At 45.0% G+C, this 72,089-nt stretch overlaps 1 protein-coding gene and 1 pseudogene across 2 annotated transcripts; both read left to right on the forward strand.

Moving 5' to 3' along the window:
• The first annotated feature begins 27,072 nt into the window (after positions 1-27,072).
• On the forward strand, positions 27,073-57,691 carry Znf507 (zinc finger protein 507). Of its 2 annotated transcripts, none has more exons than XM_041644895.1 (7): positions 27,073-27,236; positions 28,547-28,639; positions 34,015-36,122; positions 37,639-37,753; positions 41,498-41,612; positions 53,570-53,704; positions 53,816-57,691. In XM_041644895.1, the coding sequence occupies exons 3-7, from the start codon at positions 34,017-34,019 to the stop codon at positions 54,171-54,173; spliced, it is 2,829 nt and encodes a 942-aa protein (XP_041500829.1). In that variant the 5' UTR covers positions 27,073-27,236; positions 28,547-28,639; positions 34,015-34,016; the 3' UTR covers positions 54,174-57,691. The 2 variants fall into 2 exon arrangements, with proteins under 2 accessions (XP_041500829.1, XP_041500830.1); XM_041644896.1 differs by having other exon boundaries at positions 34,015-35,588.
• Positions 57,692-68,564: 10,873 nt separating this feature from the next.
• LOC121443212 lies at positions 68,565-70,161 on the forward strand (annotated as a pseudogene).
• The last annotated feature ends 1,928 nt before the right edge of the window (positions 70,162-72,089 follow it).

A 72,089-nucleotide genomic window follows, 5' to 3' on the forward strand; every position in this document is an offset into this window, starting at 1 on the left:
ACTGCAAACAGATTAGTGAGAAGCTACTGGCTGCCTAACACAAACAGCACTTCCTCGCCTCCTGCGAAGGAATCACACCGCCTAGTTCCAAGTGCTTTGGGTTGCTGTGTGCGTGGCCTCTGCCTAATGAGACACAGTTGCCCGCCTGTTGGATTTCACACCGTTTGGTGCCAGCTTGGCAATTTGTTTTGAATCAAACTCCAAAGCCTGTTAACCTGGTGGGTAAGTCTTCTGGGTGGGCAGCCAGAATCCTGCATGGTATTTCGCTTTTCTTAAAGGAAAAAAAGAAGAAGAAGTAGAAGATGGTGGTGGAGGTGGTGGTGGTAGTGGTGGTGGTGGAGGTGGTGGCAGTGGTGGTGATGGTGGTGGAGGTGGTGGTAGTGGTGGTGGTGGAGGTGGTGGCAGTGGTGGTGATGGTGGTGGAGGTGGTGGCGGTGGTGGTGATGGTGGTGGAGGTGGTGGTGGAGGTGGTGGTGGAGGTGGTGGCAGTGGTGGTGGTGGTGGTGGTGGAGGTGGTGGCAGTAGTGGTGGAGGTGGTGGCGGTGGTGGTGGTGGTGGTGGCGGTGGTGGTGGTAGAGGTGGTGGCAGTGGTGGGTGGTGGCAGTGGTGGAGGTGGTGGCAGTAGTGGTGGAGGTGGTGGCGGTGGTGGTGGTGGTGGTGGCGGTGGTGGTGGTGGTGGTGGTAGTGGTGGAGGTGGTGGCGGTGGTGGTGGTGGTGGTGGTGGTAGCGGTGAGCATAATGAGAGTGGGTTCAGAAGTGGGCATCATGGTACACACTTGTAATTCTGATGATGTGTCAAGAGGCTGAGGCAGGAGGATCACAAGTTTAAGGTCACCCTGGGCTTACATAACAAGACCTATCAAGATGTAAGGAGAGGGAGGGAAGGAAGGAGAGAGGGAGGGAGGGAGAAAAAGAAGAGTACAGTCAGGTTGTTGTCTTGAAATTTTGAGCCCAGCAACAGGATCTTACCATATGGTTGCAGTGGGTAGTGAAGGGCAATGGTGAGAGCCTGTGTTATTTTGGAGACCTCCCTGTTATTTTGCCTCCCTGACCAGTATCTTCTATGGAGATATCCCATGCGCTGCACGCCATGTTTCATTCAATACCTCATGTCTTCTGGGAGAGGCATCATCCAGCCAGGCACCATATTTCCATTTGAACTCTCTTTTGTTTAAACCGTAGTTTATAATTACCCTATCACCTAGGAAGCAAGACACTTTAGTCCAGAGCTAATGAGCTCTGGGGGGTAAGAACTCAGAAGCCAAGTCCTCTGCCATAGGTAACTGTGATTGTCAGCTTGATCAGAGTAGAGAAAGCCTCAGGGGTTCACGAAGCCCACCTCTGGGTGAGGCGATGTGTCATTTGCAGAGACAATGAGACCACGAGGACTCTGACCTGGGGATTATCCAATAAGGGCTTATAAAACAATGAAAATACTGGGAGGTGGTGTAGCACAGAAGGTGGGGGTTGGGTTTGAAGATGTAGGTCAATGCAGGTGTGTTCTTATGGCTATATGTCCCCCCAATCCTTTTCTGTGTCCTTTTTGCTCTGCTTCCTCTCCACTATCAGATAAGCCATTCTGACAATCATCCCTGCCACCAAGATACACTGCTTAAGAATATGGGACCAAGTGACTATGGACTGAAACATTGGAAACTGTGAGCCACCATAACCACCCCCATGACTTCCTCCAGATCACAGCAGGAGCAAAAGTAGCTAACAAAGACTCTAATCTCATTCATTATAATGGTTAATACCCACACCCAAGTCCCCCTGGGGCCGATGAGATGGCTCAGTGGGGAAAAGTTCTTGCTGCACTGGCCTGAAGACCTGAGTTTGACGCCCAGATCCTATGCAAAACAGGACACAGCAGAACTGTAACCCCAGGGCGCCTGAGGGAGGACAGGAAGTGGAAAAGGAATTACCTAGACACTCGGGAGCCAGCTAGCCTGGAGTACACAGGGACAGAAACAAGAAAAACCCTAAAGAGAAAGGAAGAGGTCTTGTTAGCCTTGACATTGGAAGTATTGGATGGTGTAGCGTAGACAACTGGAAACCCTCACCCCAAGGAGGTCCAGGGGCAAAAGTGGCTGTTTCAAACCCTTCCCACAAGGTCAGGAGTCAGGCAGAGAGGATGTATCACTACAGAACTAAAATCTCCCATCTTCCTCAGCATCTACTCCATTGAGAGCCACACAGAGCTGACGGCCCCCCCAGGCTGCTGAGACAAGACAATGAAAGCTGCTCTCCATCAGTACGTGAAACCGAAATGACAATTATCCAGGGCTCTCCGGACAGCAACAAATGCCTTTGACTCACAGGGAAAGAGAAAGGCTTTCTTGGCCTAGAGAGGTCGTGCAAATGAATGTGCCCACACTCTAAGGAGCATGTGTTTGAGGGGTTATGATCTTTAACACACATGCTGTGTGTGTGTGTGTGTGTGTGTGTGTGTGTGTGTGTTTCAGAGCTTCAGAAGCTCAACTCTCTATTGATTTTCTGACAAGCTGCATGGTCCGTTTCAGCTACTTTCAAAGACAGAAAGATGACCCTGAGCAGTGGAATACTGTCAAGAAAGTTCTGGAAGTGCACACGAGAAAGCACTGAGCACTTGATTCGATTCAGCACTGGCGATTGATCCCAATAGTGTCTGCTCACGATGCAGTCAACCCTCCAGGCACCGTGGTCCCCTGGGCTGAGACCAGAAGCTGCAGAGCTCATCGGTTTTAAGCCAATGTGTGCTGATTGAAAAATTGAAGCCCAGAGAACCAGGAATTTTCAAATGTATTTTTATCATCTATTCTTTTAAAATCAGGACAAATGCAACCAATTTTTGAAAACTGTGTCTTTTATGGATTATATTTGTTATTGTATAACACTGTGACCAAAACACCTGAAAAAAAAAAGTGTGAGAGAGGGAAAGTGTATTTGGGCTCGTGGTTTCAGGGGGGTTTCAGTCCATCAAGGAGGGAACAGACTCTCACATGGCAGAGACCACTCACTTCATAACAGACCACAGAGAGAGGTGTAAAATGGTCAGGCTACAGCCTTTAAAGCTCCCTTCCTCCCAATCGCCATCAATTAGGTCCTACCTCTAAAAGTACCACAGCCTCCCTGTGTTCAAAACATGAGCCTTGGGCTGGAGATATGGCTCAGTGATTAAGAGCTCTGTTTGCTCTTTCAGAGGATCTGAGTTCGATTCCCAGCACCCACATCAGGTGGCTCACAACTACCAACTCCAGCTCCAGGAAGATCTGACTCCTCTGGCCTCTTCAGGCATGTGCACATACCCACACATAGACACACACATATATACACAATTGAAAATAACTTTTAAAATTTAATTTTGGGGGGTAGGTGATGTGGGAGTGTCATATATCAATCTGTTGATTTCATTGGTTAAGCAATAAAGAAACTGCTTGGCCCTGTGGGTGGAGTAAACAGAACAGAACGCTGGGAGGAAGAGGAAGTGAGGTCAGACTCCACAGCTCTCCTCTCGGGAGCAGACGCCTGAGAGAGACGCCATGCCCCGCTCCCTGGCAGACACGCTATGAAGCTCCGACCCAGGATGGACTAGGCTAGAATCTTCCCGGTAAGACCGGTTCTCACAGATTTTTAGAGATGGGTTGATCGGGATATCAGAATTAGCCAGTAAGGGCTAGAGCTAAAGGGCCAAGCAGTGTTTAAATGAAAACAGTTTGTGTGTTGTTATTTTGGGCATAAGCTAGCCCTGCAGGCGGCCGGGGTGCTGGGAACGTGGCCCCGCCGCCCTAATTACTACAGGTAGGAGAGATGGTTCATTAGTTAAGAGCACTGACTGTTCTTGCAGAGGAGCCAGGTTCAGTTCCCAGCACCCACATGGTAGTTCACAATCGTCTCTAACTCTAGTTTCAGGGACTACAATACCCTCTTCTGACCTCCTTGGGTACCAGGCATGTATATAATACACAGACTTAAGGTCAAACAAAACACCCATACACATAAAATTAAAAAACAAAAAAACATGAGCAGCATAGGGACCCTGGACAATGCCCCCCTTCCCTGTTTAGATATCTATCCCTGTGTCTTCCCACCATGACTCCTTTGCACGAATTCTGGTAACAAGAAACTGATGGCTTAGCTGCTCTCAACCCCACTGTCTGCCTGACACCCTTCTTCTCTCTCAGGACCTTCTGCACAGGACATCACAGCCATAACGCAGGTCAACTCTGAGATACACACACACACACACACACACACACACACACACACACGCTGTTGCTAGCACAAGGCTAAGAACTTGTCTTGTTAGACCATTTTACTCAAATACTTCCCACCATAGTCAATCAAGTCCCTCAAATTGACACTGTCACCCAAATTAAATCAATACTTCTTTGCAAGAGTGGAATAAGTATTTCATCTAATAACCAGCTTATTGGAGATTTGCAGTGCTGGCTACTGTGACCAAAAGGCATTTCTCAATTATTTACATTTAACCCTACATTATTCCCATTTCTGTATCAATTGCACTCAGATAAAATGTGAGCATCTAATTGAATTCTGGTTTGGATCGCCTATGACATATCTATCTATAGCAATTTCCCGGGAGGAAAAGGCCATCAGTCAAAGCGGTGGTTACAGAAAACACTTATCAAGCACTTTTTACATGGCAGACTCTGGGCTTGAGCCATAGTGCAAGCAGGCTATCTGTGCCTTGGTTGTATCATGTGTTAACTAAGCTGGTCAGGCTGGTCCCCTACGAAGCTGGTCAGGCACACTTGGTGGGGAATGGATATTTCTAGAGTGTTTTAACCTTCTGGCCTCCTAGCCGTCCTGCATGTACATGACATAAGTGGTGCGCATAAACTCAGGAAGTCACACACACACACGATGGCATGCTTACACCAGTCCCAACATACTGGACATACAAAGCAATGCTAAGCTCAAGGAGAAAAGGGCCCTGAGTCGACAGAACTGCAACCATCTGATTGCTAGTCCAAATCTTGTCCAGTGTCTCTACGTCCCAGCAGAGCACCTCACGCTGGAGTTTTTAAAAACACCGTATTGAGCTTGCCATGGTGGCACATGCCTGGAATCCTGCCACTGGAGAGTTCAAAGCCAGTCTGAACTACAGCGAGACAACGAAACAAACAAACGAACAAAAACCAAAACCAGTAACACAGTCTGAACTTACCTTTCCAACATCCCGTAAATGACATGTCAGCAACCTCTTCTTAAGATTGAAGAGGAAAAGTGGGAAAATATGGGTGTAAAGACTGTAGTGTCTTGTGTCTTAAGAAATTACACAGCAATTCTATGATAATCTGACAGCAATTGAGAAGACACAAATGCGTGGTGATCAGGACTGTGTCTGACTCAGGCAGAACAGTGCCACCTAACACCCTGTCTGCCCTGGCTGGCTCGCTGCTTGGACACCCCTCCCCGTGACAAACATGCTAGTAGGGAGGTTCGCATTCGTGTGCTTCTACCACAGCCATTTCTCAATACATTTCTCCGACTCCTCTCATAAGTGCGTTTCAATATCTCTCCCTTTAAAACTATCACCTTCTTCCCTCCTGAAGGGACGTCACGTAAGAGATGACCCTTCCTATGCAAAACCACAAATAATAACGGCTCAGACGATAAGAAACCATGTAAGCAGACAACAGGACACAAAATGCAGCAAGGCAGATGTAAGGCATGATGGGTACGTTAATGTCTTCAAAAGGAATATTTTACAAAGCAAAAAGATCGAGTTTTACTACAGCGTGAGACCGGTCCCAGCTCGCACACAATTTATCACTGATTTCTTCATCCCGTTGCTTTAAACGTGCTTTTAGGACATGCTGGGCAACTAGTAAAAACCGTATACAATGCAAACGATGTTTTAGATAAGTTTTATTGACTTAATGCTCGGATAATAAAATTATAACAATCAGTGTTATTCTGATCTATTGCGATTTTTACTTTCACTTTGTAGTGGACCCGGAGCACGGGCAGAATTGAGTGTTCTGCTGCTGCCACCTCAAGGTCACTCCCTGAAATGAGGTGGCTCACTGCAGCCTATGCACACTCACTTGCATAAGCAACCAAGGACTTTATGGGTGGAAAGACCGCCTTGCAGGCACGTCGCGGTAAATCTAAACTTTTATTTGCAATGAAACCCTGGGTTTTCTATGCAGTTTCCAGTGAAAACACATTCCAGAAATGCCAGTGTGCACTGTGAATGCCAGGACCAGGAAGAAAAGAGCTGTCGGGCCACAGTCTGTGCAAAGAAACATCGGGACAGCAAACAGAATAGTCATCTGTGCGCAGTTGCCACGTGGGTGGCTCAATCCAGATGCAGTGGCTTCTTTAAAAAAAAAATGGTACGTAAGTGTGCTTCTTTTTTATAAAGCCTCCTTGGCTCTTTCCTTATCTCCAGTCTTTCTCTGTTGGTGACCTCTATGCATTTGACACTTCCCCATTTGTATTTTTCTGAAGTAGCCCTCACACCAACAAAGGAAATAGCACAGCACTAGCTCTCTCATAGAAACCCAAGTTATTTGATTTTGTTTTTTAAATTTAGGCTTTACTTGGGTTTGTGTGGGCTTGTGCAACGAGTTCAGATGCCTTCAGAGGTCACAAGAGGGGGTGTTGGATTCCCCCCGAGCTGGAGTTCCAGGTGGTTGTGAGCTACCTAACAAGAATGCTGGGAACCAAACTCAAGCCCTCTGCCAGAGCCGTGTCAACTACTCTACGCCCCTGAGCCATCTTTCCAGCTGCAAGTCTAAAGTTTTGTTAACAGGCTATCAGAGATCAACTTTGGATAACATTGGTGTTGCAAAATGGAACTGTAAATCAGGAAAAAAAAAGATATCAGAAATAAAGGAAATATGTCCATATGATTTTTCCAAATTTTAAAACGCGTATACCTTCTAACCAGGAACCCCATGTTCTAGCAATGTATTCTTCCAGCACATTGTACATGTGTCTCAAGACACATCTACAGGGTAACTCACCACAGCAAGGGACTGACAACCAAGTAAGAGTCCTTCAACACAAGACTTGTAAAGGATGACGAAGCCTTAAATGGGATTCTGTACCGACTTTGCAGTCAGCAAGGCAGCTCTGTGCGTACCAATATGGCACCATTTCCCAAATCATATGGCTGCATAAGGCGGGGGTGGGGAGAATGTGTAAAACAGTGCGCATGTGTAGCGTGTATGTATTTACAAAGAGTCTCTGAAAAAAATACAATGAATCATTAGCAATGGTTCCTTTGTAGAGGGGCTGGTAGTGAGCATAAGGGGGACCTCTGTGTCACTGGGTGTCCATTTCTGTCTTGAATTTTATCCTGGGTATTAATGACTGAGAATGTGTAAATAAAAATGAAACCTTTAGAAAACTGCACTGGACTGCAATTCATCATGGAAGTCAATAGCTGTGAAGGAAAGACAGAGGAGGCTTGGAAGTGAGGAAAGGGAAGCGAGTCATAGGGACCAAAAGAAGAAAAGACTGCCGGCCAGGAGTGGAGTCTTCTGGAAGCACTGTGTTCCGAACCAGCCTGAACCCACGTTCCCTCCCAGTCTCCCCACTTCCCCTCATCTCCTCTGATTCGCCATCCATTTCCCTTCTAGTCATCCACTCGCATTTCAACTTCTCTGAGTCCATGTGCTCCGCCTGCCTCTGAGGAGCCTCCATCTCCACCAGGAGGCTCAGCGCCAGCCCTCCTGCTCCTGGTGCCAGTCCATGGCCGCGCTTGCCAGGTACACACTTCGTGCACCCTGGACGTACAAAGAGTGTGAAGGAACGGCATGAAGATTAACAGCCCCATCTGCCATCCGCCCTCTACTGGAACTCAAAGTAGTCTGCGGAGTTGTCTGCGCGTCGCTTCTTCCACAAGAAGCCACAACCATGAACTTATCCTCCCATTGAGCGAACAGGCGGCCAGCATTGCAGGAGGATGCACCCACCGGGGAGGTTGAGAAATCTAGAGAAATGAAATGCCACAAACTTGGGACTCGCGGCGTTATGCACGGATTCTGAAATGTCTCCCACATTTTTTAAGTTTTGGTCCCTAGCTGGCAGTGCTATTTTGGGAGGTTCTGGATAGGAAGTGGAGACTGGCTGGAGGAGAGCAGGCCCTTGGAAGGTATATTTATCCTTCTCCCTCTCCCTCTTCCTCTCCCTCCCCCCCAGCTTCTTCCTGTCCTTCCCTCCTTCCCCCCTCTTCCCCTTCCCCCTCCCTCTCCTCTTCCTGTCAGCCTCCATTAGAACAGCTATCCTCCACCACAAGCTCCCCCAGCCATAGTGTCCTGTTCAGGTGCAAGGAACCAGGCAACCATGAGTAGAATGCTCCGAAACCATGAGCCCAAATGAGTCTTTGTCCCTGGTTCCCATTAGGCATTTTGGTCGCAGTGACACAAAGGGAACTAGTATACACACTCTCTCAAATGAACCCGGGGTCACAGCAAACTAACTGGATGTCTGCGTTGGAGATCTCTGTGGAGGAGCCAAGGCCATCACCAAGGACAAGAAGAGGGAGGAGGGAGGCCAAGCTCCTGGCTTCATGCCTTGACTGGGTTTCCTTTCCTCTTTTATTGTTATTTTATTTTTATTATCATTGATTCTTCTATAACTCCCTTCCATGGTATATCACCAAGTGAAGGCAAAATTGCGGTCGGAATTTTGTACTAACCCAAAGCCCGCCAAACACCCATCTGAACACTTTCGTAAGTCACGGGCGAGCAGCATTTCACAAGCACATACACTTCTGCTACCCAGCTCTCCCACGCACGCACGGATTGATTCTGTTTTGTTACTAATTTAAAATGCTACAACTCGAAGTCAACCCAGCACTAACCCAGTGGGTTTTTACAAATTTCACCCAATTTAAAAACAGGCATTATTTTCACTACATTTTGGAGGTTATTGAAAAAGCTAGACGCAGAGGTTGGAGAAATGACTAAGTGGTTAAGAGCACATTTTGCTCTTGTGAAGGACCCAAATTTGGTTCCCAGCACCTAGACCAGGTAACCTTCGGCAACTCCAGCTCCAGGGGGAATCTGATGCTCCCTTCTGGACGATAAGGGCACTGCGCACTCATGTATAAACACACACACACACAAACTACTAAAAAGAAAAATGAACCTAAGACCTAGCAGGCAAGGGCCTTACTGACCCAAGGTTGGCTCCCAGCACCCACACTGGGCAGTTAACAATCACCTATAACTTCAGCCTAGAGGATCTGATGCCCTCTTCTGGCCTCCTCAGGCACCTGCATGCATATGATACACATATGTAGACTCAACAAACACACACATACACATAAAATAGTTAACAAATAAATTTTAAAGTTATAAGCAAGTGAATAAAGCATTTGTTTTGCCTTACGGGGTGCCATGGCAGGTTTTTCTCCCATATGGAAATCTATTACTTTTCTTACACCCTCCAGAAAAGATTAACAAGCTAAACCCTGCCACACCCTATGTCCTAGATAGCTTTAACTGTCAACTTGATGTGGCCTAGGGCCGCCTGAAAAGAGAGTCTCAATTGAAGCATCACCCAGATTTGATAAACCCGTGGGCATGTCTGTTGGGAGCATGTTTTGATTTTTAATTAATACAGTGGGCCCAGCCCCCTGGGCTCAGCATCACGCCCTAGCCAGAGAGCTAGCTAAGTACGAACCTGTGAAAGTCAGCAAACAGCCTCTTCTGTGGTCCCTTGTGTATGTCTTCGTGAAATGAGATACTTGGCGGGAGATGATGCTGTGTGGACCAGCAAGACTGTCCGCCTTCGGATCCCTGTTTGCAGTCTCACTCTGCTTCACCCTGTGATGGACTGGATCCTGTAAGCTGAAATAAAATCTCCCCTCGCCTAAGCTGCCCTTGTTCAGAGTGTTCTGTGAGAGCGACAGAAAGGAAACTTCCAGAAGCGAAGGTGGTGCGGAAACTGGGCCAAGACAGCCCGGCTGAATCCAGGTAGAGGCTATGTGCTCCAGTGGTCCTGGACACACCTGACAAACAGCTCTCATCCTAGGACATAAATTCTGAGATAAACAATGAAAGAACAGGAGAACAGAGCAATGAAGACATTTTCCAAAGTTTAAATCAAGCCTGTGCCCAGCCAAAGATAGGAAATAAATGTCCTTCCTCCCTCTTTATTTTCTTTCTCCTTTCCTTCCTTCTCTTTCTTCTTTCTTTCCTCTTTACTTCCCTTCTTTCTTCCTTTCTTTTCAAAATGCACATGAATTAAGAGACTATTTCAAAAGCATTTTTGCCTCCACATCCACCCTTCTCTTTCTTCCTAATATTCTGTGATCCCCAACATACGAATGGAGACATCTAAAAATATCCCCCACCTGAGCCGGTGGTCCAGACCTGGTTCTGAAATCTTAGTCCTGCGGAAGATGTAAGGTTTGTCAACAGAGGTGGAGAAGGGGCAGAGTCGGTCTCCAAAGCCATGGCTGGAGCCTCAGAGAGCTGACCCCTGAGCACAGCAAGCAAGCATGGTGAGCATAGAATGATCACCCCTGGGAGAGCAGAAAGGGGGAGCTAGGGGGTAAAAGGACACCCGAAAGACAGTGGGTGCCTGTGGGGTGGGGGAATTCTCTATAGGGGAAGAACTGAGGAAACTTTATGGTGAGCAGCTGGCTTGGCGACCAAGTCTCTGACCTGACATCTGCCATGATTGTCATTGGCTGTCACCAACCTGATGTGACATCTCCCTGCCCACTGCATCCCAGCACTGTGGCAAAGTGGATCAGACAGTCCTTCTACAACATCATTGGTGTGCCAGGGTTTCAAAGTTTTTATTCCACATTTAAGACGTTTACAGGAAATCTCCAGGCAGACAAGCAGAGGAGCTCAGGCTGCCTTTCATCTGGCTGGAAGCCAGCCACTTGGAGGGTGGCTTTAATTCCTGGGATATGGAGTCACACAGTCAGGAAGCAGCCCTGACCCCAATAAGGTCAGTGCCGTGGCCAACTACCCTGGGCTCAATTTAGAGACATAACTATAGCAACGACTGTGCCCAATCGGTTATTAGAGGAGATTTATTGACGGATATGCTTGAATAGCAGGGCCATTAATTGCAATTACCAGACAAGACACTTTGCTCATCTTGGGGGACTGAATACCAAAATGCCCTAACAACTTTAAAATCCCATTTGCTCCTGGGCTCTCCTCTGGTCTCACAGTTTGCTCCAGATTCCAAGTCCCAGGGTCTGGGGAGGCGGGCAGAGATGGAGGAGAGAAGAGAAAAAGGGGCATCACTTGAGATGGTACCACCTGAAAAAGACAGCAAGAACTCGGTGCTGGGGCAGGAGCTTAAGCATGTAGTCCCCACGTGACTCCTCACGAAGAGAAGGCAAAAGCGGTCCCATGCACTCCCCACCCTTTGGGTCCCACCAACTTTGCTCATCCCAAGCATCCCAAGCCTGGAAACTCATCTCTGGGTTTCATACTTCCGGTTTACCTCAAAGTGGTCTCCCCTGAACATCCCCTCCTGTAGCTTTACAGGGTCTTTCTAAGCCTGGTTGTTCTGGAACTGACTATGTAGAACAGGATGGCCCCAAACTCACAGAAATTTGCCTGCCTCTGCCTCCAAAGTGCATAAGAGTGTGTATCAGCACATCCAGCCTTCTTGAACCTTCTTCCCATTTCTTCTTAGCACTGTGGTGTACGGTGCATTGGTCTGTCTGCTCGCTGGCCTCTTCCTATGTCCCTGGTAAGACTCTCAGGTCCATGAGAGCAGACATTCACTCTGCTCTTTCTACTGTTGAACTGTGAGTGCCATACACAACACCCACCACACAGTCCACACTCAAGAAATAGTTATTAAGAGTCAATGAGGTGGCTCAGTGGGTAGAAGTGTTAGCATGCAGGCATGATGGCCTGGGTTCAATCCCTGCATCCCATAAGGTAGAAGTGAACCAATCCCAGAGAGTTGTCCTCTAGCCTATACAATACACACGGTGGCATGCGCGTGCCTAATTTCACACACGCGTGCACACACACACACACACACTCATGAATAAGTATTTGTTGAAAGTCACCCATGGTGGCACACACCTGTCATCTCAGCACTCAAGAGGTCCCGAGGCAGAAGGACTACAAGTTGAAGGCTATGGTGCACATATAAACATACGTCCACTCACATAAAGTAAAATGAAGAAAAATAATTAAAAAATAAAATAATTATTTTAAAAAATACACTGTCTAGGGGGAGGGAAATGGGAGGCTGAGAGGAGGCGGAAATTTTTTTTCAATAAATAAATAAATAAATAAATTTAAAAAAAAATACTGTCTAGGGGGCTGAAGAGATAGCCCAATGGTTAAAAGCATGAATTGTATTTCCTGAGTTTGCTCCCCGGCACCCGTGCTGAGTGGATTGCCATCACCTGTAACTCCAGAAACAAAGGATCTGACGACCTCTTCTGGCCTCCTTGGACATCTCACACATGTGACATACACAGAGAGACACACAAATACACACCGTGTAAGGACAGCTCTTGATAATTTCTTCTTTACAGGAAAACCATCAAAATTGTACTCAGAATGACGTTAATAAGGTGACACACGTCAACTAGAGCCGTGGGCTCGTTTTTGAATGTGAACACGGAGAATAAGACATGAGGCGTGGGAGGGCATATTTTCCTTGCCCTTGCCACCCCATGGCATACCAGGGGGGAGGGGCAGGGGAGCTCTCCTGCTCTCACACCCACAGGCCTGGCTCACCTGCACCCGCACCAACAGGGTCAACTCTGTTGTGTTACTCAGGCAATGTACCGTGCCTGCTCTCCTGGACCATGGCAACTCTTATAAAGAAAAACATTTAACTGGGGCTGGCTTATGATTTCAGAAGTTTCTTCCATCATCATCATGGCAGCATGCAGGCAGACATGCTGGAGAAGGAGCTGCTCTACATCTTGAGGCAGCGGAAGCAACTGTGTGCCACACTGAATGTATCCTGAGCTAGAACTCAAACCCCACCCCCACAGTGACACACTTCCTCCAACAAGGGCACGCCTACTCCAACAAGGTTACACCTCCTAATAGTGCTACTCCCAATGGGGGACATTGTCTTTCAAACCACCAGAGACAGAGTGATGGAGTTAAGACTGGGGCAGCACCAGAGACATCAGGCTGGATCTCAAAGGATGCCATTTGGAGATGCTCAGATTGAAGAATTATTGCTGTAATTGTTGTCCTCCAAAAGCCCACACATGGAGAAGCAGTGGAGCCTTCATAGCTGGAGAGGAATGCAATGGTAAGAAATGGGGTAACAGCATGTCCTCTTCAGGTATTAGGCCCCCAAGTTTCTCTTCTTGTTTCTCTCCACTTCTCAGTCTCCACAAGGCCAACAGTTCTGCCCTGACACATGTTCCTGCCACAATGTCCTGTTTGGCTACAGGACCAAAGCAACAGGATGAGATGACCAAGTAAGCAAACCTTGAGTTGATCTCAGGCATTTGTGACAGTACTAGAAAGCTTATCATAGACTAACACACTTATCCCATAGGTTAAATCAATAGCTTGCTGGGTGTCAGATCTGTACATTCTATTTGCCGTAGTAGGAAACTGGAAAATAGACTAAGGAGATCACAAAGAAAGGCCAACAGCAAGTATTTAATTGAAAAGCATTCCACAGTCCTCTTAAAATAATCAGAAAAGAGGGATGGAGATGGTTCATAATTTAAGAGCTCTTCTAGCTCTTCCAGAAGACTACAGGTCATTTCCTAGCACCCACATCAGACAGCTCACAGTTGCACGCAGCTCCAGCTCCAGGTGAGTATCTGTCGCCCTCTTCTGGCTTCCACAGGCACCTGCAGTCACACATGCACATACCCACACAAGACATACACATATACACATAACTTAAAAATAAAATCAATGGAAATCAGAAGCATTCAGGGAACACATCCTGGCCTACTTAGGCCAGGCTTAACCGCAGGGCTTACAAATGAGTGAGAAATGAACCTCAACGCACATTAGCACCAACCGTCAATTCAGTCACCCAAAGCACTGGACTCCACTTTACGTTTTCCCCTTCAACTAACACACAGAAAGACAATGGGGAAGCTGTGTTTCTTATGCTGATGCCAATATTACTAGGCATCAATATAGCAGGGTGCTAATTTTAATCTGCACAGAGATCACAAAATATTCCTGCTGGGAGGAACCTTAAACAGCATCTGAGTATTTGTGCATTTCCCCAGCATACTCACAGATGCTTTCATGAATATTTTATGTCTTATTAACATGCATGTTTGAAACAGTTTTTAAAGATTTTTGCAATTTTATTTATTTTCCTTTTATGTATATTAGTATTTTGCCTACTTGTGTGCCACATGTGTATTACATGGTATACACAGAGGTCAGAAGAAGGAGTAAGATCCCTAGAATGGGAGTTGCATACAGTCATGAGTCACCATGTGGGTGCCGGAAATTGAACCCAGATCCTCTGAAGGAGCAGTCAGTGCTTTTCACCATTGAGCCATCTCTCCAGCCCGTGTTTGGAACAATTTAAATAAATTGTGTATTTTTTCATGGACTGGGCCTATGTGTGTGTACTTCCAAGCCTTCCTTACTCACATGATGCACACGTGCGGGCGCGCGCACACAAACACACACACACACACACACACACACACAGTGTACCCAGAAGGTGCTCAATAGATGCTATTAGCTGACTGACTTACAGACAATAAACCAAAGACTGATAATGAAGCTAATGGTCAATGCCACACAATGGAAAGATTGATCTTACTCCCATTAAAAGAATCTGATTCTTAAAAAGCAATAGGCTAGAAGTATGGCTTAGTGATGGAGTGCTCAACCAGCAAGCACAAGACCCTGGGTTCAAGGCCCAGCTTGTAAATAACAACAAAAGAAGAAGAGACTAATATGAACTTCCAAAACATGTTCCACAGGCTCCTCAAAGAATGGAGAGAGGGGGGGCTGGAGAGATGGCTCAGCTGTTAAGAGCATTGCCTGCTCTTCCAAAGGTCCTGAGTTCAATTCCCAGCAACCACATGGTGGCTCACAACCATCTGTAATGAGGTCTGGTGCCCTCTTCTGGCCTTCAGGCACACACACAGAAAGAATATTGCATACATAATAAATAAATAAATAAATATTTAAAAAAAAAGAATGGAGAGAGAGAGAAAGAGAGAGAGAGAGAGAGAGAGAGAGAGAGAGACTAGAAGCCAAGGGGCTTGGCCCCTTCCACACAGGGAAGATAGGTCCTTCCATCTGGCAGAATGGACTTGGATCAAACAGAATACAAAGTGTGCCATGTGGCTGACTTACAGGTCAAAGGGAAATAAGAACAGTAAGCAATGTGGGGCATGCTGTCACTGTAGAGAGGGAGCAGTGTTCTTAGGTGACAGCTGAGGCCACTGCCACTTGCCTTTCATTGATCCCTGAGTGTCACCGTGGCTACCGACCAAGTTCATGTGCTCTGAGCTGACATTCTACGCATCGTAGATGTGTTGGTGTCCTCACTTTCCCAAACAGAGAACAGACATCTTGGATGAAACCTGGAGAAACTAACCCCTAGATGTCATTGTTGCTGATGAAATATCAAATCTGGAGCCTTCGAACATTTAAATCTGAAGAGAAAGCAGCGTGGATCCGGGGAAGCCACTTAAATCATGTAAATTCTATTCGCTTTCAACACTCAGCGTCAGTCCAAAGGCTTCCGGACTTCTTAACCAAATGCATCTAAGTCGCAGGGTGTTAGGGTGCAACTCGGTTGCCAACAAAATCCATCCATAGGAACAATAGGCCAGGCCCCACGTGGTCATACGTGACCTAGCTCTGAAGCTCGCACCACAATGCTAAGCTGAGGACAGAGTGGCTGGGTGACCCCACCCATTTCTCCTCCTCTGTGTGTCCACTGAGGTCTGCGTCTGTCTGTAACTGGTGTGCACTACCCACTAAAGCTTCCTGCACAGGGCACGCCAAAGGAGCAGCGGGGCTGACCAACGCTCAGTCCACTCCCTATTCCCAATCAGCCGTCTAAGAAAGTGCATGGTCTCCTTCATGGTGCCCCTTCACTCCGGGTCACCCTTCTCTGAATCTTTTACAAATATACTATTTATTGCTCGCTTTCCATCCATCACTCACATAAGCACCTCATATAAATTATGTCCTTTAAACTGTTTTAGGGTGTATGTGTTTTTACCCGCATATATGGACGTGCACCATGTGCTTATAGCCAGGGAGGCCAGGAGAGGGTGTTGGATCCCATGAACTGGAGTTATAGACAGGTGTGAGCTACCATGTGGGTGCTGGGAATTGAACCCCATCCCTCTGGGAAAACAGCCAGTTGTCTTAATTGCTGAGCCATCTCTCCAACCCCCTTTAAACTTTTTAACAATACTGAGTATCACAGTCCCCATACTATAACATAAGGCACAGAGGGGTTGAGTAATACACTGGGGCTCAAAGCTAGCAGATGCTAGAAGGTTCTGACACTAGAGCAGAACCCAGTCCACAGTGGACTCTTAGGATTCTCAAGCCATCACTAAGACCGACCCCTAGGTCCCTAACTGACTGATGGTTTTGTTCTCTCTCCTAAACCAACCCTCACCCTGAAAACTTCTTTTGAGGCTGGTATTAGTTCACTGAGAACTATGTAGCCTAGGCTGGCCTCAAACTCTGTAATCCTCCTGCCTCACTCCCCCAACGGCTAGTATCACAAATGTGCTCCATCACACCCAGATCGGAAAGGCGACTGTCAAGTGGCCTCCTCTAGCCAATCCACTCCTAGGAGCATGTCTGCTGTGCGAAACCACCGCCTCCTTCAATCGCTGACTGTCGTCGGCCAGAGGGAACATCAATGAACAAGACTGGCAGGCTCCTAGAGCCCAGGGGGAGCTCAGTCCCACCAGAGCGGACAGATGCTGAGGCAGCAATGGCACCTAGGTCCCTAACTGACTGATGGCTTTGTTCTCTCTCCTAAACCAACCCTCACCCCGAAAACTTCCTTTGAGGCTGGTATTAGTTCACTGAAAACTAATGACTAATGACGGACCAGCTCACACACAAATACGGGAAAAAGCATGGCAGAGCCCCAGGCATGGAGGCTCCACCTGCAAAGCCTCCCTGAGATAGTTTCCACCTGGTTCGGCCTCAACTCCAAGATGCCTTTCCAGTTACCTCATTGTCCCCACATCGAGTCCTGCGTGCCACTCAGAGGACCCTCCAGCATCTGGGTAGTTGTTCTGCATCACATCACACAATTCTGTATTCACGCAGGCCTGTTGCTTTCTCAACAGGTTTTTAATTCTACTTCATGTGTATGGGTGTGCTTCTGCATTTCTGTGCACCGTGTGCATGCCGTGTCCACCGAGGCCAGAAGAAAGCATGGGATCCCATGGGGCTGGGGCCATAGACAATTGTGAACCACCCTGTGGGTGCTGAGAATTTATCCCGGGTCCTCTCTAAGAACAGCAAGTACCCCTAACAGCTGAGCCATCTCACCAGTCCCAGAGATGATGGCCTATTTTTGAGGCTTCTTGTTATCAAGAGCTAATCACAAGGTCATCCCTTGTGACTCAGACAGGAGCTGAAAGAAAACAGCAGATCAGACAGAAGAATGTCACAGGAGCCTGGTCACCTCTTCACAAATGCCTAAGGCCACCACATGCCTGGTGCTGAACATGCTACACTCAGCTCAGGATGCACTGCAACAGGGCCCTCCTACCTGTGCCATCACTTATGATAAGCCAGAAAGGGCATGGAAACTGTGCCCTGGGCTTTCTCTGGCACTATGTGCCTTTCTCCTCCCTTCCCCGATGTTCCCCAGGCTTGCTTTTTCGTGGTATATGAAGAAATAAAAACTGAGCTCCTAAAGATTACTTGCTATCTCTGGTAATTTGTTTAGCATGTGTGTGTCTGTCTGTCTGTCTGTCTGTGTGTGTGCGTGTGCATGTGTGCGTTGTTGTTGTTGTGACTCTGGTTTGGTTTGTTTTCAATACTGGAGATTGAACCTGAAGCCTCCCAAAGGCTAAGCAAGCATTCCACTACAGAACTATATCCCTAACCTACTCCCTTCTCCCACGATTTTGTTTTGAATTTTTGAGACGAAAGTCTCACTACGTTGTCCAGGTTAGCCTTGAACTTGCCATCCTCTTGCCTCAGCCTTCTGAGTACCTGGGATTACAGGCCTGCACCACCTGGCCTGGTTATCCATTTCATGATGTCTTCTTTACTGTAAGACTGGGTCTCACTATGTAGCCCAGGCTGGCCTTGAGTTTACAGTCCTCCACTTCAGCTCCCCCTAAGAGCCAGGAATACTGGCATCCACCTCCGCACCAGCTTTCTTAGCCCCTGGAAGAAGCAAGAATCAGAACGCTATGCTGGCAGCTGCTGCTGCTGCCTCCACCGCCGCTGGCTCCTCCTAGTCTATCACGTCAAGAAGAGCTGTCAAAATAACAAATGACATATTTTGAAGTCCAGGATTACCCCTCAGCTAGACTTCCTTGGCATGATAGGCAGTTACCTCTCCTGTTAGTGTCTTTCTTCATCTCCCGCTTTTCATTTCCTTCCTCTGCCGCGCTCATCAATAAAGGTCTCGGCTTTGAGGAAAGCACTCCTTCTTCGGGAAGAAGTCGGCAGTGTCGTATTACAACCCTCCTCGGAAGGAAGAGGATGCTATTACATGTCACCAGGGCTGGGGGCCTAGCCAAGAGCTCCCGCCCGCTCTCAGCTGGGCTCCTACCTGGCTTCCTAGTCAGATAAAGTGGCAAGAGGAGACAGTCCTTTTGGAGACCTCAAAATCTCATTTCCATTCCCCTTGCAGAGAAGAGAGTGGCTTTATTGACAGAGACGACTGAAAATTGCTTAAAAATTGCCAATAACCAGTCTGCACTGAGGCAGAGAGACAGTCTGGCTGAGGCTTGCTCCCTGCTCCAGCGGGCGGCCCTGCCCTGCCTCTTTTTGCTGCAGCCCAAGTCTACAGCACATCCAGACTCGCCTACACGGAGCCTCCTGTCGGCCTCAAAAGCTGCCCCCTGCTGAGGTTTCCTGAACCCCACCACACAGCCTCAAGTGTTCAGGGAACTGCTGCTAGAAACCGAACTCCTGGACTGATTCAAGGACCCCAAGGTCACGCCTGTGCCTTGGGCTAGCTGGAGGAGGGAAATGGTTCACTTCCCACTGGAGTGCCTGGTGGCAAAACTGCATATCCAAGATAAGCCACTAGATGTCACTACCACAGATTTTTCTTTTTTCTTTTCTTTCTCTCTTTCTTTCTTTTCTTTTCTTCTTTTTGCCTCGAACTCATCCTCCTCCCGTGCCACCTGCCTGGTACCTCGAACTCATCCTTCTTCTACATCACCACCCTGGTACTGGAGGACTTACAGGGGTGTGTATCACTACAAAGTAACTTTTTCTTTTCTTCTTCTTCTTCTTCTTCTTCTTCTTCTTCTTCTTCTTCTTCCTCTTCCTCTTCCTCCTCCTCCTCCTCCTCCTCCTCCTCTTCCTCTTCTTCTTCTTCTTTTCAATGCTAGGAATAGAACCCGGGACATTGTCCAGTGAGGCCATCCTCACCCTAAATTCATGTCCTTCTGCACAGATCCTAGAGACAGATCCTCTAGGCAAGGAGCGCTCTAGACTAAGTTCCCCCTCAGCCTCAATGGCACAAGCTCTCTGCTTATTATGACTGTGTTCCCCGGGGAAATTTTTCTAAGTGAGTCAGGATGGAAGCAGCTGAGCTGAAACTCAAGCCAGATCCACATCCGCAAAAGCAAACACCAGCTGTCACAATAGGCCTCTCTGGCCGTTCTCCTCTTCTTCCTGACCGTGGATGATGGCTGCACATTCTTCCACTTCATTTAGAACCTCAGAGGAAACAAGTTAAGGAGCTGGAGAGATGGCTCAGTGGTTAAGAGCACTGGCTGAGGAGTGTTCTTGCAGAGGACCAAGGTTCAGATCCCAGCACCTACCTGGTGGTTCATAAACATCTCTAGTTACCATTTCAGGGGAGCAGACGCCCTCTTCTGGCCTCTGCAGGCACCAGGTAGGAATGCAGATGGTACACAGACATACAAGCAGGCAAAACACTCATACACATAAAATAAAAATAATTCTTTTAAGAAAAGATTAGAGCCAGGTTTGCTGACTTGCACCTGTCATTCCAAGGCAACCCAGGAGAGTGAGGCAAGAGGGTCAATGGTTCAAGGTCAGCTGGGGCAGCATCCTGCCTCAAGGGAGAAAAAAAGGAGGTACGGACAGAAGGGCCTCACAACACTAGAGATTCTATGCCTCTTATTTATTTGTGGTTTTGTGCATTGTGTACGTGTACCATGTGTACGTGTACCGTGTGTATGTGTACCGTGTGTATGTGCCTTATGTGTGTCAGCATTAATGTGGACACACATGTGCCATGGCACAGGTACAGATGTCAGAGGACACCTTAGGTGTTGGCTGCTGCCTTCCATCTCATCTGAGACAGGGTCCCTCATGGGCCCGTGACATTCTGGAGGGTCTCCTGTTTCTGCCTCCCACCCTCTCCTAGGAGCACTGGGAACCGCAGACACTCACACTAGGTGGCCAGCTTTTCATGGGTTCTGGGGATTCAAACTCAGGTCCTTGCACTTGCACAGAAAACACTTTTAACCCACTGAGCTAGCTTCCTGCCTCCAGCACCAGCGATTTCAGATGCCAATATACTGCATTAGTCCTGGGGGTCGGGGCTCTTACGGAGAATGAATGACAGGTGGATAATTTACGATGGTTCTCAAGACCTGAACTATAATTATGAAGTATTTCTAGGTATATATTCAGGATGCAAAGTGTACAGAATTCAGAACTAATGTTAATTTATTACTGACAGCTAGATATATGATAATATATCATGCCTTTTAATCGTACATTCCTTCTGACTTACATCGAGCAAACTTTTCATTCATTAATAAAGTCAAGACTTGCCATTACTCTTCATGATGAAGCTCCATTTTGAACCCAGAGGACCTCCTGTAATTAAACTCTATACCTCCACGGACTAGACATCCACAGCTTAGAGGAAGGATAAATTGAACTTCTGGTTTTACAAGAGAGGTGAAAATGTCAGAAAGACAGAGCCCACCTGCTCACAAAGTCAGAAGGGAATTGCTGACAGCAGACGGTGTCCTTCGCCCTCCATGCCAACTGCTGCCTCTCCCACGTTCTCCTTCTTTTCTGTGTCTGGTATGGGGATTATGTATGACAGGCAAGGGCTCTACCCCTAGTTACAATCCCAAGCGTCCTTTTATTGTTTGAGATAGGCTGACTTTGAACTCATCATAATCCTCCTGCCTCTGCCTCCTGATTAGCTGAGATTACAATGATCTTTTCTTTTTAAAAATAATTTTTAAAGATTAATTTTTATTGTATACGTATGAATTTTACCTGTATGTAAGAGTACCTCATACATGCTAGGAACTCTCAGAGGCCAAAGAGAGCATCCAGTCCCTTGGGACTACAGTTATAGGCACTTGTGAGCCACCATGTTGGTGCTGGGAACCAAACCTGGGTTCTCTAGAAGAACAACAAATACTCTTAAACATGAGACATCGCTTTATGCCCAATCTTCCATTTTTTTGAAACAATATATTCATTTTAAGATCACAATATAAAAAAATATATTACCACAGTCAGATGTGGTGGCAAATGGCTGTGCTTTCAGCAACTGAGAAGCAGATGCAAAAAAATCTGCAGGTCCAGGCCAGACACTAACTCAGATAGATAGATAGATAGATAGATAGATAGATAGATAGATAGATAGATACATACATACATACATACATACATACATACATAGACAGATAGATAGATAATAAAAAAGATTCTTAATTACTGTATTTCTTACACAGTCCTCTTGCCTCATTCAATTCCCTGTACTATAAAAGACTTACACGGCTAATCTTTCTACAGGAAAGCTAATCTAAATTTATTTTACCAAAGACAAGATGTTCTTCAGACATGCCATCGCTTGAAAGACTTGCATTTATTTATTGCACGTGTATGTGCTGGTTCGTGTGTGTAGTCACACACATCATGGCACACGTGTAGAGGTTAAAGAACAATATTCAGGTATGGGTTCTAGGCCCTTCTACCATGTTATTCAGGTCAGCAGCCTAGGCAACAGGCATCTTTGGGCCATCTCACCTATCCAGAAACAAGACTCCCTCAGGGTCTAACTGCTCGAGTGTCTCATTCAGCTTCTGGCCAGTTACCAACTTGCCATGCACTACACTGTCTTTTGCATCCCCAAATTTTAATAGTGGGCTGGTTTAAGTTGTAGCAGACTTTACGGTCACTTTAGAAGATACAAACCCGTGATACTTGCAGGAGTGAAACCTTTAACCTTATCAGCTAATTAAGGACCCCAAAGTAGAATAATGAGGTGTGTGGAGACAGGGACTTGGTTATCAGGGTCATCGCTCATCCGAGAACAGAATCAGCTCCCGTTGAACAAGTACTAGATAATTGACTAAGCAAGTTCCCTATCTGGAACATGAAATCTTGCTACGGCTGGTTAATTAAATCATGATAAAGAAACATTCTGGGGCAGGTGCAAGGTGCTGGGCGTTTATTGAGATATCCGCAAGCTCAGTGGAATGATGCCTGGATCTTTGCATTCCTTCAACCCTACGAAACATTTGCTGCAATCTTTCTGTAGAGGTTATTATGTTGTTGTTGTTGTTGTTGCTGTTGTTGTTTGGTTTTTTGTTTTGTTTTTTAGAAAAAGTCGTATTAGGCAGAACAGGCAATGCAGGCCTTTAATATAAGCTCCTCAGAAATAGACACAGGAGAATGGAAGATCCCAGGTCAGCCTGGGTTACAGACAAGAGTTCAAGGGTAGCGCGGGTAATTCTGTGAGACCCAATCTCAAAATAAAACATGAAAGAGGATTTGGGAATGTAGTTAGTGGCAGAACACTTGGATAGCAGGAATGAAGCCTTGGATTCCAGCCCCAGCATTACAAAAGTGGGGGGTGGGAAAGTGTGTGTGTTTAGATATTTACACGGGTACATGTACATATATGTGTGTGCGTGTATATACATGTATGTATGCAATTGCTAAAGTTTTGTGTCAAGGGTTTTTGAAGTTGTCTGCATTTTTCAGATTCTGTATTTCATTCCTTTGTACTAGTTGGTTTCTATTCCTACGATAAAGCATTGACCAAAGCCAACTTGGGGAGAGTAGGGTTGATTTGGTTGGTCCGTTACAGTATATCATTAGAGAAGCAAGGGCAGGAACTGAATCAGAGACCACAGAGGAACACTGCTTAATGGCTTGCTCCCAACTGATTACTCAGCCTGCTTTCTTATAGAACCCAGGACCACCCGCCCTGGTATGGCACCGCTCACAATGAGCCAGGCCCTCCCTATTATCATCAACCAAGAAAATGCCCCCACAGGCCAATCTAACAGAGACATTCTCTCCATTATTAGCTCCTCATCCCGGATGACTCCACATGTGTTAAGTAGTCAAAAACAAACAAAACAAATGAATAAACAAGCCAACAAGCAAACAGCACAACCTTCTCTCCTAATTCTACCCACCTACCCCCAAGAAGGTGTAAGTCTCAGCGTTATTTCCTGATTATTTTATTAACATTCCTTTCCACCTGGAATGGTTTATTCCTCTGCCTCTTTCAGTTGCTTCCATGATACCTTGGTAGTCACTAGGTATGCTGCAGTAACAAAGCTCCCAGAGCTCAGGGAATGGTGACCCTCAGATCTGTGTGCAATGAATCAGTTAGGCTCACTGTCACCCTGTGATAAAGACTGACAGGATATCCCCCATCTATCTCAAAAACTGCCAGTCACCAAATCAATGGAAAAGAAGACCGTAGAAGGCATTGCACTGGCAGCTTGAAGTTCCAATATTGGGGTGACTCACTCTTCACACACCTCATCAGCCCACATCAGTCACAGGCCACACCCCCAAGCTACGAGGCCAGGAAGTTTGATTTAACTGTGCTGAAGACAGACAATGGCAAGCAGTGGATCCCAGGAACAACAGCCAGAACTTCAGACAAAACCGCATCGGGTCATCTCACTTTCCTCAGAAGTCTTCTGTTTCCTCTGGGTGGTATATTCTGTGTTTGGGATTGGGACGCACATGGGCCTGGCCCTGACGCAGGGCCTTGTGTGCTCGAGGCAAGCACCACCTCTGATCTGTAGCCACAGTCTGCTTCTCTAACATGGTTTTGCTCTGTCCCTTGACCCATGAAATCCTTGATTTCTTTTGTATCAACTTTCAGATCCATGGATATCACAATAGACATCGGCACTTACAACCTTGAGGAGTTTGGGGGGGGGGATGTTTTTCTTTTTGTTTGTTTGTTTGTCAATAACACCAGGGAAGGAAAAGGGAAGTAAGGAGGGGAGCAAAGGGGAAGGGAAGTGATAGAGGAAGAGATGGAGAAGGGGGAGAGGGAGGGAAGGGAAAGGTAGAGAGGTAGGGGAAGAGGTGGGGAGCAGAGGGGAAAGAAAGGAGGGGGTGACATTTTCTTATTTGTCATTTGTTTCCCCCTTTCATGCTTCCCTATATGGAGCTGACCCCATTTTTCCTCCTTCTACCCTTCCGTGCTGATAACCTGCCACCGTGCTCCCCATCATACTCAGCCATTTATTTTTGCTTTTTCCCTATTTGGTCCAAATGGTGAAGGAGACTGGGAAGCAACAGACAGAATTCTAACTTCTTTGGTTTTCCAACTCTCGAAGGCTGGCGACCTGTTCCCAAAGATTTGCTTTTATTATTTTGAATGTTGTTTGGGGAGAAGTATGTGCAAGTGAGTGCAGGTTGCCCATGGAATCTATAGGTGCCAGATTGCCCTGGAGCAGGGGATGCAGGGGATGCAGGCGACTGTGCCTGGCCTGGGTGCTGAGAACCAAGAGGTCTTCTAGAAGAGGAGAAGGCACTCTTAACCATTCAACCATCTCTGCAAACCCCGCTGGAGAATTTTTATCCAGAGATACAGTAAATACGATGGCAGCCACACCTAAACTCTAGTATGTTCTAGACTACTATTTTAAGACATGTTACATTTGTTTAGGCTGTGAAACATTTGGTTAATGATACAAAGATGTGCTGCATTCTTTTATGTTGTAATTGTTTAACTCTGAAATTCTTATTACTTTGCCTACTTAAAACACCGGATTGGTCTAATAAAGAGCTGAACGGCCAATAGCAAGGCAGGAGAAAGGATAAGGGGGGTTGGCAGGCAGAGAGAATAAATAGAAGGAAAAACTGGGAGAAAGGAGGAGGAGCAAGAGCTCAAGGATTGACAAGAGAGAGAGCCAGCCACTCAGCCACCCAGCCAGCCGTGGAGTCAGAGTGAGAGTAAGATAAACAGAAGTAGGAAAAGGAAAAGGGCCAGAGGCAAAAGGTAGATGGGATCATTTAAGAACAGCTGACTAGCAACAAGCCATGCTAAGACTGGGCATTTATAAGTAATAGTAAGCCTCTGTACGTGTATTTATTTGGGAGTTCAGTGGCGGCCCCCACAAAGAGTAAAGAGTAGAAACAACCAACAACACCAGGACACATTTTTTGCACATATTTTGGGTCTTCCTCTCATTTGGTAACTGATGACTCAGAAGCCAAAAGTGCTTGACAGGGTTTCTAAATATATGAGGAAACACCCCAAAGATACCTCACCTCTCAAGTCCCACTAAGACCATCCCCAGAATTCTCTCCAACTGCCTGCCTCATGTGCATGCCCGCCCACTGAGTGCAGACCCTCCTGGCTCTGTCGCTCCTGCTGTCCCCTAATTGCCTGCTTATTCCAGACTTGGAAGCTTCGCCCCCTTTGCATCTCATGACGTCAGCACGGGGCCCACGAGGGCTTGTTACAGCACAGTGCGGACTTCATGAAACAGATCCCAACAGCAAACCGAACGGCTCACAAGCTCACCAAAGTTCCCACAGCCCCTTAAAATTTTTCAAGAATCTCAAGATGGCTCAGCAAGTGAAGGAAGTTTCGGCCAAGCCTGACAACCTGAGTTCAATCCTTGGAACCCACACGGTAGAAGAGAGAGTCAACTCCTGACCTCCACACACAGGCTGTGGGACACTCACACACAAAATAAATATATGCAATTTTTCTCATTTTAAACTTTTTTTAAAAGGAAAAGTATTTTCAAGCAAAGAGAGTCCCCAGTGCCAGTGCTGCCAGACGCCTGAACAGCACACGGTTAGGACCTCTACATTTTCCAAATACACAGCCTCAAAGACAATAGTTCCAAGCAGAGCCTGACACAGTGGGGCACAGCTACACTCCTGGCTACCCTGGAGGACTGAGGCAGGAGGATCACAACTGCAAGATCTGCGTGGGCTATGTAAGGAATAAGAAGCCAGACCAAACCATCTGTCTCAAAAACTCAAAGAAGAGGAGGGCTAGGAGATACAGATCAGAGCCCTTACCTAGTGTGTGCAAGGCCCTGGGTTCGATCCTCGGTACTCAGGGCACCTTCAGTGGCCAAGGTGCTTGAGCTGCCAAGCCAAAAGGCCTGAGTTTGATCTCAGGACCCATATCATGGAAGGAAAGAATAGACTCCCAAAAGTTGTCCTCTGCCTAACAAAAGCCTCCACAAACACAAATAAAAAAGTAAATAATAACTTAAAATATTTAGCTTTGTGTGCCTGAATGGTTTACCTACATGTCTGACTGTACCATGTATGTGTCTGGTGTCTGTACAGGTCAGAAGACAGTAAGAGCTTCAGGTCCCCTGGAACTGGAGTCAAACATAGTTCTTAGCCACCGTATGGGTGTTGGGAACCAAACCCAGGTCCTCTACAAGAAGAGCTCTTAACCACTGAGCCATCTCTCCAGTCCCCATACATTGTTTTAAAAGAATAGTCCAACCAGATTCACACACACAGGGTGAAAAGAAAGATGGCGTAGATGAGGGGGATGAAGAATGCCCCAGCAGGCTGAGGCCAAAGTGCATGTTCATTGAGTTCTACACTACCTACCTACGCTAGGGCTAACAGGAATACGCCCGAGCCACTGGAGGGCGTGGCCGGTGATGGCTCCGCCCCCTCCATGGTCCCGCCCCCGGCCGCGCGCCTCCCGGCTCACCTGACCCGCCCGCCGCTCACGTGATCCGTCTCGGCGCCGCCATCTTGGAGCCACGGCCGAGGAGGGGGCAAGTCGGGGAAAAGGGAGGGAAAAGAGTCAGGAGCGAGGCGGGCGAGGACGAGGGCGAGGGCACGGCAGTGTCCCGGCCGGCCAAAGGAGGCTCGCAGAAGCAGCAGCCCGCCGCCTGACCGCAGGTACCGAGCCCCGGGCCGCCCCTCCGCTTGAGCGCCGCGGGCCATGTGCGGCCTCGCCGGTGATGCCCGCTTCCTCCTCGCCGGTGACGCCCGCGGCGCTGCCACGTACCGGAGCGCCAGGGCCCCGTGTGCACTGTCGTCCCTCTGCCGGGCCTGTGGAGATCCCCCGGGCCCGCCGTGCCGCTGGGGGTGGGGGCCCGCTCCTCCTCAGGCCCCGCTGAGGCGGCTTTTGCTTCCTGAGACGTGAAACCGCTTCGCCCAGCCTGGATGGAGCTTAAATTTCTGTAATCCCCGGCCCTTTGCCCACTGCGTGATGTAGGAAAAAACGAGTGCAAAAGATAGAAATCTTGGCCTCTCACACTCACACATCCTCTGGGATGATATTCCCAGAGAGCGCTGAGACCGCTGGGGAGAACGTCCACCTTTCCAGACCTGGGGCAATCCCGATCGTTTGTTCGGAGTGCGAGGCCTGGGTGATTAATTAGGCCCAGGCAGCCCCCCAACCCCAGGGCGGCCTTTTTAGGTTCCTGCAGTGGACTGGAATTTGCTATCAGTCTGCATCGCTCAAAGCAATTACTGGATTTATCACCTTTTCTGAGTTTGTACTTTCCACTGTACTGAAGTCTGATTCAGTGTATGGATTGCTTTATTGATTAAAAGAAAAGGCCCGGCCCTTTTCTTTACCCCGGTAACTAGCTGGAAATTAACTTAAGAGGACGCCCTAGCAGTGAACTAATTTTACTTAACTATAATTGCTAAGTTACTTTCTACGCGAACCCAAGAAGCATACTTTAACTTAAAGCAGTTATCGGAAACGGTAGCAAAGAAATGGAGGACCAGGGCAGGAAACTGCATTGGAAGATAAATAGAAGAAATATAGGTCAAGCCACGCCATCATCTCTGGTCATGCTACCCTTCTGCCTACTGTGTTTGACTAGTTTACATAATCACGCCTTAGGCTGTAATTTCGGTTAAAGTTACAATAGCAATATGTCATTTATTATTGCGTATTGGTTAGAAAATTATGTCAGTAAAACCACTAGTTTGCCGAGTAAATTACTTCCAAGGTGGGGGGGGGAGGCTTAAAATACACAAGTGTTTCCAGACTCATTCGTTTTAGCTTCTGCAGAATCCTCTACTTGTTAAGTGAATTATGTAAATTTGTCTCACATAATTACATTGCGTGAACAGCCTTCTGAAATTTCCTTTCAATGTTAAGTATTGGAAGTTTCTTCACCGCCAAAATAAGTTATTTGTTTCACAAAGAAAGAGAATTGCTTGATTCTGTTTACTTTCCTTCCTGACCGCAGCTGGATTGTGAAGATTGAGCCAGGAGACTGCATTAATTTCAGGAATTGATTGGAAAGACACTGGCTCTGCCTCTAACAGCCATGTAACCTTGGGTAAGTCACTTCCACCTCACTGAGTTGCCTTATTTATAAACCGTGGCATCTTCATAACTAGACCCAAAGAATTCTGGGGATCTAGTACAGGGAGCTGTTTCCCTTCTCTGGGTGGCTGCCTTGTTCGCCTTGAGAATAGAAATTGGTATGGTAGAGAAAGCATAGGTTTAGAATACCATTGGCATGTTCCAGTCCCTCAACCTCCCATCTGTGAACCTCAGGTGTGTTGCTTTATATACCCAGCTCCAAAGCAGGGGCTGGATACCAGGAATTTTCAGAATGTTACAGGAAATGGATGAAGGCCCGACCTTGAGTTCTCAGCTCAAAGACAGTGATCTCCAACACTGTGCTTGGCCTTGGGTGTTTAATAAGTTACACTGAGCTGAATACTGCTTGATGTTCGTCGGGCCTGTGTATTAGTTGTAGCCACTAAATCAGAATATTGTCTCAGGCTAGGTGCCAGCTCAGAAACTCAAGACTATGAAACCCATGCCCTTGTAGTTATACTTTGGTTTTCTCTTAGTAGCTATTATTCCATTGAGCTGAGAAAATTTAAATAAAGTATAGCCAACATTAGGGAGGTCTAAAGTATAAGTAGCCTTTAGGTTACTTTTAACACTTTGTAATTCCGTGCTCTAACAGTTACCCGGCATTACTGTCACATTTAACATCAGCAAACTCTAAAACAGTAACTTGCCCAGAGTCACACAGCTGAGGGCACTTCAGAGGAGGGAGGGGCCCTACCTTCTTTTGGTTGAAACAAATGTCAAAGAGGTATTTTAAATATCTGAGAATCTGAAAGAGTGTGAGGTTCGTTGGCCATCACTTCTATTGTTTCGAGCTTGGGGGTTTTTGTTTGTTTATTTGGCTAGCTGGAAAAAAAAAGATCCTTGGTGTAAAAGAAACTGTTCTTTACTTCATCTTGTTCTGTCTTCACATATACCAGAATTACAGCCTTCCTCCAAGCCCACATGAATTGTAATCATACTGCTATAACTAAAAGGAACTAATTAGATACACAAATACACCAAATAGCAAATTATAAGAAAATAAAGACAACTGGATTTGTTCACTTTTCTTGGGAAAGACACTAATTACCAGCTTTTCCTGTGGATTACTGTTGTCAAGGTCAGATCCGAGAGGCTTGATGGGAAAGACTGTAGAGCTTCTCTGCTTTGGGAGAGTAGTTTGTTTACTTGCCTGACTTGATCTTTTGAGCTAATGGTGTAGCTAGTGATTCCAAAGGAAAAAGCTCCCACTTGGCTGTCTCTAGACTTGGGTCCTAGTGAACCTTCCTCAGGTCCCTGCCTCAGGGAGAGTGCTTCTTCCTACTTGTAAGAAGATGTTCATGTTAGAGCATGCTTCCTCGTCTCTCAGCCTTTCTTGTTATTCTTACCCTGTTGTTAACAGTAGAGAAACAGACAACAGCAAACTCACATCAGGGTAACTCAGGGAAGCCGTATTTACAAAGATAATATTAATCTGGGTATTGGGCCCCTCTAGGCAGGCCACAGGAATGGTAGAGTTAATGGAAGCAGCAGCATCAGGAGAAAGGCAGTACCAAACCTAGAACCAGATTTGTGGAGAGCAGCTGGCTGGGAAGAACTGGCCTTCTGTTAAGAAGCAGCCAATCCAGGGTGACCTCGAAGTAGGGAACCAGGACATTGACTGTGCTTGTGATCCTTATGTCTCTCCATTGGCAGTACCCACCCAGGCAGAGGACCAGGGAGCATAGTGATAAAATCCCTCCTGGGATAGAAAGTCCCATAGAAAGGAGGGCACAGAGAGTAATATGTGCCATGCTCCTAGATGCTGGGATCTGGTGGCTATCCTTCCTCTCAAGAAACTCTGCCTGTTCTCTCCCGAGCAGAGCCTGTCAGTCTCTCAGGACTTGGCCATTGTGTGCTTAGCCTTGATATTACTACAGTATTGGAAAGTCGGCGCTTGGTCTTTATCCATCTGTGAGTAACTGAGTGGGCATAAATGCTGCTGTTCTACCTAGATGCTTTGAACCTTGCACATGATTGTGGTTTTGCTTTTTTCAGGGCAGGGTTGTGTTTTGATTTTTTGGTTGTTTCTGTAATGAAAACCTTTAGGCATTTGCACGAGTACAAAGAGTTTAATGAACAGGTAATCATCCCACCTTCACTGACAGAATCTGTTGACTTACCCTATTACATCTCCCTAGTCCCAGCCTACTTCCATCCCCTGTGATCATTTCTTTGAATTGTTTACATCTCTCTTAAGTCCAACGGTGGTGTTCAGATGATCCATTGTGTTCTGTGGTGTGATTTGAGTCACGTGCTGTGATTTGGGGCTGTATGCTGACTCTTCTCTTAGTCAAATGAAGTTTAACTTACTTGACATATATAATGTACAAATAAATATCTACATATTTACATGTACTATGTGTATAATACACATGGACTGCATGAATGGTCTAAGAAAAAATTATGGAAATTGAAGAGTTGGTTTTAGTGACCTCCTCTCCTGTGTACTTTACTCGGGGCTGTTTGTGACCTTTTATTTAACAGACTTTTCTTTTAATGAGTTTCTGCTTGCTTGTTGGTTTTGCCTGCAGACATAAACTGGCTTTTTCAGGTGTTTCTTGATGCGTTTTATGTTGTCATATCAGTTTGATAGCTGCCTTACTGTACTTATCCCGAAATGTATGCAGCCTCTAAAATGAGATACTTACATAAACATTCTGGGGAAATTGGAACATCTGCTGCAAGTTGCCATTAGCTCTTAATGCCTGAGCACACACAGCTTTAAAAGTGAGTGCTGTGTCAAATTCTTTTGTATTAGTCTTTTTCTTGAGCTTTGATGAACTCCTCCTCTTGATTTCACTTTCTAAGGAACACACTGAACTATCCATTGGAAACAATTTGCACTGCTCTGTCTCCTATTGGATCATTCAGTAGAAGGGAGAAATCAGGAGTCCCCTTTGTAACACTAGGTGTGAGGTCGGAGCAAACGTCAACTGTTCTCTTGGTTATCAGTTAGCCTGTATGACTGTTACACACATGGGAAGGGAGACCTTGGCTTTACAGTAGTACAGAGTTGGATCAGACCCTGAAACTGGAAATGTGTGCGGATTTTGTTACTTTTATTATGTAACTAATACACCTTTAACAGTTGAACTGAATGACAACAACATCCCTCAGTTGTGGCCCCTTGGGAAATCAGCCTGCCCATGAAGAGTCACAGTTCCCTTTAACCAAAATCACTGGATTCTTGTTTTGTTTGGGGTGGTCTGTGCATAACACCTGCTTGAGTGGAGGTCAGAGGTCAGTGTCAAGTGTCTTCCTCTCTTGATTTCCATATCATCCTTCTACCCTCACCCTGCTGAAACAAGGTTTCTTGTAACAGCTCTGGGGTTATAGGTGTGTGCCACCCTGTCCAGTGCCAAGCTTTTACATGGTTACTGGGAATCCAGACTCAGGCCCTCATGCATGCAGCAAGCACTTTCTCCATTGAGCCATCTCTCTCCAGTCCCTAAAACTGGAATCTTAAGACAGTGAGATGTTTTGCAGAAGCCACAGAAAGGGTTTTTTTGTTTTTTTCTTGAAGAACAACTGCATTGTCCTGTATCAGTCTCTTCTGTAGCAGCTGGAAGTTTGGTGTAGAAGTCTAAAAAGACTTGTTCTTTCTGAGGATAACAAAAAGACACAAATGTTCCGAAGGGGTTTTTTCAGAGCTGGAATGGCTATGTTACAGCTCTGGAATATGCCCCTCCATTAGGTGGCTGTTACAGGCCAACCCTAGAAGAAGAAAAGCTGATGTTAGCTTTTAAAATAACAACACTTGTGTTTTTATCCAGCATGGACCTAGGTAAAGAATGTTTATGTTGGAAAGAGTGGGATATAGAGGAAAGGCCATACAATGTGGCCAGAAACTGGGAGGAGCAGACCCAAGGTACAGGTGGGGAGCACTGAGGAGTCTCCCTGATGGGTTAGATGTGATCCTGCCTGATGGATTAGGTGTGATCCTGGCTTAGAGCTAAAGGGCCCTTATATGCAGGATTCAGCCGTATGACGAAAAGAGTGTGAAGCCTGTTCCTGGAGTTTAAGAATGGTGCCTAGTTTGTGGTCTATAGCTTGTGGCACTGAAAATCTTGCTGGCATTTATTGAATGTTGTGAGTAAGGTTCCAGAATGTACCTAAAATGTGGAAAAACAAAACTTGTTGCTGGAAAAGAGCCTAAACTTAAAAATGTGATCCAAGTCAACAAAATAATCTCACTTTAAGTCAAAGGAAATGTCTGAAGTGAGAGGGCTGCCAGAATAAGGAATATTTAGAGGCCTAGAAGGAGGGTGATTTCGGGATATGTTGTGCTTACAAAGTTCCAGGCCTTGCTGCATTATTCAAGCCTACCATAACCCTTTAACTGACCTTCTTTCTAGAACTGACCCGGAACTGGAGTGGCAGTATTTTCCTTCTCTGACCCCCTTCCCTGTTCAGGAAGGAGAAACATGTCTGGGAATGAGGAACAGTTGACCACTGATGTGACCTCTAAAAAGCCACAGCATAGTTTGTGGTTTATCTGGTGTACCATAAGTCGAAGGAAAAGGGGAAGTGGATCATTGCTCTTATTTAGTTTCATTTGCATAGTACTTCCCAAAATTCAGTGGCCTTTCTAGTAGATTAAAATGAATATATTTTCAGAATTTCAAAGATTCGAGCAGAGAAGTGTGATTTTCTTATCTACAGTTAAAATTTGGCATAAGAAATAGTTTATCCAGAGTTGTATCAAATCATGTTGGCTTCACCAACTGATGCTTCCCAGTAGCTTGCAGTGACTCCAAAGGCCCTGGGGATGGCTGTTTCTTTAAACAAAGAATTCGTGTCTCCCTAGTTCTAGAATTTTAGGGGAGAGACAGAGCAGTGCGGGGATGCAGGATAAAGTTATTCCCAAGGAACTCGAGGTCTCCTTCAATTGTCTCTAGGACAGTACTTCTTTGCCTGTGGGTCATGGCCCCTTTGGCAAACTTCTGTCTATAAGAATATTTACAAAATCATGACAGTAGCAAAATTACAATTATGAAGTAGCAACAAAAATAATTTTATGCTTGGGAGATCACCACAACATGAGGAACTGTTAAAAGATTGCAGCATTAGGAAGGCTGAGAACCGCTGCTCTAGGAGATTGCAGCATTAGGAAGGCTGAGAACCACTGCTCTAGGAGATTGCATTTCAAAGTGGGGTTCTGAACTGTTTAAGTCTGCTATGGGGACAGTCGGGTGCATTGATGGGGACTCCCACTTAGAGGATATTTAAGCATTTCAATTAGACACCAGAGATGACGTTGGTTTTCTGCATTACATGCCTGTGATTGTCCTATAACCCGTGCTCTCTGCTGTGCACTGTCTCTAGATATGGAAGAAAGAACCAGCATTGCCATGTTGGTGCCAGAGATTGAAGAACAGGAGGCTGTGTTAACTGCTGAAGGAGTCCTCAGTCCTGCCTCGGAAGTTGACGAACAAAGAAAAGCCAAAGCAGATCCTTTGGTCCATGTCATCCAGAAGTTAAGCAAGATAGTGGGGCATGAAAAGTCGCAAAAATGTCTTCTGATTGGGAAAAAGCGCCCACGCCCGAGTGTCACACCACGCTGTCTTGAAACTCTAGAGCATTGTGAGATTCCAGCTAAAACAACCAAGTCCCCTGCTGCTAAGATTAGGAAATTCGAGATGTCACAAGCAAATTCCACTGCAGACTCTCTTGCCTCCATTGATGGGAAGGCTATGTCCTACCAGTGTAGCCTTTGTAAGTTCCTGTCCTCATCCTTCTCTGTGTTGAAAGAACACATCAAACAGCACGGGCAGCAGAACGATGTGATGCTAATGTGCTCAGAGTGCCACGTCACCTCCAGAAGCCAGGAGGAACTCGAAGCTCATGTGGTGAATGAACATGAAAACAGTGCCAGTAGCCAAGCCCAGTCCAGCTCCTCGTGCCTGGGAGTCACAGAAAGAAAGAATGAAACCATGGTGGACATCCCAGTGAGCATGGGTAGTCCACAGACCCATGCTGTCCAAAGTGCAGCCGTGGCAGAGATGGGCAAGAGGAAGTGGTATGCATACGAGCAGTATGGCATGTACCGGTGCTTGTTTTGTAGTTACACCTGCGGCCAGCAGCGGATGTTGAAGACACATGCTTGGAAACATGCAGGGGAAGTTAACTGCTCCTATCCAATCTTTGAGAATGAAAATGAACCCCTCGGCCTTCTCGCTTCTTCGGTGTCTGCTGCACCTGGTGGGGTCGATGCAGTCGTCATTGCTATTGGGGACAGCGAACTGAGCATCCACAATGGGCCATCTGTACAAGTACAGATTTGCAGTTCCGAACCACTGTCCTCTTCATCTCCTTTAGAGGAGAGCACAGAGGAAGGAGTACACCTAAGCCAGTCAGTCACCCTTGACTCTAATGAGGAGGAGATGCTGGAGATGATGTCTGATTCTGAGGAGAACCTGTTTGCTGATAGTTTGCTCTCATCAGCACAGAAAATCATTAGCAGCAGCCCAAACAAAAAAGGGCACGTGAATGTCATTGTGGAGCGTTTGCCAAGTGCAGAAGAAACCCTCCCGCCAAAACATTTCCTAATGAATACCGAAGTGGAAGAGGGGAAGAGCCTGAGCTCTGCCGATGCCCAGACTGGGTGTGGAGGAGCAGGAGACATCTACCATGCTGATAAATGTACTGTTGATATTGGGGGCTTGATCATCGGCTGGGGCAGTGCCGAGAAGAAAGACAGTGAGCTAAGTAAGGGCCTGGCTGCTGATGAGAATGCCCCACCAGGACGGAGAAGGACAAATTCTGAGTCTCTCAGGCTGCACTCCTTAGCTGCAGAAGCCCTTGTCACCATGCCAATAAGAGCTGCTGAACTAACGAGAGCCAGCCTTGGGCACTATGGGGACATAAACCTTTTAGATCCAGATACTGGACAAAGGCAGGTCAGTGGTCCATTGACAGCATACTCAAAAAAAATCATGTCTCCTCTTAAGAACTCTTCAGATGGATTGGCAAGTTTTAACCAGAGCAGTTCCACTGTAGTAGCACTCCCAGAGGGAAGGCAGGAATTGTCAGATGGGCAAGTTAAGACAGGCATCAGCATGTCCCTTCTTACTGTAATAGAAAAACTGAGAGAAAGGACAGACCAGAATGCGTCAGATGACGACATTTTGAAAGAGTTGCAGGACAATGCCCAGTGTCAGCCCAACAGTGATGGGAGTTTGTTAGGGTCCAACGTGGTGGAATACATCCCAGATGCTGAGCGGCCCTACCGCTGCCGCCTGTGCCACTACTCAAGTGGCAACAGGGGCTACATCAAGCAGCACCTACGTGTCCATCGGCAGAGGCAGCCTTACCAGTGTCCTATCTGTGAGCACATAGCTGAGAACAGCAAAGACTTGGAAAGCCACATGATCAACCACTGTAAAACCAGAATCCACCAGTGTAAGCAGTGCAAAATGTCTTTCCATTACAAGGTGAGCGGCGGGCATGAGGGTTGGCAGGGACTTTGTAGATGTAGTCCAGCCACTTCATTTTGTATATCAGGAAAATGAGTTCCAGGAATACCTTTAATTTGATAATTTACCCAGAGATACCTTCAACAAATTAGCATTGAAGGTGGGTCTGAAAGCTCAGTCTCCACAGTTGGCTGTCCAGAACTCCCACTTAGTCTGTAACCTCAGCACCTGTTGCTTTCATCATGTTTTCACGTGTGTGTGTATTTTAGGTGCTGGTTTTCACCTAAAGGAATGTAGAGTAGACTGACAGGCATGCATTTGTCATAAGGGGCTATATCAGCTGCCACACAGCCAGCAGAAAGTGATTTGTGTCACTGCAGAAGGGAAGCGGGCAATGAGACTTACTGGGAGGCAGCCATATTTGTTGTTGCTGGATAGCTGAGGGACCTGCTGGGGATCAGGCCAGAGCTTCATACCCTCTAGGCATGCACTCTGCTGCAGAAGTACATCCCCATTCCTTGGTTTTGTGAAAGTCTTGCTGAATGTCCCAGGCAGCACTTGAACTTGCAGGCTTCCTCCTATGTGCTGAGATTACAGGGTTATGCCCCCACACGTGGCCATTGAATGGGTATTCAAGGCAGATGTTTATCTTATTTATTGAGCCAGCAGGCGGTATAAAATGCTACTTATTACTCTTTGTGAAAGGTACCTTCAGCCTTCAGCCAATCCTGGGATCATGACTTAGATCTCCTTCAGTGTGCCAGGGATTGAAAACGAATCTTTATGGGCCAACTGGGTCATAGGCTCTGTTTCACAGATTACCTATAGGAGGGGTCCAGGTGGTGAATTTTTTTAAAAAGGAACAAAAGTTGCTTCATTGAAACTTGGATTAATTGGACTCATGAAATTCCAAATAGCACATCCAGAAAGGCCCTGGTAGCAAGTTGCAGAAATAGCAGGAATTGCTTTGCTGCCACTGTCCTTCTAGCTTGGGCACATCTAACTGGTGTCAGAAGGTAGACATTAACAAGGCCTGTGGTTGCCGGGAAGCTTTCTCTTTGCAGGCATTCATGTCAAGTTATCCCCTCACCGTCTGCTCCTTAGTCTCCAGCCCTTGAAGACAGAGAGCTCTGTTCAGAGAACATGAGAAGAGACGAACGTTTTGATGAGATTGCAATCACCTAGTGTCTGTCTTTCTATGATTTCACATGTGCCAAATGGTTTTTTGTAAACCTGACTTTAAAATATTAACTTATTAAAAAGCAAGTAGTAAATTAGTAAGGACTTGGCTGCAACTGAGCAAATAGATGGGGTCCAGGTGGTGATTTTTTTAAAAAAAAATAAAAAGTTGCTTTAAAAAAAAAAAAGAAAGAAAGAAAGAAAAAGCCCTAAAATCCAGTTGGTAATAGGTTCTCAGCCAAAGCCAAAGGTCCCAAAAGCAGTCAACCCCTTGCATAGCCACCTGGTAACCATAAAGGTGTATTTGCTGGGTGTTATGGGTTAATTTTCTTGTTTTTTTTTTTCTTTTTTTAAGAGCCAACTGAGGAATCATGAGAGAGAACAGCACTTTCTGCCCAACACCTTGTCAGTAGCTTCAAACGAGCCAAGAATTTCCCATGATGCCACTGATGGAAAGTGTGTTCAGGAAGGTATCTGCATTTTCATTAGCATTTATTAACTGTAGAGGATGATGGTTTTCATTGGGACATTTTTGTAAATGCCCAGAATGTACTTTGATCATGCTCACACACACACCATCATTCTCACATGTCTTGTTAAATGCAGGCTGCACTGACAAGCTTATGAGGTGAATGTAGAACAGAGTATATTCTGTTTCTGTGCTGGGAGTGGGAATGAGTCTTCCCTTTGTTCCTCAGGACATTCTGAGAAGTGACCAGAGTAACTTACATCTTGTTCTGGGGCAGAAGTACTAAATGTGCAAGGACTGCAGTCAGGCAAGTAGATGTTCTGGTTAAAATTTGTAGGGGTCTGTAAGAGCCAGGCTACAGCAGAGACTCTTAGAAGGTTGGATGAGTAAACCAGAGAAGCCACAGCAGGAAAGGAAGCCTACACCTCTTCTCCAGCACCAGATGACCTGCTGAGGCAAAGCTTTTGCAGATGGCAGCCCCCACCTCAAACTTTAACTGAGGCTTCCTGCTGTGATCTTACTCTTCTCTGAGTATGACTGCCAAGACTTCATCTGCATTATTTAAACACAAACAGGAACTTTTTATGTACTAGTTAGGTGCTAGTCGGCTGAGTATCTGGTAATAGGAATATTAGAATCAAAAGATTTAATTAGAGTTCCATGAAAAGGCGAATGCCACATCCAGAGAATGAGGGATAGAGTGTAATAAGCTGTGCTTACTAGCATTGGTTCGTGTAAATTGATGTGCTTTAAATGTCTCCAGTGTGGTACATAGTGTTTATGGGAAATAAAACATATTGGGGTGACTTTCCTTTTTAGATTTCCTAAGAATTAAAGTTAGAAACAACTGCAGAGCAAAATGTTTTACCATAATGTCTCATTAAATTATACCCCAGAAAGCATAACTGATTCCAGAATGTTTCTGAAGGAACTGATTTTGACACCACCCTAGCACCACAATCCCCTTGTCAAACAGATGCCATCCCCGTAAAACCATCCCGAACAAAAGGAGTTTATGACATGGCATCTGCTTTCGAGGTGGATGGCTGAGCGAAAACAGTTTCGTTTCCGTTCTAGAGAATAGCCCTAAATGCCTCTTTTTATTTTAATTCATTATGTTTCCATATCCCTTCTAAAGGAGACATTAAGCATTAGGCATGATTGGCCTGTAAATCCTAATGAGGGAATAAAGTACATGTGACTCAGTAGCGCCACCTGCAGTTGACTCCAGTGCTGGTACTATCTTTCCAGCAGCATCAGCAAAAGCAAGGGCTTAAAACTACCCAGTGGTTTTTAGCAGATTCAATGACGACTTCAACGTGGCCACTCCAAAGTCATTGTATGCACCTTATCCTGATCTGCATTTTTATCTGTGACTTAATATGCTTGCTTCTTAGATTAAAGATGCATAGATTTAAAATTGTATGCCATTATCATCTTGAGGTTTGGTTTGGGAGTTTTGTTTTTTTATTTGTTATTTATTTATTTTTGTGGTGCTGAGCAAGCAGTCTTGAACCAAGCTTCACCCCATGGTTTTAGTTTTAACCCCCACATAGCTACATTTGCTGTTTTGTCATAGTAATGTAGCGGCATAGCTGATCTCTTTCTGCATACTCTCCTGGGTGGGGAATTGATTAATTCAGTATTGTGATTCATGCTTTGCTACAGTTCTCTTGATTATTCTGTAAGCTTATTAAACAAGATGAGAGGAAGGTACATGACTGTCACCCCCAGTCTTTACTGTTGTATAATACGGACTCCACTCAGTATGCTTTCCATACAAAGACCTGATGTAACAGTGCTGCAGACATTTGGTCAGGCAAAAGCATGCCCTGCCTATCCTGAGCAGGCTGTCTTGCCAGGTGCTGGGAGTGCAGTGAAGGGCATTAGTGCCCTTGAGGAAGTCAGAACTGAACAAGTAGGAATGACATCAGCAAATGTCCTGGCCTGGCAATTCCAGACTTACAGACAGTGTCTCTTTATGAAGTTTAAGTTGTCCTTTCTTAGAGACCTGTCATTTGTGTACCCTGGATTTTAATGCCAACATTGCAGAAACTGTGCCTAGACCTGTACAGAAAGAGTACAAGACTTATTCAAGCCATTTGGGAAGTCCACTTCTTCCCATTCTGTCAAAAAGATAAATGAGGCCTCAAGAGGTGACATGATTTGCTCATTCTCAGACCAGTGGCAGAGCAGAAATTAGGCCCAAATTGTTAAACTTTAAATCCAGTCTTGATTCTATTGGAAACATTTGCTTAAAGTAGCACGGACTCTCATTCTGTGCTATATTAGGCTTTTCCATCTGTCAGTTTTATTAGTTGTCATTGATCTGTAATATTTCTCACAAAAAGCCATTATCCAATATTTCACACTTCATTTTTTTCAGGTCTTTTTTTTAAAACTATATTTGGAACAATGCCATTTATAATCAAGTCCAAGTTTTTAACCTACCAATTAAGAGTAATACTTAGATTGTAATTATGATTAGTGTATTAATGTTATAGATTTATACCAGGAAATTGGGACATTTTGTTCTGCCTGGCAGTAGTTATTAGCCAAAGAAAATTTCAATTTTAGAAAGCTTAAATTTAACTTAAGAATTTTCTTTGTTGAAATTGCAGCGTGGGTTTTCTTTTCTTCTGTGACTTTACTTTGATGCTGTGTGCACTCCTTCCCACCTAGGCTCACTTCATGGCTCGCTTCTTATCAAGAGCACACACTCTTCGCACTCTCCCTGTTCCTTGAGCTTCCATGCTTCCCTGCTGTCTAAAAGTAACTCAGAGTGAAGATGCGCTGGGCACTTGTAAACACAGCAAACAGTGTTTACGATGGAATCTGTGGCTTATGTTGTTGTGTGTGAGCTACTCATTTGCAGAATGAGCGAGTAATAGGATCCAAGTTTGCCACATGTGAGGGAGCTGTGGATTTATAGCCTTTGTCCCCCAGAATTTGTCAACCTATTAGGTGTGACTGCTGAATTGTAGAGGGCTTCAAAATTGGCAGCTGTTTTCCTCCTCAGTTTAGTTGAAGGCTGATATTTAGCAGTAAGCTGAGTAAAGAGCCACAGGGTAAAAACTTTAGATTTTCTGTCAGTAGCTTGTTATGTATGATTTGTGACCACACCTTATTTTTGCTTTATGTGAATCACTGTTTTGCTGCATATATGTATGTGTACTGCATGAATTCAGTGCCTATACAGACAAAAAAGAAAAAAAAATCCCCTAGAACTCAGGTCATGGATGAACCACCAAGTAGGTGATTGGAACTAAGTCTGGGTCCCTTGCAAAACCAGCCAGTGCATTTAACTGAGCCATCTCTCCAGGCTCTGGCCACACTTTATAATACTTTATTATTTTAACCTGTTGACAAATAAATGTTTTAAGACTTGGTGCCAGTTATTGATTAGAATAACATCTTTCAAATTCCCAGTCTATCTTGGTTAATTTAGCTGCTAGACAGTCAGTCAGCACAGCCCCGGGAGCAAGTTCATTCTACTATAGAACTTGGAACATGGTTACACAGAAGCAGCCTGACCTGCCCATGTTTGCAGATCAGATGGTGTTCCTCTCATGCCTGCTGATGACCTGGGTGCAGGAGAGTCTAGGGAGCTGCTTAACACTTGACAGTTGTACTGTGGGAGGAGAGCCTTGATTAAAATGTTGGTAGATTGTATTGTAATTAATCGTTAATAAGTACTGCCATGTGAGTCTTACCAAGTCATGTCTCTAACCCTCTCTCCTTGAAGGGAGCAAGTCTTCAACCCAGAAGCAGTATAAGTGCGACGTGTGCGATTACACAAGCACTACATACGTCGGTGTCCGGAACCACCGACGAGCCCATAACTCAGATAAGCCATACAGGTAAGTGTGATGACTCTAGAATTCTAATGCTTATATTAAAGCAATAATTTGATGATGATGATGATGATGATGATGATGATGATGATGATGATTTTAGAAATAGTTTTGGAGCCGGGCGGTGGTGGTGCATCCTTTAATCCCAGCACTCGGGAGGCAGAAGCAGGCGGATCTCTGTGAGTTCGAGGCCAACCTGGTCTAAAAGAGCTAGTTCCAGGACAGGAACCAAAGCTACAAAGAAACCCTGTCTCGAAAATCCAAAAAAAAAAAAAAAAATTTAAAAATTAAAAAAAAACTTAAAAACAGTTACAAACTGGTTTCTTAAATCTCAGTTTGTTAAGACACATTAATCATGAGTCTTAGTACAGAAGATATTTGGGGGCAGTTGGGTTTATTGGAAGATATCCATGTCCGCCAGTTTTATGCTCTCATTTCACTTGAGTAAAAATTATAGCAGTTTCCAGTGCTTAGAGCCCATTACCATGAAGTAAGGATTAGATACTTGTGTATCACAGCAAAAGATTGTAAAGCATGAAGGTCGTCAACATCGCTGGAAGAGAAAAGTTTTGTTTCTGAAAATTAAGCTACTGTGGCTTGAACAGTGTCGTTTGATAAGTTTTATTACAAAAGCTAATTCTGGCTAATGTGCATTTAGAGAAAGTATTCTTGGCTAGACAGAATCAGCTGCTAAGCAGTTACCGCTGTTTAATAAACTTTACCCTCACGGTAAAACGCTACTTAGAGTAAAGGTGTGAGCGTTTTCAGAGTTTGTCCGCCAGTCACAGAGCCGCACCAGGCATTGTTCACATGAAAGTTTAACAAACCCTTTGCAAAACAGCTTTTTCCCCAATTTAACTGTTTCTGGATTTTAGGCGTGATACTGATAAGTCTGAACAGGCTGCTCCATTAATCTAAACACTGGTTTTAACTTTTTCTACTCATGACCCCTTCACTGAGAAATTTTTACACAGCTCCAGGTATGTAGGTATATAAAATAGGTATACAAATCAGATATTTACTGATAATCACAGGGAAACTTATGTTAAATGGTGTTTGGTATTTGTATATTTTACCATTTATTAAAGACAGAAGCAATGTTAATGAGATACATGTACTTATTTATTCTACATAAAGAATTGCACCCTGGTTGAGCAATGGAAACTGAAGGACATAGATCATCTTCAGCATTTTTTGGAGTTGAACAATATTTTGCTTTTATAATCGTCAAAGCTGAGAACATCACCTCATATAAATACCTAATACAAAGTAGCAGAAGTATGTTTGGGGCCATTTTAGGAGCTTTCAGAAATTGTCTTGATCCAAAGCCAAAATTCATTGAAGGACTTCCTTTTTCTTTTTTTCTTTTTTTTTTTTTTCCTTAATGTTAATTCAAGTCAGTATTTCAAGCAACAATTCTTAAAAATCTTTATGGTGAAGCATAATCTAAAGATAAATGGATTTGATAATTATATGCTGGCACTGGGAATGTAGCTCAGTTTGTAGAGTACTTGCCTTGGAAGCATGAAGTCCTGTCATCCATCCTTAGTGTTGCATAAACTGGGTGTGGTGGCATGGACAGAGTGGCAGCTCTTGGAAGTTAGAGTCAAGTGGATCAGAAGTTCAAGGTCATCCTCAGCTCCACGTGGAGTTTGAAGCCAGCATATGCTATATGAAACCATGTCTCAAAAAGAAAAATTAAGTTTGTTTTCTGTATCTAAACTGTGTGTGTCTAGCAGAAAGTTTTGCAGGTACAGTAAAATGCCCTGCAATTCAGAACATCCCATAGTCTCGGGTCTCAGCTGAGGTGCATGAGGGAGTACCCATTGGCACTTCGTGACTTCCTCGTCTACTCAGGACAGTGTGTGCACATGGAGTGTTCAGAGAGAAGACTGGTGAAGCTGCATAGTGTAGCACAGGCGAGTGCCGCCAGAAACAGCTCAAAGTCCTTACATGCTAGAATTAATATTTGATTGTTGTGTATTCAAAAACACTTTACTGCTGCCATGTTATTCATTGTGTCCAACATTCAGTGACCCAGCTTAAGAGACTGAGAGCAAATGAAAACCTGACACACTGTTATCTCATACAATGTGGTTCTTGGACTGGGCTCAGTGGTTAACACGTCTGTTCTTCCAGAGGACCTAAGTTCAGTTCTCAGCACCCATAGGGCAGCTCACAACCATCAGTGACTCCAATTCTGAGCAATCCAAAGCTCCCTTTGAGCAACACGCACACATGGTGAATAGACATACCTACAGACAAACACCCATACACATTAAATAATTTTTAATGTGGTCTTAAAATGTAGTGTGCTTGTGCTCTCATGCAGTGTGTGTGTGTGTGTGTGTGTGTGTGTGTGTGTGTTGTTATCCTCAGGCCTGCAGGCATAAACATGACGGCCATCCATTACTGATAGTCACTCAAGTGCTGTACATTCTAAGTGAAGAGTGGTATTTGGGGTGAACATGTGGTTACCCATGATCACACAGGGAAACACCTAAGAGAACCTGGTAGAGATAGGCCTGGCTTTCCTAACATCAGAAAGTTTTCCCTTTAAACCTCAATGCCTTTATTCTCTAATAGTAGGTAAACCAAATACACATGATTTGGGCAGGAATTTGTCTCAGGTCTAGAATTAGATCATACAGTCACTTTTTGAGAAATATATTGCAAATGTTATATCCCAGGTGCTTTGCAAGGTTTGTGAGCTGTGTTCCTAACAGAAAAGGCATCTCCACCATCACAGGGCTCGTGGTAAACTTACAGTCTCAGACACAGGCTATAGGCTCTGACCCACAGGACTGGGCAAGACCTCCAATTCAACTGAGTAACAGCATGATGGAACAAGAATTAATCATATACTACACATCTTAGCCAAAATGGGAACTCAAAAAATACTGTACAAAAGTACCCTCAATGTGCATATAAGGTATATATGAAACATGGGTGGGTTCGCTTAGATTTGAATCTCATTATACATACATCGATACTCCAAAATGCTGAGTCTGAGCCACTTCTGCTCTACTCTTTAGCAAAGGTTTCACCTAAGTAGATTAGGCTCACAATTATCTGCTGTTGGCATCTTGAGGAGAGTCACGGCTATCGTAGTCTTGCTTTCTGGCCTTGCCACTGTCTTTTGAACCATCAATGCTTTGTTTCAGTGCATGCCCTGTGCTGCTGCATGGGTTTATGTACTCGAATACTGTTGTAGGAAGAGGCTGTGGGCTGCATCCTTCTACCGGGTTAGCTAACCCCCCCCCCCCCCCGAAATAACCACACAGAAATTGTATTAATTAAATTGCTGCCTGGCCCATTATCTCTAGCCTCTTATTGGCTGACTCTCACATCTTGCTTTAACCCTTATCTAGTAGTCTGTGTAGCACCATGGGTCATAGCTTACCAGGGAAGAGTCTAGCTTATGTCCCTCTCAGGCAGGAGAATCATGGCATCTGCCACACTGCCTTCTTCCCAGCATTCTGTCTACTCCGCCCACTTAAGGGCTGCCCTATCAAAAGGCCAAGGCAGCTTCTTTATTCAACCAATGAAAGCAATACAAATACAGAAGGACCTACTACACCAGAATACTCTGCCAGGACTTTGTTTCCATTGGTATAGTTCTATGAGTTGCTGAGCTGGGAAGTACAACCTTCTTGGTGTGTAGTTTTACCCAAGGACCATAGCAGTCCTTTCTGATTACTTCATAACCAATCTGGTTCCCTTTTATTGCCTGGCAACTTATGGTCAGTATTTGGGCTTCATTTTGTAAATGGAGACTGAGCGTTCATTTCCCAGCCACACAGACCCAAATAATCCCACAAAAACTATATTAATTACAACATTGCTTGGCTGATGGCTCAGGCATATTTCTATCTAGCTCTTACATTTTAAATTAACCCATTTCTATTCATCTGTTTATCAACATGAGGTTGTGGCCTACCAATAAGGTTCCGGCGTCTTTCTCCCTCAGTAGCTACATGGCACCTCCCTGACTCTGCCTTTTTTCTCCTCTATCTTGGCTTGAGTTTCCTGCCTTACTATATTCTGCCCTGCTGTAGGCCACAGTAGCTTCTTTATTAACCAATGGTGATAAAACATATCACAGCATACAGAGGGGAATCTCACATCACCACCTTGTGCACATTTCTGATTATTACTTTGTTTTCTCTCTTAAGAAAAATGTAGTAAATTCTCATAGAGCAAGAATGCCTTTTTATACATTAGTTGGTCTTTGTACAATGCGCAGGAAGCTCCTCATGTATTTGAGCAGCCTCTGGTGTTAAAGCTTTTCTACAGTGGCAACATCTTCCTTGTTTGCTTTTTTATTTTCTCTGTTGTGGTTCCAATCAATCCCAGCCTGTCTGTGTGATCTGGCAAGTACCATGTTATGTGTGAGTGCTCTGCCTGAGCCAGCATTAATCCTGGTCTTCAGTCTGACCCCTCCAACTTAACAGGGTTTGGGCTAAATTCTGAGCCCCTGACTAACATACAGTAGATGCTCAGTAAACACTCTCACATAGTTCCTGATATGTCTCGGTTTTGCTCATTTATAAAATGGCTCTGGTTTGCTATATAATTTTTATTGAAAAATAAATGTGTGTTAGTATTTCTGTGCCTTTTTAAAGAACTGGTCAAATATACATGCTAAATTATACATTATCCTGTCCAAAAATATTGCTGGATTTTCCTATAAACATTAGTTTGCTCGAATCAGTAACCTTACAAGGTCAAGTCTGATTGTTAGGTTCCCCTTCCTTCTTTACTTCCTTCCTTTCTCCTTTCTTTTCTTCCCTTCCTTCCTTTCCTTTCTTTCTTCCTTTTTTGTGATGTGTATAGGTGTTTTGCCTACATGTATGCCTGTGCATCACATGTATTCAGTGCCTGTGGGGCCAGAACAGTTAGTCAGATTCCCTGGGGCGAAATTAAAGAAGGTTTGAGCTGTTACCTAAGTGTTGAGAATTGAACTCAGGGTTTGTGGGAGAGCAGCCAATGTGTTTAACTGTGTCCATCTCTCTAACTCCTTTGGTTAGGGTTTATCTCTCTGTCCCCATCCATTTTCTCTCCTCTCCCTCTCCCTCCTTCCTTCCCCTCCCCTTCTAAATGTCTTAAATCGACTTGTTGATTAAAACTATCATACATCCTGGAAATTACATAAATCCCAAATTCACACTTGTAAATAATCACAAATTCTTCAGCTTTTGACAGCACACCCTTCTTGCCTTCCTGTCACCCCTTTCTCACATGCACCATCTTGACTGGTAGCATCATAAATTACTTTTGTGTGTTTTGAACTTAATAGAAACAGAACCATATGGTGCATAGATGTTTATGCCTTTTTACTCATTATTGTGTGTTTGGATGCTAATAAATTACATCTCTATACTACATTCTGTTATAAGACCATAATACATAGCTGGAGGTGTAGCTCAGAGGCAGGTTACTTGCCTATGTGCACAAAACCCTGTGTTTGATCCCTGGAGCTACCAGAAACAATTATTTACTCATTCTATTAGTGATACACATTTGGATTGCCACTAGGTTTTCTCCCTTGTTATGAAAAATTCCATCTTGAATATTCCTTCACTTGTTTGGGGTGCACATAGGAAACAAGCCCATTTCTGGTTGGTTAATACTTAGGAATAGGGTTTCTGGACCTAAGGTGGAGGCACTGTGTTTAGCATGGACAGTCGCTGGTATGCAGGAGTTCATCTTTATTCTGCATGAAAGTTCTTTACTTGTGCACTGCTGATGTCCTGTCGTGTGCAGGGGCTTCCCTGTTATTTGATGTACAGAAATTTCTAGTTTTCTTATGGACAGATTTTTCATTTGTATCTGGGACTTTTATGTATTTAACTCTGAAAGTAGCTTTGCTTTTTCTCACGAATCCAAGAAGTAATGCTGTAGAAGTAAAAATATGGCATAATAACTAACATAAATAATTAAGCCTATGAACAACAATGGGAAGAAAACAAAACCTAGGTTTCTTGCAGTGGCAATAACAGAGTGGCTGTGGGCAGTGTTAGCAGTGATAAGTGGTGTGTTAGAGAACCCTGGGCCATGCCATGTACTAAATGAGTGCTCATTTATCTAGGATCATCTTCCTGTCATCTGTCGTAGGCAGGCAAACAGGCTGGGGTACATGAAGTGCCTTTCTCCAAGCTGTCCATGAAGTAAAGCTTGAACCTTGCTCCTGTGGACCTGCCTGCCTGTGCTGTGCCCTGGAGGCAGCATGCCAGGCCACACCACATCACTAGTGTGAGACAGCAGACACTTCCTTGTGCTCAGGGACTCTGGGTCAGAAATGTGGAAAGGACACATTCCACATGACAGGTCTGGGGCTCTGCAGGGAAGGGTTAAGACTGGAGGAGCAGACAGCTGGGGTCCTTTGTCCAAGGCTTCCTAACCAGTTTATAGCTGGTACTGTGTTGGCTGCTCCTCAGCTGGAACACATCCACAGGTGCCCAAGTCTACAGATCATGTCCCTTATAACAAATGACACAGTGTTTCCACATAGCCTATGCACATGCTCCTGTGTGTGTCAATCAACTATAGATTATTTCTAATACAGTGTCAGTGCTGGCTGAGTGAGTATTATTTAGGGGATAACAGGTAGAACATGTGTAGATTTAATACAAATGTCTTCCACCTGTGGTTGTGGAGGGCCGACCACACTGTCTTCTATGACTTGAAAGCCACATTCCATCACCACCACCACAGTTAGACTTGTGCGTACTTTCATCTATAGATGCTGAGTCATAAATCAGTGCTATTAGCCTAGTGGAGAACTCACATTTTAGAGATGTGGGTTAGTTTTAAAGAACACCATTTACCTGATAATTTAATCTGAACAGTGGTGTGGGTGATGGTAGTTTGAAGGGACAAGCAGAAGGAACTTTTTTCCACGGTGATGGGAACCTTTAAAGGTTCTCAGGCTTATCGCATAACTTGAATCACCATTTTTCTAGGTCTTTTCTTTTTCTTTCTTTGATTTCCCAAGACAGGGTCTCCCTGTATAGCTTTCCTTGGCTATCCTAGAACTCACAGAGATCTGCTTGCCTCTGCCTTCCAAGTGCTGGGATTAAAGGCATGCACCACCACTGCCTTGCCAGGTGTTATTTCTTAAAGCATAGAAAATGAGGGCTGGGGAGTTGGATCAGCAGTTAAGAGCATTGGCCACTCATGCAAGGACCTGGGTTCACCCCCAGCACATACATGGTGATTCACAGCTGTTAGGGAGTCATAGGCCCTCTTCTGACTTCTGTGGACACCAAGCATGCACTGGTGCATCCATGCACATAAAACAAAATAAATAAATCCAACAAAAAGAAAGTGAGACTAGCATGGTGGTGCGTTCCTTTAATCCCAGCACTCAGAAGGCAGAGATAGGCCAATCTCTGTGAGTTCAAAACAAGTCTGGTCTATATAATCAGTTCCAGAACAACCAGAGCTATGCAGGTTTTTTACCTAAAAAACAACAACAAATGCATAGAAAATGAATTTTGTGTGATAATATAAACTTGGTTGCAATATTTCTATTGAAATGTTTAGTGTATTAAAAACATACTCAGTGGCCCTAATATTTCATAAGACATTCAGCTTCTCCTGTCTTCATCTGGCCCTCTCACAGCAGCTGTTTTGTTACCCCAGACTTTGGAGCCTAACCAGGGAAGGGCCCAGACCAGGGAAGTAGTTATTCCAACCAGCACCTGCCTTCTCTGAGGTTCTGGAACTGTGTTAACTGCCTTACTAATGATGAGGCAGTGATGAAAAGCCTGCAGGACAATTCTGGCCTGTTTTTTTAGCCAAGACATGAGAAGCACTAAGTCTCTTCTTTGGCGTTCTTTGATGACAACATTGTTTTCTTGTATCAAGAAAAAATGTTTTGTGCAGTTATGGGCGGGGCATTTTAGAAAGTGGTTGGTTCTGTCATTCCAGGGCGACAAGCCAACAGTGGCTTATTGACAGGTTGTCAGCGGCTGACTGTTAGAATGTTTGCTTGTCTTCTCATGTCATGGGGATGATTTTGCCTGGACAGATAGGCGTAGTTGAAGTGCTCGTGGCTCTGTCACCAGCAGCAACAGGCAGCTCCTCTAAAGGAACAGAATAGATTGGTGGCAACTGAAGCCAGGGCAGATGTGCCTAGGCTGCTGCTACCTGGGTACTTCCATCCTGTGCTCCCAAGGGATGTTGTCCCTGATGGAGGTAGGCTGTTGCCACCCTCCTCTGTGGTGAGTAGATGTGCTCTATTAGTCTCTATTAGAGAAGCACATTCTTTCTCCCTTCTCTGGGAACTTAGGGATTGTGTTCAGATTGAAATAGGGTCAGTGCTTCACAATCTGACTCAGCAGAGCATGTGACCATGAAAGTTACATCGGGGTGGTGATGTGACATTACTTCCCTATTTGCTGAAATGAAACACCAGGTAGAACCAACTTAGGGAAGAAGTTCCATCTGGCTCTCATTTGGTGGCATGATGGCATGGTAGAATCCATGGTGATAGGAGCAGCTTTCAACCACAAAGACAGAAACAGGAGTTGGCCTCTTCATACCTCAGTGGACCAGGAAGCAGAGAGCTTACAAGAACTTGGGCCATGTTGGAACCCTTGAGCCCCTCCTCTGTGCTCCTACTCCTACCCAAAGCAATGCTGTCAGCAGAGGCAGCTCATACTAGAGACATGACAGTGGGCAAATCCTGATGACCCCAGAACCCACATGTGGGAGGAAAGAACCAGCTCCCACAAGATGTTCTTTACACCTGTGCCATAGCACACACATACATGCTTGCATATTTACATTCTCCCACCCTCCCTCCTTCCCTCCCTTTTTCCCTCTCTCTCCCTCTTAATCCTCTTCCTCACTTCTCTCTCCCCCTCACTTCTCTCTCCCCCTCTCTGTCTCTCTCTCAAATAAATAAATGTAAAAATAAACCATAACTGTGATTTATTCTCAATTTAAAATTGATTATGAATGTGTGAGTGAGAAGTTTGTGTGTGGGAACATGTGTCAGTGTGCATGTGAATATCAGGACAATTTTGTGAAATTGACTTTTTCCCTCCAACTTTATGTGGGTCCCAGGGGTTCAGCCAGCACACTGAGCCATCTTGCCACTCCTCCTCCATCTCCTCCTCCTCTTCTGCTTCTTCTGCTTTTGCTTCTGCTTCTTCTACTCCTCCCCCTCTCCCTCCTCCCTCCCTTTCCCTTCTCTTCCTCCTCCTCCTTCCTTTAAAGCTATGGAAAATGCAAAGATTCTGCTAAGGTAACAAACACATTCTTAGAAGAATGTGTGGATAGAATTCAGGTCTCCTTCCTGAAGCTAAGGTCCTCCTCTAATCAAGTGGGCATTGTTTCTTGTTCAACCTCTTCAGTTTGTCCCTATCATCTTCACCCAGAACTCCTGTCTTAATAGCCACTTGTTGTAGTTAGGAAAGGGTTCCTGGAATCCTGGCTTCATTATGGAACAGAACAGCCTTCACTGTCTTCATAGTAAAGTATAGTAATGAGCCAGATCAGAAGAGTTTACAGATGTGTCTGCTCAGTAGAGAGGGTGGAGTACTTTATACAGAGATTGAGAAAGCAGAGGACGCTTTTGATTCTTCAGGTACAGCTGAGCAAATAAAGTGCTCTCTGTGAGTCACCAAGGAGCGTTTCTGCTTATAAGATTTTGCATAAAGTTTTATTCGAAAAATCTTTGTTATCATTGTTCTTTTGTTTTATTTGTTTTGTTTTCTGAGACAGATTTTTTTTTTTTTTCTGTGTAGCTCCAGCTGTCCTGGAACTAGCTCTGTAGACCAGACTGGCCTCGAGCTCATTAGAGATCCGCCTGCCTCTGCCTCCTGAATGCTGGGATTAAAGACATGAGCCACCATGCCCAGCTCCCCCAAACTCTTTCCATATGTTTGTTCTTCACAGACCTCCAAAAGTAATTTGTATGTTTATATCTAAAATAATGTGATTTGCTCCCTACATACCTTTTAATCAAAAAAGTGGTTATGTCATCATTCCTGACACTATAAATGCTGAAAGTGCTTTCCAAGTGCTCTGCCCAGGGCTGGAAAGAGAGCTCAGTGGTTAAGAGCACTGACTGTTCTCACAGAGGACAAGTTTGATTCCCATCACCACAGAACTGTCTATATCTCCAGTTCCAGGAAGTGTGAGGATCTCGTCTGACCTCCACAGGCAGATACACACTTGGTGCACACACATACGCGCAGGCAAAATATCCATACATATAAAATAAAAATAAGTAAATTGCAAAAAAAAGAAAAAAAGTCTTTTAAGTGCTATGCTCCACGTTCCAGGAAAGATGAGGGATGCCAAGAAGATGGCCCACACAGAGGTCCTGTGTCTTAGGTGTAGAGGTACAGTTTTCTCCTTTTTTCTTCTCATGAATTGCAGGTGGAAATAGATGCCTTGTAAGAATGGTAGGTGAGGGCTGGAGAGATGGCTCAGTGGTTAAGAGCATTGCCTGCTCTTCCAAAGGTACTGAGTTCAATTCCCGGCAACCACATGGTGGCTCACAACCATCTGTAATGAGGTCTGGTGCCCTCTTCTGGCCTGCAGACATACACACAGTCAGAATATTGTATACATAACTAATAAATAAATAAATATTATGTTTGTTTGATTTTTTTTTAATGAATTGTTTAGGTGTCTGTTATGGCATGTTATATAACAACAAAAGCAGCTCAACAGTGTTGGTAGAATAATTTCCCTGGGGTAAAATGTTACACTCCATTGAAATACATAATTTTAGTCAGAAAATACTCAGAATGGCTGATTATAGCTCTGGGTACAGATTAACATCTACCTTAGAAGTTTTATATCTGCAGTTTCTCCCAAAGAAATTAAGAACCACAGAAAATCAGAGTAGAAGCAGGTACCCTGTAAACTAAATAAGCTCCGCACAGTCGTATGGATGAATCTCAGAGATAGATAGCGAAGGGCAAAGAAGTAGGCCACAGTGGTGCAGAAGGTAGGATGGAGGAGTGCATGGATGTCACACAAGGAATAAAGCAAGTGATATGATGAAAACATCAGAAAATCGATGTCTCCTTTGGGGGAGGACAGGCTTGATGTCTGGGAGACAGTACTCCCTCCAGGTGGGATGTTACTCTTCTTCAACGGCGGTTACGTGCCATGTTTATCATTTTGTGAATTACATTCATACCACTTTCCCATGATGAGTTTCCAAATAAAACATTTCTTCAACTGAATATGAAAATTAAACATTTTATGGGAGGATTGGTAGTAAGAAGTAGGGTTCAGGACCAGTGAGATGGCTCAGTGGGTAAAGGCACTTGCCCTTGATTTTTTTCTTATTGTTTACACTCCTTTTTAGTGCCCCTGTAAAGTCAATGTGTGCCTTAAAACCAGTGAAAATTTAAGTTCTGTGAGTGGTGGCTCAGCTGAGAACACATAGGGGCTTACAGTTAGAACCATTGTGAGTTTTTAAAGACTTATTTTTTATTTATGCTTTTTATTTAAATGGTATGATATCACTTTCCCTCCTCCCTTTCTTCCCTTCAGTCTCTCCTAGCTATCCTCCCTCACACTTCTCTTACATCCTCCATCATCCCTGGGAGCCTCTCTCAGCAGTCTTTAGTTGCCTGTAGTCCTTTGTCTAGGCGTGGGGTCCTGTGGAGTAGTCCCCTTCAACATTAACAAGACCATTAATAATTGCCTTTGTTCCAGTATTGTTTATACAGTTATTTCTAGGAGAGACTGTTTCACAGCAGACTTCCTGGCTCTTAACAATCTTTTCTCCCTCTCTTTGGTGATGTTCCCTGGGCCATAGATGCAGAAACTATGATATAAATGTGTTCAGTTGTGGTTTTCTGCCGTGATCCCCATTTGCTGTGAAAGAGACATATTTATCCAGAAAAGGTAGCTCTCACCTAAAACCATCATGAATTTTCAATAGTGCTATGAGATGGTTGTGATTTCTCTGGCCCCTTGTCTTCTAGGTGTTCCTTGTGTGGGTACGTGTGCAGCCACCCCCCTTCTCTGAAGTCACACATGTGGAAGCATGCAAGTGACCAGAACTACAACTACGAGCAAGTTAACAAGGCCATCAACGATGCGATCTCACAAAGCAGCAGGTACACCATCCCATCCCTCACTTGATTGCTAGCCACAAAGTACAGCTAGGGGTCCATCTCCTAGCCTGTAGCACATCCCACTGAAAGTTTGCTGTGTTCTGTTTTTATAAGAGTTCTGGGGAAATCCCCTGGGAAACCCAGCAGTGGAGAGAGAGCTGATCCTACCACAGGCAGTCCAGAAGACTTGGTGTCATCCTCAGAGCTGACTACCCAGCTGCCCAGCGAAGTCATAGATGCCAGCGAGCTTCAGAAACTGAGCCCCACGGGCAGTAGCTCTGACATCTCAGGAAGGAGCTGCAACCTGGCTACACCAGGCACTGAGTACTGCGTGCTGCTCTTCTGCTGTTGCATCTGTGGCTTCGAGTCGACCAGCAAGGAGAGCCTCCTGGATCACATGAAAGAACATGAGGGGGAGATTGTCAGCATCATCCTGAACAAGGACCATAGCACAGCCCTGAACACCAACTAGCTGGGAGCATGTGGGAGGGACCCTCTGAACTGCAGGTTAACCTCAGTGCTGTCTCCAGCTCACTAGACATGGGAGCAGGTGATGTGAGGATATAGAGCTATGACCCTGTGTGAGCCTCTGTCACCCCTTCTTAGTGTCAAGTGTTTATTATTAAAAGCTTACCATAGTTCAGAATCTGCAAGCAGATGAGTTGAGAAGGCCTTGCAGAGCCTAATGGCCAGCTCTACAGTGGCCGGAACTCTGGTAGGGAAAGGGTGGTCTCCACTGTCTCCACTGGGCAGAGCACTATGGAATGGGCAGCAGGGAGAAGGTGGTTTCTATCTCCAGTGGGCAGCAGGCTGTGGAATGAGCTTCATTAATCATTTTCCTTGTTGGTAAGAATTTATCAAAGACTCAGTGTAGGGTATGGTCCTTTACTCCTTAAAAAAGAGGGATTCCAGATCACATTTGAGAAGCTAATTATTGTTTCAAATTTACAGTGACTCCCCACAAGATTCAACCAAATCTCATGTTCACAGAAATGGGTGCCTTGGCAGAGGTTCTGTGCAGTGTGAACAATGAGCCCACTCCTCCTCCACCAGCAGCAGCAGTTACCTGAGAGCCTCCTCCAGCAACTGAGGACAAAGATGGTATTGAATCACCCGACCATAAAAATAACTTGAGCTCCAGGATAATGACCTTTGGGGAGGCTGGGTGTGGTGGCACAGGCTCTGATTGCAGGCTTGAGGCCAGCCTGGGCTAGCAGTACTTGGCCTCATAGGGTCAGAAAGGAGATTACTTGGAGAATAAGAGCTGAAAGTCAGATGCCTCAAAACTAGTACAGCTGTTGAGCTTTTTTCTTCTTAAAGTTTATTAGTGTAGTTAAATTTCAGAGAACAATACAGTATGACTTCAGACTATTTTAATAAGACACAGGTGGACATCTGAGTTTGAGGCTAACCTGGTTTACATAGCAAGTTCCAGGCTAGCCAAGGCCTCAAAGTGAGACCCTGTCTCAAAAAAAACCTGAACAAAATTTAAATTGAAAAGTTAAGTAATAATTTCAAAAAGGACTAGAGAGTTGGCTCAGCAGTTAAGAGCACTGGCTATTCTACAGGATCCGGGTTTGATTCTCTGTAACCATATGGTAGTTCACAACCATCTGTAATTCTAGTTCCAGGTTATCTGGTACCCTCTGGCCCTCATCAGGTACCAGGTATGCATGTGGTACATAGTGATACACTCTAAAAAACAGAATTTTGGAGACTTGGGGGTGTGGCTCACAGTCTAGCCACAGAAAACCAACAAAAGCAACGTCTTATCAGAAACCCCATCTGGCAAGTGGCTCGTGTGTTTCTAAGAGTCCATTTGTTAGCATGCAAGACATACTGAAAACTCAGAGTCCATTAGTGCTAAAGTCTCCATCATGCAGACGTGGCCTCATGTTTTGTGTCATAATTTCAGGGTGAGGCAAACAGGGTGTTGCAGTGTTTGTAGTTCCAGTCTCTTAGGTCCTGTTCCATTAAAGGAGATTCTGCGTTGCTGTAATGTAGGTGTTGTTTACATACCCAGAGTCGAGGGGCAGCTCCCGAAAGAAAAGAGTTGACAAGATTTACAGCTTTTGTTCCTAAAGTTCAAGTGTCCAGGAAATGAGTTCCTAGTTTTCATCTGGCACTGGGAGCTGTTGCATGAGGCCTGGTATTGGAAACACTTTCTGATTTGTTTTATCTTTTTCCCCCACTCATTTTGAAGACACTAGAGAAAATTGGCTAAAACGTTACCACTCTGATTTGATTTTAGATAGCCTCTTTTTTCTTTTTTTTTTCTTTTTTTTTAAAAATAGGGTCTTTCTGTGTAACCTTGGCTGATTTGGAATTCACTATGTAGACCAGAACTCAGAGATCCACTTGCCTCGGCTTCCCGAGTGCTGGAATTACCACATACCACTTGGCTGAGGTAAGCTTAATTTATTTGTGAAAGTTAATTCATTTCCAATACATGGATTTTAATAAGAAAATGGATTTGGTGATACTAATTAGATTCCCCTAGATTCACTCTGGATTTAAATAAGTGTTCTCATATTTTCGCAATTAAATTTATACATTTATATTTAAATTTCATATTTATATGTAATGCCAAATGCAAATAATTTCCATGTTTCCATTTTTATCACCCATTGCTGTTGCACACCCTAACAGATCAATTTTCCATTGTGCTGTTAGTCTAAATAGTATTAGCCTTCAGTGAGTTTCCTGTGGCTTTAATTTTCTACAATTGCTTAAAAAATAGTAATCACCCCAAACATTCCGCCATCCCAGCAGTGTGGCTCTTCAAATGGCACATCCCAGTCGTCACACAATTGTGAGCATGAGTTTAGCATTTCCCCTATCCCATGGGGGAAATTATCCCAAAGGCTCAAAGCCAAAGCCTCCACACTGTCATCTATTGCTATGAGCTCTCTGGCCTGGACAAGGGACAGAGTACCTGGTATACTGCACACAGTACTAACCTGCTGCTGCCAGTCTTAGCCAGTCTACCAAGAAGCAAGTTTCATAATAACAGAAGCTTGCATGTGCGGTTGTCATCAATGGGGGACACAGAGTCACTGGCCACAGAAGTGTGCTGGCTATTTCTGTGCTCTTTGGCCTGGGAACCCTGTGTCTGTCTTCTGCCTTGAACAGCTGTGGTTCTGCGACTGAATGGGGAATATTGCTTTAAAGACACTTACAGACTAAGTAAACAGGAGATGCAGGGGTGATGGTTGTGATCATATTATTTTAGGACTGTCTCATCTTACCCCTTGCTGTGACCATAGGAATCTGGCAGCTGCCCCCACTGGCCTGTCAGCCACATGCTTATTCAATGTATCTGTGACTAGACCACATGGAGCAGCGATACCACCTGAAGCTTTCGCCCTGGACCTTTCAGTCCTGTTTTAGGGAACCATTGGTGGCTTTGTACCTATTCTGTTTTTGTCCTCACAAACCAAATATGAGCATCATGTTTACATCACACCTCCCCAGCATACTTGGCTAGACAGAGACGAGCAGGCATCTCTGTTTCCCAGTTTCACAAACAGTTAATCTTTTTTTTTTAATTGTACAGCAAGGTGCTCAAAATAATAGTCTATAAATATATTTAATAGAAACTTGAGTTTGACATTCATGGGCGTAAAGATGTGTATTTTTTTAAAGAAATAAGTATTGTGTAACACTATGCTTTGCTTCTGTAGCCAAAGTAGAGAAACTTCTAGAATACCGTGTAAAAAAGCAACAAATGATTCAGACAAATGTGTCATTAAAACTGGATGATTGGCACTTGGTCATTTTATGTTGCACATCAAGCTGCAAGCCTTAAAGCCAAACCTCTAGAGTTGTTTGTGGTAGAACAGGCCACCTGTGCAGAACAGTGCAGCAAGCCGCCAGGCATCTCTTGACCTTCAGAAGTACTGTGCAAAATTAGAATAATTTATTTTGCTTTTCAGGGGTTTGTCATGTATTGACTTAAATATTGTATTTTGGTAATAAATTTTTTTGTTAAAAACACTCGTTTCTAAGTTTCATTAACAGCACATGTCCGTTCTTGTCTTGAGTTTATTAATTTAGAAACGTGTGCTTAAATCATTGAAAGCTCCCCAAGAGCTGCTTGGGGCTCATTAGTGGGCTCTGTTGACTCGCCAAGCTATCACCTGCTCGTAGTCACTACGTTTCACAGGCATCATTTAAAGGCTCTGGGTCCTCTCCCTTGTTAAACCTTTGGCATCAGCACAGAGATGCTTTCAGTGCTGATGTGTGGGTGCTAGCTCCCTTGCTCTAATTAGAACTCCGCTGAAGGCCAGTGGTTACAAGTTTGGGCTCATACTTTGATCCTTTTGTGGTCTGTCACCAAATAATCATTTGACATGAGTTTCATTAAAGAGGCCAGGGATGCTTCACCTAACTACAGCACAATTTTTGCCCTAGAATCCCAGGCCTTCCCAGCTAGAAGTGACTAAAACCAAATATCTCCTTGGTAGCTATAACCTCTTGTCCTGTGCTCTGTAGGGTGCCTTGGTCCTGTCTTTTACTTTTCGAGGACCAAATCTCAACACTGCTTTGACAAGTAGTTGTAGAAATCACAGCACGGGGACCAGGATCAGGATCCCAAGTACCACATGACAGCCGTAGTCACATAACTACTGAAAACGAGAGACAGTTGCTAAGATTTAATTTTAAAAATGTACAGTATCTCAAGTTTTATATATTAACTGTTAAAATAGTTGGGCTATATTAGGTTAAATAAAATATGTTAAAGTCATTTTTACTGTGTTAGCTTTTCGTTGCTGTAGCTGACACCTTTAAAAAAGACAACAACCCAACAACTGGGGTGTGGGGAACACCTTTCATCCCATCAGGAAGCAGAAGTAGGCAGATTTCTTAAGTTTGAGACCAGCCTGGTCTACAGAGAGTTCCAAGACAGTCAAGGCTTGTAAAAACAAAAAAAGAACAAAACAAAAAGCTTATAAGGGGTGCCTTGCTCCAGGGGTTCAGAGGCTGCTCTCTGAGGCCGTCTGTCTTGCTGTCACACTGCAGTGAGGCAGGATACCATGGCGGGAACCTGTGAACCAGACTGCACAGCTCACGATTGCCAGGAAGCAGAGGGGAGAGGCAAGATAGACTTACCAGGGCACAGCCAGAAGCTGCCTCCTCCAGGCAGTCCTCAACTCCCCATAGTAGCATCCAGTGGTGAATGCATGGCCAAGTTGGTTGGAGCCCTAATGATAGAATCAGTTCCCAGACGCTCACAGCCAAACCTAACACATGCACCTCTGCGGCCACTTAGATCCAAACCACAACACATGTTAATGTGGCTACTGGAGATTTCTAAATGACATGCGTGATTTGCATTGTTTCCCTTGGCTAGTGCTGGTATAGATGAGAGGCTGGCAAACTGGCCTCCATTTCAAACCCAGCTTGACACTTGCTTTCACAAAGGTTTGGATCTCGGCCACATCATCCTTTCTCTGTTTTGAACATTTTTATTAACTGCTAGTGTTAGTGTTTGGGTGGTAGATTGTGTGACCTACATATTTAGTGATAAAGCCACTGAGCTCTAGACTGAAACAGTTGAAATCTGGGCTCTACAGTAATAAAGAGCTGTTTCACGGTGTTCAGAGCCAGTCTGCAGCTGCCCTGTGAGTGGGGCCTGTGTGTGCCACAGCATATCCGTGCAGGTCAGAAGAGATGGTTGGAGTGGGTTCTGTCCTTCCACCTTTACATGGTTTCCTGGGATCAGACTCAGGTCACCAGGCCACCACAGCACACGCCTTCACCCACTAAACTATCTGGCTCCTCTGTCATCGTCATTATCTACCTTTTCCAAAACTCTATAATCACCTTCAGGTGATAGGTATGTAAAGCCAAACCATTTGTTTAAATAGCTGAATAAATACATATATATGATACACTGCTCTGGGATTCCTCCTGACAGCCTTACCATGTCTGTGTGCCCTCAGACTTCACCCTCAGTACTGTGGGTCCTTCAGTCACAGAGCCTCCCTTTGTCATGGTGGTGCAAAGTGAGCTCGGTGAAGTCACTGGGGCAGGCTAACTAACCCCTGGCTGGAGTCTGAGCTACACTGCAACAAAGCATCAAATCCAGCAGTGCTGAGGGCCTTGATGCTGCCATGAAAAGTCAGGTTTCTTTCCAGTCAGCCAGCCTGAATGTCAAATGAGGAAATTTCCAGCTCAACAGAGCATCAGACAAGTCTGGTGTTAGAAGGTTTGTTTTTATTTTTAAGGATTTGTTTTTTATTTAAGAGTGTGTCTGACACGTGGATGCAGTACCCACAGGGGCCAGAAGAGGGCATTAGGTTTCCTAGAGCTGGAGGTGCAGGCAGTCGTGAGCAGCACAGGACACCCTGGAAGAGCAGGGGACATCCATAACCTCTGAGCCAGCTCTCCAGCCCTGACCAGTGTGTTTATAGTCATCACTAAGCAAAAGTTTAAGTAAAAGGGGTGTAGCTCTAGGGCTCCAGCATGAGCCACAGATTCCAGTTTGTGTGCTGTGTTAAAGGCTGTAGGCCCATTTTCCTGGCAGTACCTTAATACTTAATACATTGAATATCTAGGTTTATCTCTTGATCCATACATTATAGGTGAAATTATACCAGCCTAATGAGTGTTTTTCTTTTTTTTTAATGAGTGTTTTTCAATAACAGGTAATCACTTTGAACTATTTACCTTACTAAAGGTTACAATAGATCTTCAAATTAAAGTGTATGACTTTAGACATCTATTATAAAATAATGAAATGCCATGCTATTTAATGAGGTCATCAGATGTGGTCTTTTTGTGGGTTGCTGAATACATACAATAAAGGTACCATTCTATAATAGCTTGCAGAATTGAGTATACGACGGGTACCTCTATGGTAACATTCAGGGACATGAACTCTTACGTAGATTACATAGTCTCATTTACACGGATCAGAAAGTGAGGAATCCTTGTGAGCTCAGGCCCAACCATTTCAGTGAAAACTAGGGAATCCGAACTGACAGACCACTGACATAGAGCAGAACTAAACATCTTCATTTCGATTCTGATACGAGCATTATTCCTCAGCTCTGTTCTTCATTAAAATGAAGTACTTATAAATATCCATATCATTGCCATTGACATGAGTAACAAACAGTTTTAAATTAGTACTACAGATGGGGTGTAGCTCGGCGGTAGACAATGCGTGTGGCATGCATAAGGCCCTAGGTGCCATCCTCAGAATAAAAATAAATAAGGAAAACTAATAATAAAAGGGCTGTTGAGATGGCAGAGCTCCTGTGTAGTATATGGAAAACCCAGGTTCAAAGCCCAAGTCACAAAAATCTAAATAAAATTCTTACCCATTAAGCGTGTACACAGTGTCCTGGAAAAGTCCTTGCCAAAATAAATAAGCACTGGACATGGTGGTACACAGCTATTACCCCATCACTTGGGAGGTGAAGGCAAGAGGATCAGGAGTTCAATCGCAGCCTCCACCACATTGTGAGCAGGGACTAGCCCAGGCTACAATGCAAACTTGTCTCTAAATAAATACAAATAAAAAAGCACGTTACTCATTTTTTTCCAGGTCTTTTATAAACACCTGCTAGTGTTATTTAAAGACATCACTGCAGGACACATCTCCAAACTTGGCTTTTTCTACTTGTCATTTTATTAATTTTAGGCTCCATGTTCAGAAATAACATGGCTGCGGCTCACTGAAATAGACACATCAATCCACAGCTTGCTCTTTTTGTTTATAGCTGCGGCCCTATTTAAATTCAGCGTATCCAATCACAAAAGGTGTTAGAAAAGTTTATTTCAGGCTTGTGAGAGAGTAGAGCGGAGTGTGATTGAAATCTTAAACTGGGCTTGTTTCAGCTCCCCTGCAGCTAAGACTACAAAAAGATAGGCAGAAGAAGCCATTGGAGACAGGAGTTGGGGCACACACCTGTGATTCCCCCGACACAGGAAGCTGAGGCAGAAGGATCAAAAATTCAAGGCCAGTCTGAGCTACATAGCAAGACCCTGTCTCAAGATTCCAAAGTAGGGCTGGAGGTGTGGCTGGTTAAGAGCCTGCACGGATCTTCCAGTGGCCCTGAGTTCGGATCTCAGCACCTACCTGCCTGTTAGGATCCCTCCAGGGCATCTGGCGCCCTCTCTACAGGCACCTGCACACATGTGCAAAGAGACATGGAAATAAAATTAATCATCTTAATCCAAAAATAAGCCATATGTGGCAGATTGTGCCTTTAAGCCCAGCACTCGGAAGAAGTAGAGAGATCCCTTACGAATTTGAGACCAACGTGTTCTACATAGATGTCAGGGCCTGTGCAGTTCCAGTAGCACTGTACAGTTAAAAACACCAACATCGGCGCCAACCTGGGGCAGCCCAGTGGTGAGTCTGCAAATGCTAAGCAGGAAACTCCAGCGTTCTGTCTGAGAATTGTGTGTGTGTGTGTGTGTGTGTGTGTGTGTGTGTGTGTGTGTGCGCGCACACGCAGATGGACAGGCACACCCACAGGTACTGGAAGGACTCCCTAGAGTTGGAATAACAGGCAGGTGTGAGCCATCTAACATGGATTCTGGGAATTAAGATCAGGTCCTCTGGAAGGCAGTGCATGCTCTTAACCACCGAATCAGCTCTCAAGTCCCATCTAGAAATTGAATTTTTTTTCTTTGTGACAGGCGCCAGGAAAGAATGGGTGGTACTGATGGGACAGCAACTACAAGTGACAGCTGAAGATGAGATGGGTTGGGGGAAAACCAATGTGTCCAATCCACAAAAAGCTGCACTGCCAGTGGGCAAGGTTCCTCTGGACAAGAGGGCAGTCTCAGCACATCCAGGGTCAGGGGTATAGTTGTTGAAGAGTGTTTAAAATACATACTATGAGTCTGAGGTCAGCCTGCTCTACATAGAGAGTTCTAGGCCAGCCAGGGCTCCATAGTGAAACCCTGTCTTAAAAAAAAAAAAAGGGTGGAGAGAGGAGAAGGGAGTGGGGAGGAGAACATGTGGGAATGGGATGGCCAAGATGGGGAAAGGACAGAGAGGGAGAGCAAGGAAAAGATATCTTGATTGAGGGAGCCATTATGGGGCTAGCAAGGCTAGCAAGAAACCTGGCACTAAGGAATTCCCAGGAATCCACAAGGATGACCCCAGCTAAGCCCCTAGGCAATAGTGGAGAGGGTACCTGAACTGATCTTCCCCTATAATCAGATTGATGACTACTCTAATTGTTGTCATAGAAACTTCATCCAGCAACTGATGGAAGCAGATGCAGAGATCCACAGCTAGCACTGGGTTGAGCTCCCAGAGTCCAGTCTCTGGGAAACCCACAGAGACAGCTGACATGAGCCTAGTGGGGATACCACTGACTCCAGACTGACGGGGGGGGGGGGGGGACCTGCATAGACCCAACTAGGCCCCTGAATGTGGATGACAGTTGTGTGGCTTGGACAGACTGTGGGGCCACTGGCAGTGGGACCAGGATTTATCCCTAGTGCTTGAACTGACTTTTTGGAGCCCATTCTCTTTGGAACGCTAGATACTTGGGAGAGGGCCTTGGTCCTGCCTCAAAGTGGAGTGGATGGATGGGTAGGGTTGATGGAAGATGGGGGGAGTGGGATGAGGGGGAAGGAGAGGGAACTGGAATTGATATGAAACTGAGAAAAGATTATTATAAAAAATAAATTAAAAAAAAAAATTTAAGAAGTGTAGGTAATCAATGGCTGGAAAAGCATCCTCTAGGGGATCCAGTGCCCTCTGCGGGCCTCTGTGAGCACACGCACACACAGACTGCACGCACGCACACACACACACACACACACACACACACACACACGTACACATGCACGCACATGCACACACACGTTCTCTTTCAGGCTGTGCAAAGTTTCTAAGGGATGTCAGTGTAACCTTGAAAGAGGTCATTTCTTCAGCAGGACACTGGTGCCAACCTGTTAATGCAGAATAGTGAACTACAGGCTGGGGATGGTGTTCCATGTTCTACCAAAGAGCCTAGTGATCAAGTCTGACATGTCAGAGGGAGGAAAGAAAGCTAAATGGGGGGGGGGGGGGAGGCAGTTAAGAGCACTGCTGCTTTTCCTGAGGACCTGAGTTCTTTTCCCAGCACCCACGTGGCTTCTCAACCATCTGTAACTCCAGTTCCAGAGAATCCAACACCTTCTTGTTACCTCTGTGAACCTCATGCAAATGGTAAAATAAAATACATGTAGGCAAAACACCCATATACATAAAATAAAAATAAATCTTATTTTTAAAAATCAACCCCGTGTTTAACCATCATCTATGGATTTCATGTACACTTAAAAGATTAAAAGTGGGCCGGGGAGGGCTGGAGAGATGGCTCAGTGGTTAAGAGCGTTGCCTGCTCTTCCAAAGGTCCTGAGTTCAATTCCCAGCAACCACATGGTGGCTCACAGCCATCTGAAATGAGGTCTGGTGCCCTCTTCTGGCCTTCAGGCATACACGCAGAAGGAATATTGTAAATAAATATTTTTAAAAAAAAAGTGGGCCGGGGAGAGAGGGGCTTGGCAGATAGCTGAACAGTTAAGAGCTTTTGCTGATTTTTCAGAGGACTAGAGCTCGGGTCCCAGCAACCACACTGGGCAGCTCACAACCACCCTAGTTCCAGGAGTAGCCAGCACCCTCTTCTGGCCTCCACAGTCACCAGCAAGTACATGGCACACACATACAGACTAAATAAATCTTCAAAACAGAAAACTCCAGCTCTTGTTCACTATCAAGGTGGTTACCACCAACACTTCAGTCCCAACCTCTAGGTCTCTATGTGAGATTATGGGGATCCCCAGTCTTCATCCGGGAAGCCTTCTATTGCAATGGGAAGGGGTTAATCACTGTCCAGAACGCTGAGAATAAAAGACAATGGAACACTAAGTCCTGTCCCAGGACAGGTGGATCACCTCCTTCAAAGCTCAGGAAATGTTGCAGAAGGGGCAGGAAAAAAGTGTTACAGACAGAGTGCAGGGAGACGTGCAGCCAGAGATGTCTTCTGGACAGGAAGTCACCCTTCATCCGCGGGCTCTCCGCAGCGGTGGCTAACAGGCGAGGACTGGCCCATCAGCATCTCATCACTGCTGAGGGAAGGGCAGGGATGACTGCTGGGTGGGGGGAATACAGTTTCTTCCGTAGTGTAGCCACTGATGGTTGCCCATGCTCCCACCTCGTGTCAGTGAATCTAATGACCTCACTGTGTCACAGACAAATAGGAGACATGAGGAGAACTTGTTGAAATAAAGAATGGCTTCAGTGGGAGCAGGCAGGGTGTGAGAGAGAAAACAACATTCATCACATCTATGAATGAAATTGGCAAAGAATGAAAAAATATCGAATGGGCAGACTTAACAATACTTCCCAGCTATGTTAGACCTTGCTGAATGAATGGGGATGTCCCCCATAGGCTCATGTATTTTAGCACTTAGTCCCCAGCTGGTGGCACTGTTGTGGGGGGGGGGGCGTTTAGGAGGTATGGCCTTGTTGGGAGACATATACCACTGGATGTGGACTTTGGTGGTTTAAAGACTCACATGATTTCCAGTTTGCTCTCTCTGCTTCACGTTCGCACTTGAAGATGTGAGCTCTCAGTTTCTGCTGCCATGCCTGCCCCTGGCTGCTCTACCTCCCCACCATGGTGAACTCATCCCTCCGAAACTGTAATACCCATAAACCCCTTCTTCTGTCATGACCTTTGGTCATGGTGTTTTATCACAGCAACAGGGACATATCTAATATACCAAACAAACAGAGAGTGTATGGAAGAGAAGTACAAAGGAAAAGACACATAATTCAATCAAAACCCTACAGATGGAGCTGTCCCTATGCCTTGTATGAAATACCTGAAGGATTAGAACAATGAATCTCACCCTCCCAGTAACTTCCATTTACATAGTATTATTCAGTCAGTTTACGAAATCATTTAACAAACATCTACTGGTTGAGCTTCCATGTCCTTGCAATAACTCTTCAAGAACTTTCCAATTTAAAAGAAGAAATCCAGAACTGTAGGTGTGGCTCAAGGGGTAGAGCCCCTGCCTAGAATCCCCAGTGAGGGGCTGGGGCGTAGCTCAGTGGTAGAGCCCCTGCCTAGAATCCCCAGTGAGGGGCTGGGGATGTGACTCAGTGGTAGAGCCCCTGCCTAGAATCCCCAGTGAGGGGCTGGGGTGTGACTCAGTGGTAGAGCCCCTGCCTAGAATCCCCAGTGAGGGGCTGGGGTGTGACTCAGTAGTGGTGTTTTAGAACTGATGCTGAGGAAATGTCTATTCTTCCATGAAAAGAAAAACATGTACAATGAGAGAGTCTGCATTTCATACCAAATTAGATAACCAATCATTTTTAGATTGACTTTGGACCATTCACTGGTATTTGGTTATTTTGGCTCTGCTCTTCCGTTCCAAGACGTTCCCACACACTAGCTTTATTAATCACGCTGCTTAAGATGCTAACAAAGAGTTGAAGAAACAAGACAACTGGTGTACATCACACAAAAACGTTTGACCTTGGCCTTCAGTAGAAAACGTTCTCCACTTGAACTGGGGGAGACAAACTGATAGTTATTTTCTATAACGCCCATTTTTCTCTTCCACGGTGTAGAACTTATAACTAGTACCCCAAAAAAGCACATAAGGATTATACTATGACATGTTTGCTGCGTTTATGCACTGCATGTTGTTTAAATCAATTAAGCACGCTTATCTCTTCATATACCAAATCTTTTTAAAGATTTTTTTAAAATATTATTTATGTTGTGTAGGGGTGAGGATATTTTGTCTATATGTATGTCTGTGCACCACATGGATGCCGGGTGACCTTGAAGTTCAGGGTAGAGCATCAGATCCCTGAAATTGGAGTTAGAGACAGTCCCAAGCTGCCTTGTGCATACTTGGAATCAAACCCAGGTCCCCTCAAAGAGCAGCAAGTGCTCTTAACCGTTGAGCCATCTCTGTACTGTCTGAGAGTGTGTGTGTGTGTGTGTGTGTGTGTGTGTGTGTGTGTGTGTGTGTGCATGGCATGCATGTAGGTATGCACATGTGAGTGTAATATCCACAGAGGCCAAAGGAGGGCATTGAAGCCTCTGGAGCTGGCCATGCAGGTGGCTGAAAGGGTCCCGACGTGAGAACTGGGGACTGGACGCTGGTCCTCTGCAGAAGCAGTCGGCACTCTTAACAGATGCCCCATCTCCCTGTCCCCATTTACCAACTCTTTGTGGTGAAAATTTCCAAATCTTTTCTTCTGACTTTTGGAATGTATTATACAAATTTCTGTCTGCACAGTAGTGCCTGTCAGCGTTTGATTATGAAATCCCAAGGAGCTTGCAGTGAACTCTAGATCATGGTGCTATTTGGGGAAGCACTGGGAGGCTCTGGAAGTGTTGGGAGATGGCGCGCCTAGTTGGAAGAGATAGTTCACTGAGACTCACACTTCGAAGGTTCTCTGCAATGTCCAGTTCCATGGTGGCTCTCTGATTCCTGTTCACTTTGAGGTGAAGACAATTAGCCTCCATTCAGTGCTCCTGCCACGATGTTCTAGCCAGGCCAAGCCACCATGGGCTGAACCCTCTGAACCTGTGAGCTAAATAAATCCTTCCTGCCCTGTTGTTTTCCGATAGTTCTGTCAGAGCTATGTAAAAGTAAAAGCAAATGCAGCACCGGACAGTTTTCACTGGTGTTAACAACAATACAACTGCTATTGATCACAGGGGTGAGATTTTATATGAGCATGTGTATATGTATATATTCTATGTTTCTGAGGATCTGCCTGTATGCATGTTTGTGTACCATGTATATGCACCGCCTGTGGAGGTCAGGAGAGGGCATCAGATCCCTGGAAACTGGAGTTGGCTATGAGGCAACACATGGGTGCTGGGAACCAAACGAGGATCTCTGGAAGAGGAACCAGTTCCCTTAAGCTCTGAGTCATCTCTCCGGCCTCCAAAGTGGGTGTGCCTTTTAGCTGAGCATGTGGCTGCCCACTAGACTTGGGTCTCAGCCTCTCCTGTCGCTCTAGAGACATGTGAAAACACTGTGGTGATGAGACAAGGCTGATAGCCTGACGCCCATCAGTGCCACGGGAATTGCCATTATCCTACCTTCAGAATGGGCAGAGCTTCAGGAGACATTCTCCGCCAAAGATGCACAAGTGGTCAGAGAGGCCTTCACCATAACCACAGTCGGGGTTTGGGGAGACGGTTATTGGCTAAGGCCCTTGCCCTGCAAGCAGCAGTCATAAAGCCTGGTGTTAGGATCTTCAGAACTCACATAAATGTAAGGTGGGCATGGTGGCTTGCCTGTAATTACAGTGCTCAGAAGTCTGAGACAGGAGCCACAGAGCAAGCTAGCTGGATGGGTGAGCTCTGAATTTGACTGAGAGACCCTGCCTCTGGCCCGAGATGGCTCAGTTGGTTATGACCCTCACCACCAAGCCTGGCAACCTGAGTTTGATCCTAGGAACCCACGTGGTGGAAGGTGAGAACTTACTCCCACGAGTTATCCTCTGACCTCCCCCCCCGCGCACACACACACTAAATAAACGCAATGGAAGAAAGGAGGAGAGGGAAATGGGGAGAAGTAAGCCACCTTTAGACAAGCTCATCTCAAGATTTTAGGGGAACAACTAAAGAATGTTAGTGAAAATCTAGCTCAGCGCTACATTGGGATGATAAACTATCTGGACCTGAGAGTTGTAGAAACATCCATTTCCACCTCAAAGTTCTACTTTGTCCTCTAGAGAACCCAAAACAAATCTGAAGCCTGACAGTAAGCCTACACACCTGTGACCAGGGAGACTTTGCACCCATACCTATCTGTGGCACCAAGTAGGTCCTGAGAAACAAGCCAGAAGGACCAGCCAAGACCACCGATGAACGAGAAGTGTGAACAAGAGGGAATCGTCACCCCTGAGCAGCTTATGCGACTGAGCACCATCATCGCCTGCAGGCGGGTAGTTGGATTATTCTTGCCCCTCATTCAGAAACACACTACACTGATTCCAGCCCTGAAAATGAAAAGAAGTGTAGGAGGTAACCATGGAGACGGAAAGGCACAGAGAAGTCAAGGTAAGAAGAACAGCAGGTGTAAAGGAAGAAAACGAAGCAAAACTGGAACTTCAAAGCTCTGTGAACTCAACTCTGCCGGGCCCCGCCCTGAGCTAATGGCATGCAAGCCTATGCCAATCTGCCCATGTAATTTAGTTTTAACCCATTCTGAATCTAGTTAATACAAAAGTTACAAAGGAAAAGAAACACATTAACAGTATTTCAAAATGCCTGGCTACAGACTCTCACAGAGAAGTAAAGTCAGATTAGCTGGAAAATGAGGCTAGAAAGGAGACATCAGGACGATGTCAGCTCCCATGCAATTATGTCATGATCTGTGAGCACTGGCAAAGCTCAGAGGTCATCATATGACTTCCTTTAGAAATAAGTATTAGGGCTGGGAGCACTGCTCAGTGGTAGAGCCCCTGCCTAGAATCCCCCAGTGAGGGACTGGGGTGTGGCTCCAGGGTAGAGCATCATTTTATGTGTTTCCAGTGTTATGAAGACACTGGAAAGCAGGTATGGGGGACACACATCTGTAATCCCATCACTAGGGAGGTGGACAGTGAGCCTAACCCAGGTCCTTTGCAAGAACAGCAAGTGCTCTTAACTGCTGAGCTGTCTCTACAGCCCTGGGCCAAACTGTCTTGAACTACACATATGCTCCTCTCATGATGCTGTGTTGTGAGAGCCACATTCCCATCACACATGTCTGTGTGCTTTATTCGACTATAATAACGATTAACATGGCTGGCTGGTGGCGCCCGGCGACTCGCCGGCCCGCTCCAGCTTCTCCCGCGCTTCCCGGAGGCCGACCTGCGGGGTCTGCCATGCGGGCCTCGACCTTCATTGGGGCTCCATCCCCCACTAAGACTACTTTTAAGAGATGCTGAGTGGATACGTTTTAGAAATGTGGTGTCGCTTTCTTTTAAGGTTGCGATGGCTGAGGTTTACCTCCGAGGTTACAATTTTTTTTTTTTTTTAAGTTTTTCGAGACAGGGTTTCTCTGTAGCTTTCGAGCGTGTCCTGGCACTAGCTCTGTAGACCAGGCTGGCCTAGAACTCACAGAGATCCGCCTGCCTCTGCCTCCCGAGTGCTGGGATTAAAGGCGTGTGCCACCACTGCCCGGCCGAGGTTACAAATTTTTGTGTTCTATCTTTATAGGCTGAAGGGGATACTAAAGGAGATAAAGCCAAGGTGAAGGACGAGCCACAGAGAAGATCGGCAAGGTTGTCTGCTAAACCTGCTCCTCCAAAGCCAGAGCCCAAGCCTTAAAAGGCCCCCGCAAAGAAGGGAGAGAAGGTACCCAAGGGGAAGAAGGGGAAGGCCGATGTTGGTAAGGATGCCAATAATCCTGCAGAGAATGGAGACGCCTAAACAGACCAGGCACAAAAAGCTGAAGGTGCTGGAGACGCCAGGTGAAATGTGTGCGTTTTTGATAACTGTGTACTTCTGGTGACTGTACAGTTTGAAATACTATTTTTTATCAAGTTTTATAAAAATGCAGAATTTTGTTTTACTTTTTTTTTAAAGCTATGTTGTTAGCACACAGAACACTTCATTGTCTTGGGTGGGGAGGAACATGTGTCACTAGCAGTGTCTCCCAAGCTGGATGAATGATGGTTCATGATGGAAAACATCTTTCCCTGATAATTTTGAAAGACTCCTCTTGGCTCCCTGGAGAGGCGTCCTGGGGACATGTTGACATGTGCGGCCACCATGGCACAACATGCCTTGTGTGGGAAAACTCAGTTCATTTTTATATCCTCCTCCCCCTGTACCATCAACATAGACTTAACTCCCTTAAGACCAGAGAACTGTTGGAACCTGATCCCCAAAATTGGTTTTGCCAGTCTGTTGGGCAATCCGGATTTTGTAGTGATACCATTGAGTGTCCTCAAAAGCGCAGCGGTCCTTTTATAGAAGATTGTGGATCTGCAGATTGATAATTCTGCCATTTTCATTTCATTTCCTGAAAGTCAGGGTCGGCTTGTGAAGAGTTGTGAAACAACATCCTCGATGTGAAATGTCAGCCCTCACTCTAAACTCCTCCCCCTTTGCAGAGCATCCAATGAAGACTCACTGGGTTTTATAGTGGCTTTCTGATTTTGGTAGTCGATACAAGAAGGGAGTTTGGAAGTTCTTGTATACTGTTACTGATTGTCTGCCCATGTTCTGCCTGGAAAACCATGATTGTTTATGGAAAGTGTCTTTAATAAAGCTGGATACAGTTTGGCTTGGAAAAAAAAATAACGATTAACATGAACTGTTTCACGGAACCAGAAAGATGATTATAAAGTTTATTGGAACAATATACAGAGTGGCTGAATTATTTGCCATGCTTAAAAGTCGATTGCTCTCTCAGATTTCAAAGAGCGTTCTTCTACAAAGAGACAGTACATACTCACAGTGAATAAATGATAATTTCACAAGAGACTAAATACCTGAGCAGGACAGCAAATGTTAAAGAAGGATCACAGCAAAAATAAATAATTAACAACCCTGAAATCATGAACTTTACCTAATAAATATATATGGGGTGTAATGGTACACTATACCTTTACAGCAAAAAGACAGAGAAAATCTGACTTCATGGTGCCTACTTATAATTCTCAGCCTGCTAAATGATATCCACATAAGATTCTACCACAGAGAATGTTAAATAGCCCCACCCTATGCCAATATTTTGTAAGTCAGCCATTGGAAATGGTAGTAAGCAATTTCCTGAATCTATCGTTTACCATTACATGGATGACATTTTGCTATCTGATTCAAATGTAGATACTTTAGAAAGAATGTTTGAAGCAGAAAAGAAATTTTGCCTTTTGAGGATTACAAATTGCTCCTGAAGAAATACAAAGAGGAGATTCTATTAATTATTTTGGCTATAAAATAGGTTTACAAAAAATAGACCCCAAAAGGTGCAAATTATGAATGATCAATTGCAGACTCTTAATGACTTCCAAAGATTGCTAAGAGACATTTCCAGCTACAACACACTATTTGGATAGGTCCTGATGACCTGATTAATTTAAACAAAACCTTAGATGGTGACAAGAACTTAAATAGTCCCAGGTAATTATCAGCTGAAGCTGAGTGAGAATTAGTTTTGATTGAAGAGAAATTGCAGAAGGCACATGTGGATCATGTGGATCCAAATCTTAACTGTGTTCTGGTCATATTAAACTCCGAACATTTCCCTACAGGAATTTTAATGCAGAAGGAAGATATTATCTTAGAATGGATCTTTTTACCACATAAACTGAGTAAAATATTAAAAACTTATGTGGAAAAGATCTCTGAGTTAATTCTAAAGGAAAATTGAGACTTCATCAATTAGCTGAAATAGA

The sequence above is a fragment of the Microtus oregoni genome, unplaced genomic scaffold, assembly GCF_018167655.1.
Source record: "Microtus oregoni isolate MIOR12 unplaced genomic scaffold, Mior012 000102F_ref0000329, whole genome shotgun sequence".
NCBI lineage: Eukaryota > Metazoa > Chordata > Mammalia > Rodentia > Cricetidae > Microtus > Microtus oregoni.

Coding starts and splice junctions, on each gene's coding strand:
- Znf507 (XM_041644895.1), top strand. CDS start 34,017: ATGGAAGAAAGAACCAGCATTGCCATGTTGGTGCCAGAGATTGAAGAA. Junction 36,123..37,638: donor AAATGTCTTTCCATTACAAG/GTGAGCGGCGGG, acceptor TCTTTTTTTAAG/AGCCAACTGAGGAATCATGA. Junction 41,613..53,569: donor AACTCAGATAAGCCATACAG/GTAAGTGTGATG, acceptor CTTGTCTTCTAG/GTGTTCCTTGTGTGGGTACG.